Here is a 72,089-nt window from a genome sequence, read left to right on the forward strand (position 1 = left end):
TGTATCATTGACACACAATCACTGCTGTCTGTATGAGTGACACAAAATCAACACTGTCTGTATCAGTGACACACAATCAACACTGCCTGTATCAGTGACACACAATCAACACTGCCTGAATCAGTGACACACAATCAACACTGCCTGTACGAGTGAAACAAAATCCACACTGCCTGAATCAGTGACACACAATCAACACTGCCTGAATCAGTTACACACAATCAACACTGTCTGTATCAGTGACACAAAATCAACACTGCCTGAATCAGTTACACACAATCAACACTGCCTGTATCAGTGACACACAATCAACACTGCCTGAATCAGTTACACACAATCAACACTGTCTGTATCAGTGACACAAAATCAACACTGCCTGAATCAGTTACACACAATCAACACTGCCTGTACCAGTGACACAAAATCAACACTGCCTGTATCAGTGACACACAATCAACACTGCCTGTATCAGTGACACACAATCAACAGTATCTGTATCAGTGACACACAACCAACACTGCCTGTATCAGTGACACACAATCAACACTGCCTGTATCATTGACACACGATGAACACTGCCTGTACCAGTGACACAAAATCAACACTGCCTGAATCAGTGACACAAAATCAACACTGCCTGTACCAGTGACACACAATCAACACTGTCTGTATCAGTGACACACAATCAACACTGCCTGTATCATTGACACACAATCAACGCTGTCTGTATGAGTGACACAAAATCAACACTGCCTGAATCAGTGACACACAATCAACACTGCCTGTACCAGTGACACAAAATCAACACTGCCTGAATCAGTGACACAAAATCAACAGTGCCTGTATCATTGACACGCAATCAACGCTGTCTGTATGAATGACACACAATCAACACTGCCTGAATCAGTGACACACAATCAACACTGCCTGTATCAGTGACACACAATCAACACTGCCTGTATCAGTGACACAAAATCAACACTGCCTGAATCAGTGACACACAATCAACTCTGCCTGAATCAGTGACACAAAATCAACACTGTCTGAATCAGTGACACAAAATCAACACTGCCTGTATCATTGACACACAATCACCACTACCTGTATCAGTGATACACAGTCAACACTGCCTGTATTAGTGACACACGATGAACACTGCCTGTATCAGTGACACACAATCAACACTGTCTGTATCAGTGACACACAATCAACACTGCCTGTATCAGTGACATACAATCAACTCTGCCTGTATCAGTGACACAGTAAACACTGTCTGTATCAGTGACACACAATCAACAGTGTCTGTATCAGAGACACACAATCAACACTGTCTGTATCAGTGACACACAATCAACAATGTCTGTATCAATGACACACAATCACCACTGCCTGTATCAGTGATACACGGTCAACACTGCCTGTATTAGTGACACACGATGAACACTGCCTGTATCAGTGACACACAATCAACACTGCCTGTATCAGTGATACACGGTCAACACTGCCTGTATTAGTGACACACGATGAACACTGCCTTTATCAGTGACACTCAATCAACAGTGTCTGTATCAGTGACACACAATCAACACTGTCTGTATCAATGACACACAATCAACAGTGTCTGTATCAGTGACACACAATCAACACTGTCTGTATCAGTGACACACAATCAACAGTGCCTGTATCAATGACATACAATCAACACTGCTTGTATCAGTGACACACAATCAACACTGCCTGTATCATTGACACACGATGAACACTGCCTTTATCAGTGACACACAATCAACACTGCATGTATCAATGACACACAATGAACACTGCCTGCATCAGTGACACACAATCAACACTGCCTGAATCAGTTACACACAATCAACACTGCCTGTATCAGGGACACAAAATCAACACTGCCTGAATCAGTGACACACAATCAACACTGCCTGTACCAGTGACACAAAATCAACACTGCCTGAATCAGTGACACACAATCAACAGTGCCTGTATCATTGACACACAATCACTGCTGTCTGTATGAGTGATACAAAATCAACACTGTCTGTATCAGTGACACACAATCAACACTGCCTGTATCAGTGACACACAATCAACACTGCCTGAATCAGTGACACACAATCAACACTGCCTGTACGAGTGAAACAAAATCAACACTGCCTGAATCAGTGACACACAATCAACACTGCCTGTACCAGTGACACAAAATCAACACTGCCTGTATCAGTGACACACAATCAACACTGCCTGTATCAGTGACACACAATCAACAGTGTCTGTATCAGTGACACACAACCAACACTGCCTGTATCAGTGACACACAATCAACACTGCCTGTATCAGTGACACAAAATCAACACTGCCTGTACCAGTGACACAAAATCAACGCTGTCTGTATGAGTGACACAAAATCAACACTGCCTGAATCAGTGACACACAATCAACACTGCCTGTACCAGTGACACAAAATCAACACTGCCTGAATCAGTGACACAAAATCAACACTGCCTGTATCATTGACACGCAATCAACGCTGTCTGTATGAATGACACACAATCAACACTGTCTGAATCAGTGACACACAATCAACACTGCATGTATCAATGACACACAATGAACACTGCCTGCATCAGTGACACACAATCAACACTGCCTGAATCAGTTACACACAATCAACACTGCCTGTATCAGGGACACAAAATCAACACTGCCTGAATCAGTGACACACAATCAACACTGCCTGTACCAGTGACACAAAATCAACACTGCCTGAATCAGTGACACACAATCAACAGTGCCTGTATCATTGACACACAATCACTGCTGTCTGTATGAGTGATACAAAATCAACACTGTCTGTATCAGTGACACACAATCAACACTGCCTGTATCAGTGACACACAATCAACACTGCCTGAATCAGTGACACACAATCAACACTGCCTGTACGAGTGAAACAAAATCAACACTGCCTGAATCAGTGACACACAATCAACACTGCCTGTACCAGTGACACAAAATCAACACTGCCTGTATCAGTGACACACAATCAACACTGCCTGTATCAGTGACACACAATCAACAGTGTCTGTATCAGTGACACACAACCAACACTGCCTGTATCAGTGACACACAATCAACACTGCCTGTATCAGTGACACAAAATCAACACTGCCTGTACCAGTGACACAAAATCAACGCTGTCTGTATGAGTGACACAAAATCAACACTGCCTGAATCAGTGACACACAATCAACACTGCCTGTACCAGTGACACAAAATCAACACTGCCTGAATCAGTGACACAAAATCAACAGTGCCTGTATCATTGACACGCAATCAACGCTGTCTGTATGAATGACACACAATCAACACTGTCTGAATCAGTGACACACAATCAACACTGCCTGTATCAGTGACACACAATCAACACTGCCTGTATCAGTGACACAAAATCAACACTGCCTGAATCAGTGACACACAATCAACTCTGCCTGAATCAGTGACACAAAATCAACACTGCCTGAATCAGTGACACAAAATCAACAGTGCCTGTATCATTGACACACAATCACCACTGCCTGTATCAGTGATACACAGTCAACACTGCCTGTATTAGTGACACACGATGAACACTGCCTGTATCAGTGACACACAATCAACACTGTCTGTATCAGTGACACACAATCAACACTGCCTGTATCAGTGACATACAATCAAGTCTGCCTGTATCAGTGACACAGTAAACACTGTCTGTATCAGTGACACACAATCAACAGTGTCTGTATCAGAGACACACAATCAACACTGTCTGTATCAGTGACACACAATCAACAATGTCTGTATCAATGACACACAATCACCACTGCCTGTATCAGTGATACACGGTCAACACTGCCTGTATTAGTGACACACGATGAACACTGCCTGTATCAGTGACACACAATCAACACTGCCTGTATCAGTGATACACAGTCAACACTGCCTGTATTAGTGACACACGATGAACACTGCCTGTATCAGTGACACACGATGAACACTGCCTGTATCAGTGACACACAATCAACAGTGTCTGTATCAGTGACACACAATCAACACTGTCTGTATCAATGACACACAATCAACACTGCCTGTATCAATGACATACAATCAACAGTGTCTGTATCAGTGACACACAATCAACAGTGTCTGTATCAGTGACACACAATCAACAGTGTCTGTATCAGTGACACACAATCAACACTGCCTGTATCAATGACATACAATCAACAGTGTCTGTATCAGTGACACACAATCAACAGTATCTGTATCAGTGACACACAATCAACAGTGTCTGTATCAGTGACACACAATCAACACTGTCTGTATCAGTGACACACAATCAACACTGCCTGTATCAATGACATACAATCAACACTGCTTGTATCAGTGACACACGATGAACACTGCCTGTATCAGTGACACACGATGAACACTGCCTGTATCAGTGACACACAATCAACACTGCCTGTATCAGTGATACACGGTCAACACTGCCTGTATTAGTGACACACGATGAACACTGCCTTTATCAGTGACACACAATCAACACTGTCTGTATCAGTGACACACAATCAACACTGCCTGTATCAGTGACATACAATCAACACTGCCTGTATCAGTGACACAGTCAACACTGTCTGTATTAGTGACACACAATCAACACTGCCTGTATCAGTGACACTCAATCAACAGTGTCTGTATCAGAGACACACAATCAACACTGTCTGTATCAGTGACACACAATCAACAATGTCTGTATCAGTGACACACAATCACCACTGCCTGTATCAGTGATACACGGTCAACACTGCCTGTATTAGTGACACACGATGAACACTGCCTGTATCAGTGACACACAATCAACACTGCCTGTATCAGTGATACACGGTCAACACTGCCTGTATTAGTGACACACGATGAACACTGCCTTCATCAGTGACACACAATCAACACTGTCTGTATCAGTGACACACAATCAACACTGCCTGTATCAATGACATACAATCAACACTGCTTGTATCAGTGACACACAATCAACACTGCCTGTATTAGTGACACACGATGAATACTGCCTGTATCAGTGACACACAATCAACACTGCCTGTATCAGTGATACACGGTCAACACTGCCTGTATTAGTGACACACGATGAACACTGCCTTTATCAGTGACACACAATCAACAGTGTCTGTATCAGTGACACACAATCAACACTGCCTGTATCAGTGACATACAATCAACACTGCCTGTATCAGTGACACAGTCAACACTGTCTGTATCAGTGACACACAATCAACAGTGTCTGTATCAGAGACACACAATCAACACTGTCTGTATCAGTGACACACAATCAACAATGTCTGTATCAATGACACACAATCACCACTGCCTGTATCAGTGATACACGGTCAACACTGCCTGTATTAGTGACACACGATGAACACTGCCTGTATCAGTGACACACAATCAACACTGCCTGTATCAGTGATACACGGTCAACACTGCCTGTATTAGTGACACACGATGAACACTGCCTTTATCAGTGACACTCAATCAACAGTGTCTGTATCAGTGACACACAATCAACACTGTCTGTATCAATGACACACAATCAACAGTGTCTGTATCAGTGACACACAGTCAACACTGTCTGTATCAGTGACACACAATCAACACTGCCTGTATCAGTGACACAAAATCAACACTGCCTGTATCAGTGACACAAAATCAACACTGCCCGTATCAGTGACACTCAATCAACAGTGTCTGTATCAGTGACACACAATCAACACTGTCTGTATCAGTGACACACAATCAACACTGCCTGTATCGGTGACACACAATCAACACTGCCTGTATCAGTGACACACAATCAACACTGCCTGTATCAATCACACACAGTCAACACTGTCTGTATCAGTGACACATTCACCATTGCCTGTATCAATGACAAACAATCAACACTGTCTGTATTAGAGACACACAATCAACACTGCCTGTATTAGAGACACAAATTCAACACTGTCTGTATCAACGAAATGCAGTCCCCACTGTCTGTATCAATGGCACGCAGTCAACGCTGTCTGTATCAATGGCACACAATCAACACTGTCTGTATCAGTCACACACAATCACCGCTGTCTGTATCAATGACACACAATCAACACTGCCTGTATCAGTGATACACGGTCAACAGTGTCTGTATCAATGACACACAATCAACACTATATCAATAACACAATATATACTGATGAATTAGAGGTGCCTTACTTGGATTTGAATTGTCATAAGATGGTTTGGTTTGGTAATGGTTCAGCGTTAGCTGGGGAGTCTATTCGAATGTTTACGTAGCACACGTGATTGGAAATAAGGAGAGGTGAGGTGAAATGGGGTTTAACGTCGCGTCCAAGATTATTGCACTTATATAGCGACGTGCATGTACGTGTACGTGTGTGTGTTTGTGTGGCTGCTTATACCAGTCCGGACTGATGCCGATTTATAGTGCTAGCTCACTGAGATACCATGCCGCAGTTTAACATGAATACCCCACTCAGACACAGTATACTGACTCCGAGCCGACCAGACCTTGTTTTAGCCCCTTAATGCCGAGTGCCAGACAGGGTAACAACAAGGACCATCTTTTAACGTCTTTTGGTATGACGCGGTCGGGGATCGACTTAGTGCTAAGACTAACGTAAGCCTATGTTAAAGAATGGGAGTTACGATCATCTTAGCGCTAAGATCGCTTTGTGCAAGTGGGCCCAGAATTACGGCATACAGTGCTGGCGGTACGGTTAACGTAGGGTGAAATTTAAATGAACTGGTTCTTGGATTTGGCAAAATGTTGTTTAACCTCTCTGGCGCCGGCACATGATGGTTCTAAATATCTGAAGAACAAATTGAAATGATAAAAACTTGTAAAAAATACTTTTGATTAAAATCGATAATTAAGATCTTGTGCGCTAATCACCATCCGTACATTCACTTTCAAGAATATACACAATGAAATACAAATACTGGTGTCAAAACCATTTCCATGATAATACGTTATCCCTGCTAAATGCAGCGTATATTGTACGATTCCATAAGCATGTGTTTAGTGAGTGAGTGAGTGAGTGAGTGAGTGAGTGAGTGAGTTCGGTTTAACGCCGCTTTTAACAGTATTCCAGTTATATCGCGGCATGTCAGCTTAATGTGGGGGGAAAGCCCGAAGTAATGCAGGTCTCAGACGTTTACAACTACGGTGAAACCCACGAGCACGGGTATGGTGCTGAGAAACCTAGAAACATAATCGGGGCGAACCGGGATTCGAACCCCCAATCATAGGTTTCTGGCGTGCCCAAGGGACGCAACTCTGCACAGCGAATCGCGGCTCCTTAGACGACTGGGCCACCCGTGCCCCCAAGCATGTGTTTATGAATCACTGTCAAAGAGTAATGACAGCATGTGTCCTCGGACATGTGAGCGTATCCTGCACCATCTGTGGCATCCGACACTATCATGCAAAGCCAACTCATTTGTTCACCTGAACCAACGTCATTAAAACATTCAGTATTTACAAGGATGAAAGACAGAAGCAGAATGACATTTTGACTACTGTCGCCCATTGTCTATGCTTTTGTATATCCTGATTAAACAATAATCAGTTAATGTTTTTTTTGTGTGTATCCTGCTAAACAATGTGAGTGACTTAGTTGGGTTTAACGCCGCCTTTAACAATATTCCAGTTATATCGCGGCGTGTCAGCTTAATGTGGGAGGAAAGCCCGAAATGATGCAGGTCTCAGACGTTTACCACTTCGGTGAAACCAACGAGCACGGGTATGGTGCTGACAAACTTAGAAACATAATTGGGGCGAACCGGGATTCGAACCCCGAATCATAGGTTTCTGGCGTGCCCAAGGGACGCAACTCTGCACAGCGAATCGCGGCGCCTTAGACGACTAGGCCTACCGTGCCCCCTGCTAAACAATGGCGAGCGTACGGCAGAGAGACCAGGCATATGTTTTCACAAGCGCCAAACGTGCGCTCTCAGAATCCTCAACTCTGCGCAGCATTTTATAGTAGTCCCTGTTAACTGCACTACCACCGTGTCTGTGTGCGCGTGCGAGCGTGCGTGCGTACGTGCGTGCGTGCGTGCGTGCGTACGTGCGTACGTGCGTGTACATCCGTAGCATCTTTATTTCTCGGCCGCAAGAGTCAGTTATACTCTACACTCACATTTGCATGTGTTATTCTGCAGAGTAAATGACAATTTCGTTGTAGGTAGTAATTGGCCGACAGGGGATTGTCTTTGGCGGTAGTTGCTCGGATTGTGTCTCAGGTGACTGATTGCTGTATCAATAATCACCATCCAAAAAACAACAAAATCAACGCTGGACGGTGTCAGTGAATGAAACTAGTGTGACTGTCGTCATTTCTGTTAAAGAATATATTATTACCACGATACGAAACAAATGAGATATCTTATTACTTCCATGGGAAATCCGATGAATCCCCACGACTTCACGCTCCAGTATCCTTAAACACTATTGGTGGTTGAAAAATGTATGAACCCACCTAACACTTGTGTCGAGGTCGGTAACTTCCTGGTTTAACATACGTTAATGTCGGCTACGTTCACAAAGACAGATTTAATTACATGCCTTGTGGTCGAGAAACCCAGTAGGGAAGCAAATGTCCCCCAGTACTTCATCCTTATCGCAACGGGGGAATACCCATGATGAATTGTGTTTTCTTTTGAATTCATTGTTATTCCATTGTGTCTATGTAGTGACAGCCAATTTGTTGCGCTATTAATTATCAAAGAGACTTTTAGGTGCAATATTAATATTATTGCAAGTGTGGATGGTATATCATTAATTATCAAGACACATCTAGCTGTAATAGTCCAAGTATATATATAGTCCAAGTATATAATCCCTATATATATATATATATATATATATATATATATATATATATATATATATATATACACACACACACACACACATATATATATATATGTGTGTGTATGTATGTATGTATATATATGTGTGTGTATGTATGTATGTATGTATGTATGTATGTATGTATGTATGTATGTATGTATGTATGTATGTATGTATGTATGTATGTATGTATGTATGTATGATGCGTTATTAATTATAGAAGACATCATGGGTGTAATATTCCAAGTATATAAATATATATTAACACGCGTGTGCGAGAAATCAACCCACACAACAACACAAGACCTGAGTGAATAAACAGTTTAATAGACAGCCACATGATCTTATACATAATCAGTCAACAGTAGAATCAATTATCAGAGAATGTTTTCAAAAACATTGTCCATATATATATATGTGTGAGTTCATTGGAGTATGAACCTTCATAGAAACTCCCACACCGTATAAACGTCGGGGCTTGCTTGATCGCACCACCTCTCCACACCAACTTTAGCAGTCCAAGACCTAACATGTGTACATGGGTGATGCGGCGGGTTTTATTAGATGACATTGTTACATAGCAGGGAGTGAGTCAAACCTGAACCAGAGGCACTTAACTGTGTAGCACATATATGGTCTAGACTAAAGCTATAACGGATATCAGAGAAATGGGTCCTGTAAAAGGAAGGTGAAAGGATCGTTACATGCCTGTTTATTATTATCCTCCGCCACGAAGTGGGGCGGGGGATATGGTAACGGCGTTTGCCCGTCCGTCCGTCCGTAAGGGAGACATATTTTCTCAAAATAATTTAAGTTAGAGAAACGAAATTTTACACAATGATATTACTGGCGCTGATAATGACCATGTTAATGGTATATACGCTTTTCCACCGCAAGTATCATCATTGCAACATTGCAAAGGCACAAGTCCATATTCAGTTTGAATACTGCGGCCAAAGAATTCCGAGATAAGAGAAGACGAGATGCAAATAAATATTGGAAATGTTTTTTTTTATACTTGTCCAGCCACCATCAACACCTCGCATGACCTCATCACCACATACAGATAGATCCGTAACCACCTTCCGAACCAAGCAAAAGTACAAGTGGACAGGTTTCTGGCTGGCGTGAAGGATAAAGGGAAGCGTGACAGCAAACCTATCCCAACAATATATGAAGAAGAGTTGTCAGGTAAATTAACACAACGTAATTATGATGTACAGTTTGGACAATTGGTTCGTTTCCTTGCTTTGGAAATCAAATATTTTATAATTATAAATACGCGAGAATGGAATTACAATGGAATCGTCTGCTTCAGACTCAGTTATTTACGGATGACATTAGACCCGTGAAGATTCCGGGGTAGAATAAGTCTTCAGCAACCCATACTTGCAGTAAAAGGCGACTATGCTTGTCGTAAAGGCGACAAACGGGATCGGGTAGTCAGGCTCACTGACTTGGTTGATACATGTCATCGATCCCAATTGCGTGGATCGATGTTCATGCTGTCAATCAATGGATTGTCTGGTCCAGACTCAATTATATACAGACCGCCGTCATATAGCTGGAATATTGCTGAGTGCGGCGTTAAACAACAAACCAACCAACCAACCAGGATGTGGAAGGAGCTGAGAAAAACAGCCGGAATCTTAAATCATGAAAGTATTGAGTACGACGTGGTGATGACAATAGCAGTAGTGTTCCTATATATCCAGAAACATTCTGGGAAACAGGAGACGAAAACTGCGTTTGGGCATCATCTCAGAGCCAGAAAGGTTTGAGCTGTGCACTTATGATTTACGATTATTGTCATGCATTAAATTGGGTTTTTATAATGTCTAACTAAGTTCGAAATAAAATTTCGTAACAGTAAATGCGCTATCGTGTCTCGATATCACTGGTTTGTTGTGCGGCGTCAGGCATCAAACACTTGATTTTTATGCAAATTATGTGAATAGGTGGTGCTACCGATGAGGCATGCCTTGTCGCGATTTTTTTACTCTCACTGATTTTAAGTGATCCATTTATATAATTTTCTCTGCTATTTTGCCTTTTACCCCAGATATATGGAGACTGGTAAGTCTTTGGCGCTGAAGATTTATATATTACTGACAACAACCATTATGTTAATTATGTTAAGTGTTGAATTACTTTACCCATACCTTAAGATGCAATGTATAATATGTTACGTGTTGAATTGCTACACCCGTACCTTAAGATTCAATGTTCCATATGTTACATGTTGAATTACCACACCTGTGCCTTAAAATGCATAGCGCATATGAACGTGTTGGGTACTAGCATTGATTGTATGGAATTCAGTTGTTGAAACAATTCTTTTCATGTTCTCTAACACAAGTTGTCTTTTTGAGTTCCAATTACTGACGATTATTTATCTCTATCATCATCAGACAATACACATTCCATATTCATTATAAATAACCATTTTCACGATTCTGGTCTAACATTGTATTTAATTGAATACAGCAATCCACGTCTTAAGATTCCTATCTATATATATCAGTTGATGGAGAGAAACCCGTATTATCCCAAACTAGATTAATCATTTATCAAGTTTTGATGTACATGCGTAAGTCACTTTTCTTATATATTGTTTTGGGTTGTTGTGTATATTATTGTACACAAGTATACACGGAAATGTATCAGTAATATAAATAGTGACAAACCTTTTCCATTTCCATCATCATCAGAAAGACCACAAGAGTCCATTGTGCGATTCCGAACATATCATGAGCTAGTATTTATGAATTGCTATTACATAGTGATGACAGTGTTCGCGAAAAGGTGAGGGCACCCTGTCCTACCTCTGACACCAGACACAGACATGGTATGAAAAGTAAGTTGTTCATCTGAAAAAAACACGGGGACATATGGTACGAATAAATGTGGTAAAAAGGCATCAGGCCTGAATTTTGTCAGTGATGCGTTAAAATGTCCCCCACAAGTGTACAATAAACCTATTTGGAAGATAAGGGACATTTGATGTTCCTGGGAAACTGGGATTTTTGTATGGAGACTGGATATTCTTTCAGCTGCAGCTGCAAAACCAGATAGTGATGAAATAGAGTTCTAATACAATTACTAATAAATTAAATGTGATATACTTTGTGTTTTTTTCAGAATTTAACCACAACTGCAGCACGTTATTTTTACCTCTCAGGGCTATACTGTCTAGTGCACATCCCTTATAGCCCTTTGAAGTATATAGACACATCCATAGGTCATGTCAAGAGTTATGCTAAAGGTCATTGCCTGAAAAAGAATTGATCACGTCTTTACTCCATAAGTATTTACTGTATGTCAAAGAACCATAGTACATGTCCTCCGTAGGGCACGTTGGAATATCGCGAGTAAACTACGTTTAAGGAGCAAGGCCACACTGAAGATAATTCGTTAAAAAGGTTTGCCATTTCAACAACAAAATGTCTTTTTCAGAAATTCCTTAGTGTGTACACGATAACTGAAGCACTGATATACTAGCCACATAAAGAAACTGTGCACGGAGAAAATATTTTCTGGATTGAAATACAACACAGCAAGAACAAAATGATGCAAACGCTGTAGCAGCTGAATGATCGGACCATAAGAAAATGTCAACGGGACCTGAACAACATTTGTTACGATGACGTCAGAAGATCACAAAGTCAATAACGGGTATGACCACCCTGTGCGTGAATCACAGCAGTGCATCGGCGACGCATGGAGTCCACCAAATGGGCATGGAAGGCCTGGGGAATGGCCTGGCATATCCTCCTCAAATCCTGTGCCAAGTCACGGACGTTATCTTGAGGATGTGGAAGACGACGCAGACGGCGCTCCATTTCATCCCACACATGCTCTATTGGGGAGAGATCTGGAGAATTTGCAGGCCATGGCAGTAACATGACATTGTTATGGTGAAGGAAATCCATTGCGACCCTAGCCGTTTGAGGACGAGCGTTGTCCTGTTGAAATGTCAATCCCAGGCCATGACGTTGCAGGAAAGGAATGACCACAGGCCTCAGAATCTGATCTCTGTAGCCAACACCGGTGAGATTGCCCTGAACAACCACCAAAGGGGTTCGGTGCCGTGCTGTCATCCCACCCCAAATCATCACAGAGCCACCTCCAAAACGATTCCTCTCCACAATACAGTTGCGTGCATAACGTTCTCCCAAACGCCGGTAGACACGTTGGCGCCCGTCACTGTGGGAAACGTTGAACCTCGATTCATCTGTGAAGACAACATTTCTCCACCATATTCGAGGTTGGCGAACATGATTTCGACACCATCTTAGACGGTTGACTCGATGACGGTGTGTCAGGATGGGACGTATGGCAGGGCGTCGTGGTCGAATCCCGTACTGACGTAAACGATTCCTGACAGTGTCGGGTTGGATACGGCGCAGTCCAGGAATTGCCTGGGACGTCGTTACTGCCGTTTGGAACCTGTGTCGGAGATGTGTAACTCGAATCCATCTGTCCTGTCTTGGCGTCGTTACTCGGGGACGTCCTAAACGTGGGTGGCCGGCAACGTCATTTGTGTTCTGATAACGCCTCACCAATGCCGATATCGTGTAACGATGGCATTGGAAATGTGTTGCCACCTGTTGTTGCCTCATTCCCGCTCGGATCATTCCAGTGGCTTCATGACGCTGTGCAGCTGTCAATCTTGGCATGATTTGCTTGTGATATGCTTGTGTCTGCGCCTGAGAAGTTTTGAATTTCTGAATAACCACAGCTCATGCTTTCCAAAGTGACAGCGAATTTTGAGTTGCACATGCTGTGTACAGCTGCACAGGATGCACGTGCAGTAACACATTGCACGTCCACAGGCCCCCATCAATGACGTCATATCGCATCGCACGTGCATGAGCGTTTGAATGTCTCCAATAATTGCTGTGTTCAAACCTATATTTCATATATGGACGGTGTGCCCTTATATCTATATTTTCTCCGTGCACAGTTTCTTTATGGGCTAGTATATATAGAGATTACTACACGAGTGTCTGTCAGATACCATTGATCTTACAACGAGTTGTTTCAAAACTCGTTAGATACGCTTTGTAACAACGAGCTGTAAGATCAATGGTATCTAACAGGCACGAGTGCAGTAATCTATTTCTTACACACCCTAAAACCGCACCTTTTTAGCATCGAACAGATGCATTTTGTCTATTCTCATGATTGCAGTAACGCATTAATACATAACACAGAATTAGCATAAGTTATTTGATACCCGTGATCACTAATATGCTATTTTTCTACTTTAATTATTCGAGTAAATATCCGATATTTAGATTTCTAAACACACAGTAAATAACGCCGTTAATTGTGATTTGGCAAGATTTACAACGTACCTATTTTTCAGAAGTCACTTTCAGTAATTTTGCTTTGCCTAAAATGACAGTAAATAATATACAGAAGGGGTAATTCAAAACTGTGAAGTGTATAAGTTTGCGTGATGTATTTTGAATTTTATTCCACTTCGAAGTGAGGGTTGAAGAGGAGGGACATATGTGTCGCTGTGGCATCCAGGGGGTTTACATTCTGAAAAACGATGACGTTGACATAACAACAGATAATGTAACTGATAATAATAACAAACAAACTCGCAGACGAGGACGAGCTTTTTATTTTTATTATTAATAACACGGTCCTGTGGTTTAATACAGACGTAAGTGAACATTCGACTGAAGCACGAGAAACTAATGAATGACTGACACTCAGGAAAGCATTCCGTCATCATCTGACCTTCGGTCATCCAATCAGTAGCCAATCACGGGGCTGGAATTCGATCTCACACATATGTTTGATACCAGTTATCTCAAATGGTTTCTCACCCACAGGTGTGTAAGAAAAACGATTTCGTCCATGTTATCTTAGATTCTGCAGGTTGTATGAGTAACAGAACTGCAATGATTATCAACATTATCAACATACCAAGGCACCATTAAGTGAATATATATATTGTCCAAGAGATGAAACCCCGTCAATCTGGATTGTAATGTGTCTAGTGAAATCGACCGGATTAATGGCTCATTAAGGTATAATCAGTCCGTTAATTCACATAAGTATATTTACGGATATTACATATAATTCAGAAGGTTAAATATGTTTCATATTACATAGCATGTTTTGCTTGTGGGGATTCCAGTTAAGAATATAAGTCCCAAATACCTTGTTGTGAGAGGCGAAAAGCTTGATTTATATCATACAGTGTGCCGGATGCAACGCCAAATACACTGGACAGACAGGGAACACCCTAAGAGCGAGAGAGAGTCAACCAACCACAAATAAGTGACCCCTATTGACGGTGTATCCCACTCAGTCAACATATTGATCAATGTGCCAGAAATAAAGCACCAAATATTATTCCCGTTTTAGAAATGCACTGAGAAAGATGAAAGAAAGTTATTTTATGAATACGTTCAAACCAAGACTACAACACTTATGTCTGTATTTCTGTGTGTCGTACGTCTGTCCCACACAATGTTATGCGTCTTATGGTGATGTCATAATGTTCGATTGCACTATGACGTCATACTATGTTAGAGTGCACTGTGGCGTCAAAACAGCGTAACGGTATTCATAACTGTACCACATTCATGAAACCGGTTGAGTAAATTATACAGCTCAAACCCTCTGGATGCCAATTTTTTTTCTGACGCACATTTTCCTAAGATCGGAAAAGTGAAGGTTGTCCTATTTGATGGTGTAAATTTAACTGTAATTATTAAAACGGTTAAAAAAACCCAAACACTTCTTAGATTTGTCCGAGAATTTATTCTGCGTTGAAAACAGTAAATATCTCTGCTTTTTATCGTTCACCGATAAAAGTACTGTGCGACGATTTTTTAAATATATTTAGAAGCTTTACGGAAACTGTGAGCGAACAAAATACTGCCTAATATCCGAACGACATAAATACATATCAAATGGAGTTATATGCGTATGTATAACGACATACATTCAATGCCGAAAATAGCATGCCGTAAATGATGAAAACTGATTTTTCTCTTTGATTTCAAACAGCGACAGAGAGGGGGTATAACTCCGCTAAGGTTAGCATTAGTTTATTGTAACTCAGGTCACTTGGTGAGAATTGTCTGTGGGTAAGGACAATATATTTTGTGGTGTTTTGTTCACGAGGAACCAAACTATTCCAACACAAATATCGACATTGAAACTGTGTACGTTTAGTTATAAAAAAACCCATAAGAAATGATGAAATGGTACTTCATAGAAAAGAAGTAATAGAGAAATGGATGGCCCTATCTTACCTATAACTAAGTCCTTAGATTCCAACATTCTCCTGATTGTGTACGTGTAACTTGACCAATGTTGCACCATTATTAATGGAGCACTAGCCTTATCATCAAATGTAATGACATACCAAAAAAATATCACCATTCTTTTTGACGTGATGGCTGGTTTTATGTCTTTGATAACGTCGGAGAAAGACGACACTGGTATTTTGACTAATATATATCTCCCCTAATTTTCGTTCATGGTATGGAAAATCTCTATGTGTAAAACGGAATTTGACGCTTTTTCGTCATAAAATTATCAGGATAATCGTATGAGGTTGAACCAACGGGGTACCTGGCATGGGTTTTATTTTTTATCCTTTTTACAATTCCTGAGGAAAAAAAGTAAACAGTTTAATATCCTGTGATCACAATATTGAAAAAAAGATTGAACCGATTGATTTTATAATGCAACACGAGAGGAATAATTCGTTAATTATTTGTGACTAACGCGCACCTGGCGAATCGTTAGATAACACTGTTATGTATATCAAACGACATAAAAAAACAATTCAATTCAGTAATGTGTGCATATATTTTAACGAAAAATATTATCCATTTTGTGAAGTAATATATTCAGTTTTAGTAATAAAATGATACGGCTAGCCATGGACATTGGTTATATGAATATTGACAAGAAATACGTACATGCCGCAGTTATATTTACACTTCATCTTGTAACACTTGTCCAAACGAAACAACAAACCAAACCAAAGGAAAGAAATATCGTATTCGACACTATAAACCTATCAATTCTTATGTAAACAATGTTCAAACAAACAGGATATTATCAAAGGTTCGTTCATACATGTTGTGGCCTATATAGAGAATACTACACTCATTCTCGTTAGATACCATTTTTACGAAACGAGTGAACTTTCTATGGTATCTGACCGAGCGAAAGCGAGGTCAGATACCATAGAAAGTTCACGAAAATTTGAAAGCGCCGCGCTTTGAATATAGGACCAACAGTCGGTCACTCGCACTGCCAGTGTCCCGTCTGTGGAATCAAAATGATTCGGTTTCCTTGATCTATCAGCTGAATTTATATCATGTCCGTACCATTTTGGAAGAGGGGAATCAGAGTGTTCGCCAAAGACATTCATGTTGACTGTACCACCCTATATTGAAGACGTGAAAATCAACAAACTCAAGTCTGCTTGCATGTCAGTGACAGCTTCGAACGATCGAAGGGCAAGGCCACCACCGGAATAAGAAAAGACAACCGTGGTCTACTCACAGCTTTTAACGCTAGAGATAAGGAATGTTATTGTTCACATTTGGGATGTTTGGGGCCAGAAAAATCAGAAGTCAGGCACACTTCCACGGATTTTTCGAAAGATTTGTATCTGGTCGTGCAGTCGTGTACGTTCATTCATGAACAACACCTCCCGAAACAGCGCCACAAATTACGCTTCGAAGGGGACACTGATGGCACAACCGGATCATACCAAGTAAGTCTAGATATCTGTCCGGATAGTTAAACAGACTTCATTTCACCACGCTTATCCTTTTACGTTAAATCAAATTGAAAGTTGCGAAAGTGGTCGGGTGCGTCACGCTCATGGGGGACCCTCGCTCTATTGATCGGTAGTCGTACATTGTAAATGGATACAACTCGATTATATAATGTCTGTAGAAGCTCTTTGCATAACTTATATAGAATGCAAAACGAATTTGATGCGTGTGACTATTTTGTTTGGTTTAATAAAGTGTTTGTAAATATCTCTCGTTCTGATTATTAATTTCTTCAGTTCTGCCTTGTAGTTGCAAAATGAATGACGTCTCGCGATTTTTTATGAATGAAAAAAGTAGTCCCCGTGTGACAGAGGTCACGGTTATCTAATCAAAACGAATAAAACAAGGTCAACCTTGTACGACACACGTGTGACGTACGGATTTAGTATCTTACCACCTGTATCTTCACCACGTGGGTAATAAATAGAGAATACTACACTCGTTATCGTTAGATACCATTTTTACGAAACGAGTGGGCTTTCAATGGTATCTGACCGAGCGAAAGCGAGGTCAGATACCATAGAAAGTTCACGAGTTTCGTAAAAATGGTATCTAACGAGAATGAGTGTGGTATTTTATTTATTACCCACGTTAAAAATATATTTAAGTGTAAATACATAACAACTTTCATCCTGCTTATGACTCCGTTTTTCAACCCCTATATGAAGAGCTGTTTCAGAAAAAAACAAAGCTGATTCCACCACATGGAATTCGGATGAAATCTCATATTATTGCTGCAAATATAGATCTTGATATTATCTCACCGTATCGTCTCTTGTCTACTCCTCCCTGGCAGCTGGTGAGGCCAGAAGTAGATGTTTCTCTAGCCCGTTTTATTAAATCTGACACCAATCAACTTATATATCAACAGGAATATGTACAATTAAGAAATAAATATGACACCCACCGTTCAATCTTTACTGATGGATCCAAGGATGGTGGCAAGGTGGCATGTGCCACTGTCGTTGGATCAAAACATTTCTCATCTAGAATACCAGACACTAGCTCTATTTTCACTGCTGAGGCCAATGCTCTTCTTACAGCCTTAAAATACATTCAACGACAGTCTGCATATAAACAATTTATCATCTTTTCTGATTCTTTGTCTTGTCTTCAGGCACTGAAAAAGGTCTCTTCTAATCATCCAATTATTTTAAACATTTTAGAACTTTATAATGATCTTTCAACTGGCCAATACGACATCGTCTTTTGTTGGTTGCCCAGTCATGTGGGCATAAAAGGCAACACAATGGCTGATGCTGCAGCTAAAGCAGCACTCAACAAATCTGTGACACCACTTCTTCTTCCCTACAGTGACTATAAACCTGTTATCCGTTCTTACATCAGAAATCTAATGCAGAAGAAGTGGGACACCCAAGTGGGTATAAATAAATTACATGCAATCAAACCAAATATCGGTTATACCTACTTGGGTTGTCAGTCCAGGTTTGAAGAGGTCATTATGCGACGATGTCGTATTGGCCATTCAAGATATACACATGAGTATCTATTGAAAGGTGAGGATCCTCCGTTTTGCATCCCTTGTGATGAAAGAATCACAGTCAAACATGTCCTGCTTGACTGTATTGATTTTGCCATCACAAGGGATAACTATTTCAAATCTACATCTCTAAAGGATCTTTTTAATGGTATCAGTTGTCATTTAATTGTCGGATTTTTAAAAGAAATAGAACTTATTGATAAATTTTGATTGTGTACATAGTTGAATTTTATAATATTGGTAGTGTTTAATGAGTAACAGAGATGGTTAGTGGCTGTATCCTCAAAGGGGGTTGAAGTAGTGTAAAATTATTGTCCCCCTGAGAGGTTATGTAAGACCACGTCCTGAAAGTACGTTTATTCATACCACTGTTTTTAAACGTAGTATATTTGTTTTGTTTTAATTATGGCTTAATTGCGTACCATCGCCAGCTGCTTAAGGGATGGTGTAAATCCTGCTGGGGAGCCATGCAGGTAGCAGAAGTATTGTAAGTCCCCACGGGCCCCAGTTAGGTGGCCTCACTTTGGTTGCTGGCGATCTCTAGCCCGATTTTTATAATGTGTTGTTGAATAATAGGTTATTCTTTTAATTGTTCTAAACTAGTTTTACTTATAAACTGTGATATGCTAGTTGTTCTACTGTCCGTCGATGACAGGTGTTTTATTCTCATGTCAGTATATTAAATGTTCTCGTCACGATATGGCTGAAGTATTGCCGATGTGACGTAAAGCTTTAACTCACACACTCGTTCGTTGACAGACCAAACTGAAACCGGTTGCAAAATCTGGTTGCGCATGAATATTGATATTTGACCAAATATGGGCATTGTTGACATGTTTATGCATACGCATTAACAACATGCGCCTGCTGTTCTGTTTGCAAACAAACCAGCACCGACGCTCAAGATCCTGTTGGAAGAAATTCTTCAACTTATGGTAATTCAAGCGCCATGTTGTTGTTAGTACGCAGGACACAGATAAGAACATTTGAAATGTCACATTAGCGCCGCGCTTTGAATATCGGACCAACAGTCGGTCACTCGCGCTGCTGGCGTCCCAGCTGTGCAATCAAAATGGCCCGGTTTCCTTGATCTATCAGCTGAATTTATATCATGTTCGTACCATTTTGGAAGAGGGAAATCAGACTTCGCCAAAGACATTCATGTTAACTGTACCACCCTATATACTGAAGACGTGAAAATCAACAAGTTTACACAAATCTGCTTGCATGTCAGTGACAGCTTCGAACGATCGAAGGGCAAGGTCGCCACCGGAATAAGAAAAGACAACCGCGATCCACTCACAGCGTTTTACGCACGAGATAGGGGATGTTATAGTTCACTTTTGGGATGTTTGGGGCCACAAAATCAGACGTCAGGCACACTTCCACGGAGCTTTCGAATAATTTGTATCGGAACTGTTAACTTTAAGTGATCTGGTCGTGCTGTCGTGTACGTTCATTCATGAACAACACCTCCCGAAACAGCGCTACAAAATCCGCTTGAAAGGGGACACCGATGGCACAACCGGATCATCCCAAGTAAGTCTCGATATCTGTCCAGATAATTTAAACAGACTTCATTTCACCACGCTTATCCTTTAACGTTAAATCAAATTGAAAGTTGCGAAAGTGGTCGGGTGCGCCACGCTCAAGGGGACCCTCGCTCTATTGATCGGTAGTCGTACATTGTAAATCGATTTATAGATCTAGCTCCATTATATATAATATCTGTGAAGCTCTATGCATAACGTATATAGAATGCAAACCGAATTTGATGCGTGTGACTATCTTGTTTGGTTTAATAAAGTGTTTGTACATATCTCTCGTTCTCATGAATTTCTTCAGTTCTGCCTTGTAATCGCAAAATGAATGACGTCTCGCGATTTTTTATGAATGAAAAAAGTAGTCCCGGTGTGACAGAGGTCACGGTTATCCAATCAAAACGAATAAAACAAGGTCAACCTTGTACGACACACGTGTGACGTACGGATTTAGTATCTTACCACCTGTATCTTCACCACGTGGGTAATAAGTAAATTTAGCGAGGTCAGATACCACACTCATTCTCGTTAGATACCATTTTTACGAAACTCGTGAACTTTCTATGGTATCTGACCTCGCTTTCGCTCGGTCAGATACCATTGAAAGTCCACTCGTTTCGTAAAAATGGTATCTAACGAGAATGAGTGTAGTATTCTCTATGTATGAGATTATTTTGAACATTGACAAATATCCAAAGTGAAATTAATTATGTGAAGAAAAAGTTTAAAATATATGCAAAATCTACATCATAACAGAAACTGTAAACAGCATGATACAATGATCGTGTGCACTCTCAGCGAAGGACCCACTCTCCTACCCAGAGTTCCATGCGGTCGGCAGCCAGCTAGCATAGTACCTCTGCCACAGGCCAGCGCCATGTGACGATTCGTCACATCTTTCACAGTCCATTCAAGATATTGCATATGCTTTTCATCCGTTTCATGTTTTACAAGTCTACACATTTTCATAAACAAATGTCAAAGAATGGTTAACTTTCATTGAGAAAGTATGCAAATACGTAAAAATCTACTTGTTTTTGCGTAGTTATCCTATGTTTACATTGGTTGTACGGCTCCACGTGCTGTCATCGAAGCCCAACGGAGAGCTAGCGACACGGTCACTTTGATGCATAAATATATATTGTCATGCAACTCACTGTCGCAGTTGTAGTAGCATATCTATATAGTTATGCAAAACAATATGTAAAGCGCCCCCAAATACTTGCATTAGTCCGTTCTATACTGATTTCTGAAAAAGCGCGTTTGTTTACAAACAAGAGAAAAGTCCGGTCATGTGATATGCAAATTAGCCTGTGGCAGTGGTGTTATGCTGAGTCACCACTGCGACGGAGTGTGCGAAGGACCTTCACCTCAAAGAAATTACCAAATATGTACAACAATTTTGATTTGACGTATGACATCACTACCGGTGATCGACTTTTACAAAATGGCGTGTACACTGTCATCAGTAGGCGGGATTTTACGAGGGGACTTTCGTTGATTCGGAGATCGTATACACATAAATGTGACATGTAAGTAATCAGAAACATTCTGACAATCAATGCACTGTTATTTGTTGTTATATTTTTAATTGAAACCAACGGAAATAGTCAGAAATTGCGATAAATACCGTTGTCGTTGTGCGTGATTTTTCGTCAGTCATGGCGTCACACAGGACGGTAACTTTGACAATATCTGTTGAAAATATCAAATCATTGCAATGTATCTATTCTAAATTCCCTAATTCTTCCTACAATTCTCTTTCCATGCATATTCTGAAAATGTTGAGCCAATATCATGAACGAATAGACGAATGGATAGCTCAAAATAGGAAAAAATGCTACAGTGTGTAAAATCTGAAGTTTGCTTTGTTTACATATAAAAAAGTGCAGTTTTTCGAGCACAGCGTTCGAAAATGGATGAGGAATTCAAGGATGTATCTATCGCAGCTAAGTTTGAAATATACGTGTCACATCGACGTTCGTGTTTGCGTATTTTCTAAAACATTCGAAACGATTCTAGGGTTATCGGAGACGATTTGGAATGATCATTGGTGTTTTATACAAGCCAGATACCCGTGATTACAAATATGCTATTTTTGAAATTCATTTCTCCGAGTGAATATCCCAAATTTAGATTTCAAAACATGCTGTAAACAACGCCGTGAGTGGTGGTTTAGCAATGTGTAAAAAATGGCGACATTTACAATGTACCTAATTTTCAGAGGTCATTTACAGTACTTTTGCTTGGTCTAAAATGCAAGTGGATGATATCACAGAATAGGAAATTCCCCACCTTATTCAAAACTTTGAAGTGTATTTGTGTGGGTGATGTAATTCTAATTTTATTCGACTTCAAAGTGAGGGTTACAGAGGAGGGACATATATGTCCCTGTGGCATCCAGGGGGTTAAGAATTGACTTGCGCAAGCTCCGACGTTCATTCAATTTGACCCTCACTCTATGAAGGTTCATGAATACAAACAAAGTGATCTATACACATATCTTTGATATGTGTGACTTCATGTTTACACTGACAGCCATACAACAACCAGATGTGTCGCGGAATAAAATAGTTCCTCAAACCGAGAGGTGAGATGGGCTTATGAATGCTCAACATGCTCAACAGAACAATTTTTGTAGTTGCTGTAAACAAATGTACACAAATAATATCCTCATTAGAGGGGAAAGGTCTGTTAAGAACTACCCCAGTATGTCAGTCACACTGACAGCGCGTCGTAATACATTTACATCAAGGCCAAGACGTCAAAATTCGTTCGTACTACTATTACAGTAGTTTGAATGTGCTTTTCTTCGTTTTGTTCTCTAAGATTGGTAGAAGCGAGGGTATCCTTGGACGGACATGCAATCAAACTCTCTGAATGTATGCGTAATCGCTAAGTTCAAGATTAAACTGTCTAAATAATGAGAAACAACACTTCTGTATGTTTTCGTGCTGGGGAACTCCCAGGGGTTTCCCCAGGAATGTGGAAGTAGTCCGCCAGTGTTGACATCATTTCAACATGGTCTCTTGAAAAACGTATGAACATCAAATTGTGTCGTTCATACACTTATGAAAGTCAATTTCGCGGCCATGTGACGGACCTCTCGTCCAACGGAAAAGCCGTATATCGTGTAAATTTCAAATTAAAAAAAATATATGTTTATATAATTTACATAATGTTTAATAGATATAACACATTCTTTTACAGATTAAGTAATTTACTGGGAACATAGACGCCTAAAGAACTATAACCATTTGTTAAACATTTCTCGTATTAAATAAAAGTCGGATACATAATTGAAGGTTAGCCTGATAAACATATGATAAAAGCCGAATAAACAGATGATATAAGCCAGACAAATAGATGATAAAAGCCAGATACACAGAATAAATCATGGTTATGGATATGTTTGTGAAAATCAACGATTATCAAAGCCAAACATATCGACAGTACTACAATTAACAGATATGTATTTACAAAGGTTGGCATCATTAGTGGTTTCAAGGAAATGCCACTCTTATTTTCAGTATAAGTACTTTCATATTTGAACTGAATCCTACCTTACAGAAATACACATAAATCATAGCCCAGTTTGGATGCAGTTCTGATGAAAAGAATTAATTAATTTGAAAAGAAACAAAACATTGGAAAAGATAGAAATCAAAGGATGTGAAAAATGTATAAGTTCAGATGTAAGTTAAACGAGTATGTGTATTGATGACACTTAATGTTTATGCAGACAATTTTTCTTAACAATCAATTTAAAATAAATGCACAATGTCAAACATTGTTTAAGATTCAGATCACAATACTTTTGGCAAATCTGAGAGATTTGTCACTGATGCCAAGTCATCTGACATTTCAAAAATATGAAAATGTGCACACAGAATGGCAACCACTGGGATACTACAACAGGGCAGCTTGTCCCCAACCAGTTGAGACCTTTCCCTACCATCCATTGGGTTGCTGCAATGAAGACGTTTGACCTTATCAGACACCAGCAGTTTTTCTCAGATCCTTCCACAGAGTCTCATCCCCATCCTGGTAATCCTCAACACGTAGTATGCACTCCTCTTCCACCACATTCAGCAGACTCTCGGGGAGATCCTCCACCTGCACGGCGCCCACAAGTAGCACAATAATCCGGCTAGGAATCAGATCCGATAAGGAGTACAGGGCTGCATCAAGAGTAAACTGTGACCACTGAGAAAGATCTTCAAGAAAGTCATCTGAAATCACCAGGACAGACTTCCAACTGTTAGTGATACCGCAAATGATACCGTCGGCGATAACAACCCCCGGTAGAACATCCCGATCCTTCAGGAAGAGACGGACGGGGGAATTACACAGTTCCAATGCTGGTCGCAGTTTCCTATAGACAAAAGGGATGTCAGCGTCACAATATCCGATATAGAAGGTGAAAGCAAAATCTTTTGGTGTTAAATATTTGATTCCTAATCCAAATATTCTCATCAAAGCATTACGATATCGTACTGGATTCTTGGAAACCATGTATGATGCAGAAATGGAAGTAAATATTACCACCATAAATGTGACTGAGAGACTGAGGGTCAATTTGCCTGTACAGTAGTGATTTAGACTTTTATAATTGTGGGCCACATCAACGGTTCTCGTCATAGTGCCATTGTACAGAAGGCAAGCGAAGTTCCTGTCAGACTCGTAAATCACTGGTGTATCCATCAACCAAAGAATGAAGTCTAGATTTTCACAGCTACACGAAAAGGTGTTTCCTTGTACAATAAGTTTGAGGTTGTTCTTTTCAGCTGACAAGTCGAGTTTCGATCTGGTATCTTTATCCAGATATCCAATGAGGTTGAATGACAAATCGATATGGATAAGGCGTGGATAATCAAGTGTTTCAATGGGAATGGATTCAAACTCATTATGAGAGAGATTTAGATGAACGATTGTATCTGAAAGTAGTAGTAGTTGTATAAATCGGAGCTGATTCATAGAGACATCCAAATATTCCACAAATTTCATAACACTGAATATGCTGTGTGCACTGAAGGGTTCAAGGGGAAAATGTAATTTGCAATTTCGTAAAGATAACCGCTTTGCGTTTGCAAATGAGTGAAAATCAAACACATCTTCAAACTTATTTCCTGATAAATCAACATTGCTGACAGTTTCCAACCCCCTCACTTTCATTAAACCAGAAAGCAAGTTAGAAGCAAACATTACAGTTTCAAGTTTGTGTGTGTTTTGAAAAATGATTTCTTGGACACTATTGGCAACTGCGATGGAACCAGAAAAACCGAAATATATAAGGTTTTGTGGCAACGTGACTGCTATAGAAGAGCTTCCATTTAATGTTGAAGATCTTTGTAAGTCATCATCCTGTCTTTGAAAGCTGACATCCAAATATTCAAGTTCAGTAAATCTGAATAAGAAAAAAAATATACCTACATCCCCAATAATATAGTTTTCAGACAAATCAATCTTTTTCAAACATCCTTCAAAAGGATCTGGGTATATAGATGGAAATTCAATCAGATATAACTGGTTACTTCTCAAAGATACTTCAGTGACACATATTTTGGTCAAATAACGCATACTTTGTTTAGTTAGGACTCTATCGACAATGTCTTTTTCATCTTGCATTTTGAACTTCTGTGTATGATTGAACAAAATTCTTTTCATATTCTGCTTTGCGAAGGGGTGGAGAAGATGCAATACATTGTGAATTCCTATTCGATTATGGGTAAGTTCCAAATGTTTTAGAAATATTAGTGGCTCTAAAACGCCAGACTCGCATTGTGATAAATCTGAGCAAAAGTTTAAAATCAAAACTTCAAGTTTGGTTTCATTTAAACTCTGAAATGTTTCATTTGTGAGTTGTGTGGTTGAACATATTCCTCCATACAGAAACCGTGAATCCATCTGTAACAATTTCAGATTTGCTAGTTTGGAGAATCCTGGACCAAACAAAGGAGCAGGAACTGAGTCAATGTACAGACTGTGGAGGTTGACGAGAGGAAGAAACACCCAATCTGGATATGAGGACATTTCATTCTGTTCAATATTAAGAGTTTGTAAACTCATAAGGTCTTGGAAAAGTTCATCTGGGAAAGACACTTTGTCGTCTCTTAATTTGTTTCGGGCAAGAAGGAGAGTGGTAAGATTGAACAAGCCACTAAATGCCCGTGGCTCAAACTTTGACAAAAGGTTCATGTTCATGTTCAGATAAATGAGCTTGTTATATTTGTAAAATGTGTTATTTTGGACTATTGTCAGATCATTCCCACTGATATCCAGGGCTGTTATGTTTCCCGGAAGGTAGTTTGGAACCTGTTGGAGTTTTCTGCCTGTACAGTCAGCAAAGAAGCCTCCATATTGTTTGTCAAAATACAAGCCACACGACTGTTCATTTCCTTCACACAGTTTCACTGTCAGCAAAACAAGCAGCGCCCTCAGCATTATGTCTGAAACAAAAGAACGCATGATCATCACAAAACTTACTGTCTTATGACATAGAAATATTATGGTAACGCCTAAGGGACCGGCGCTTCTCGGGAAAGGGTGGGTAAGTAAAACTAATTTTCCCGAAAATTCTTGAAACAAGTTATATTTCAGCGTGTTCAAAAAAATGAAATTGCCTGCCACAAATAAGTGGTGCCCAGATCCTGCAGGATGATAGCGCACGTCGTGGTAACGTGGTCAACGCCTTTATTCATCAACAAGGAATACGCAGAATGGAATGGCCTGTTGCTGTCCTGATTTTGGCCCAATCGAACATTTCTGGGATGAGCTAGGGCGCCGTGTTTACAGGAGTCACCCTATTCCACATGATCGTTGGACTTGCAAACAGCTTTGCCCCGGAAGAGGAACGCTATCCCTCAGGGTGTGGTTAGGAACCTGGTCAGGAACATGAGGGCAAGTTGCACAGAGGGAATCGAAAGTAGGGGAGGCTACACCAGATACTCTTTACAAAGTGTTACAGCAATTCATGTAAACATGATGCTATGGGGTACCCTTGACCTATTGCCTTTTTTGTAATAAACTTTGAAATGAATGACAATACATTCAATTTCAGTCAATGTGTGTTCACTATTTATATAAATTAGTTTTCAGACCCATTTTACACAGGCGACCCTTTTGTTTCTCCCAGTTCACAGGCGACCCTTTTGTTTCTCCCAGTTTGGACCGGACTAATAGTTGGGTATGAGGCTATTATCGTAACTATGTATATGTTGTATTGTTATCACAGTATAAATGACTTAACGCTAAACTTCTTTGCAGGTGCAGGTGCATGCGTGCGTGCGTGCGTGTGTGTGTGTGTGTGTGTGTGTTTGTGTGTGTGTGTGTGTTGGGTGTGTGTGTGTGTGTGTGCGTGTGCAGGTGGTTGGCTTCACTTCATAACATTTAGTTTAAAGATTGATTCGCACGGTATACATTTTATCTTGGTGCAAAATCGGGACAGTAAAACATATGTTGTGAACACCTTTCAAACGAAATTTACCACAGTCTTTTGACTCTGGGTAGATTAAGACCCGCAGCAAAACGTGGGTAACGAGGAGACAAATTCTTATCTGAACACCGTTTCCAAGTATGATGCAACTGATTCTTGGCATGCCACAATAGAAATCAACAAGGAATTAAAAATCTTTGTCATGGGGACACGCGTTTCACAGACTGACGTGGCGCGAGCAACTTTCGGACGAGTGTGCCTCTGCCAAATACATTGCTACTAGGCAATGAAAACATATAACGGACATGACAAAAAACTACTTTCATCACTTGACAATGTTATTGGATATTGGATACCATCTTCATGGTCATTGTCATCCAGGTTCCAGATTAGCTGTCTCCAGACCTTTTGGATGAGGTACCACATGTGATACTCGCATACCTACAACCGAAACACTCTCCAGGTCCACCAGTAAACCCGTTCTCTAAATTGTGCAAATCTTCACTTGACCAAGACCACTTAATAACAAACTATGAACACTTTTGTGAACGTATCCTTATACGCTTTCACCAAAGTTTAACCAGTAAACAAAACGCAAACAATATGAAATCCTGAATCTAAATACTTAAGGAATCTGTGATCTGAATCGGTCTTTGACAAATAAGATTCCCTTCAGAGTGAGGAACCGACATTCGAAAAACAAGTACATTAGTCAAACGCCGTCTTTTGAGATTTTCTACACAAACACTATTCCTATACCTAGCTTCAGGCACATAAATAATCAACACACGTAAACGTATCTTCAAAGTCTCAGTTAGTCCTCTCAGTCACAGGGCACTGGTCACGACATTTCACGATGCCTTTGAACATCCTGGACAAAACTTCCTATTGACACATTTCCTATTGTAAGACTGTCATCGTGCATGTTGAAACTCTCAGGCGAGAAAACCTATTTTTATGTTTCCTTGCGAAGTCTATGGCGACACATAACCTACTTTATTCTCGTTCTTGTGTACATCTCTGTTACGTGCTGTCGTTTTTGTGTTAATCTAACGTCTTTCAACAAGAGGTTATACATTTTAGTCATTACACAAATAGCTTTTTTATCTGCTTGTGATGCTCACTGGTTGGTATTTATACATCCTAGGTACACTGTATTAAATGAAATAATGTATTCACTTTTAAGTAATGTTGTAAATATTTGCCATTTCAACAGAGAGTCTCCAATGGAATAGTCACGTATCATGTAATTATATATTACCAGCATCAGGGAGACAGTACAGAGTGTTTTGGTGGAGTTACAGCCATGATTAAGATCTGATCCAGACTCGATTATTTACATTTGTTTGTAATATGTTGTTTAAAGCCGCACTCAGCAATATTCCAGCTACATGACGACGGTCTGTAAATAATCGAGTCTGGACCAGACAATCCAGTGATTGACATCATGAGCATCGATCCACGCAATTGGGATCGATGACATGCATCAACCAAGTCAGCGAGCCTGACCACCCTATCCCGTTAGTCGCCTTTTACAACAGCCATAGTCGCCTTTTACGGCAAGTATGGGTTGCTGAAGACCTATTCTACCCTGGTCCAAATATTTACAGAGCTGAGTGTGGCGTTAAACAACAAACAAACAAAAACATAGCTACGATACCATTATAGTGTTTTTTGGACGACTCTCACCGGCCTATACAAAACGTCTTCAAAGTACACAATGAAAACTAATATGGACTTTTTGAATACTCAAAAGTCCAAACACTCGTTAAATACATAAACGTATTTAATCTTAGAAATAATGTTTGCTCTATCCCACGTGTGATGTTATAAAGCACAGTTTTGTCCTGAACTGTATATTATACTGAGAACGCCTGCGTCTCAGTGCTCAGTTGACGTTATAATGGGGTAGAGCAAACTAGTAACTATAGCAAATTTAGAACTAACCTTGTGTTGTATTGATGATGGATTTGAAATAAAATCTGTAATTTGTAAATTGAAAATCTTCGAACAGGGCGAACTTATGGGCTGCTTCACCCAAATACCTGCAAAGAGACAAAATAGGTTTTAAACAGCTATAAATTTTAGGGTTTGGGTTCAGGTTTAAATAAGTCACATTTCATTATCTTGTGAGGATTACGTTTATTTCTTTATACACATTTAGGTCAGTTTATCACGTGACTTCTGGGACCGATGTAACACATGCATCGTAGGCAGTTTGGCGGGGTATGGGTGTTATAAGGGAGTTTATATGTTATATATCCTGAGTTATGTTAAGTTAAATATATCTATATAAATATTCACAGTGTAGACAATACAAAACAGATAACAGCAGCTTGACTATTATTACCATGACCAACAATACAGAGTCAATGTATGGGCCAGCTGCTTATAAATAAAGTTTGAAGAAAGAGTGAGTGAGTGAGTGAGTTTGATTTTATGCCGCTTTTAGCAATATTCCAGCAATATCACGGCGGGGGACACCAGAAATGGGCTACACACATTGTACCCATGTCGGGAATCGAACCCGGGTCTTCGGCGTGATGAGCGAACTCTTTCCACTAGGCTACCCGACCGCCCCTTGGAACAAAGACGTATATATATAAACGTGTTTGGTTAGACAGGCCGGTTAGCCACTAAATCGTGGATGGGGTGTGCCATTCTGCAGGCTGACCATACATGTGTCGCACATGCGCATATGGCAGCCTGACCGTGAATTGCTCCTTAGGGATAAACGGACAATGCTTTGTATTGGTGTGGAGTTGACCCTGGGGCAGCAGCGAGAGAGGCTGGTCGAGGTAGGCCTGACAGATACTAACTGGATACCATGATTATAATTATGAAGTACCTGCAAAATACCATCAGAATAAATGTTGTGTACCCACAAACGGACAAACGGACAAACTTGTCACATGCAGAAGTATCAGGAACAGTACTTGATAATTATATAAACCATTGAAATTGGGATGCTACATTACTCCATCAGTCACAATTGTATATAGATCAATGCTGGGTAAACCATTGAAATTGGGATGCCACATTACTCCATCAGTCACAATTGTATATAGATCAATGCTGGGTAAACCATTGAAATTGGGATGCCACATTACTCCATCAGTCACAATTGTATATAGATCAATGCTGGGTAAACCATTGAAATTGGGATGCCACATTACTCCATCAGTTACAATAGTATATAGATCAATGCTGGGTAAACCATTGAAATTGGGATGCTACATTACTCCATTAGTCACAATAGTATAAAGATCAATGCTGGATAAGTCATTGAAATCTGGATGCTACATTACTCCATCAGTTACAATAGTATAAATGTGGCAGTTACATATTTTGACTATTTCTTGTATTTTACCTTTTAAGTATAATTCATGTACATAATTAAATGCAGTTGTAGTCATTTTATTTTATTGCTCAGCCTACTTTAAACACTAAACCATCAGTCACATCACTCTTACTAAGCATGCTTACTGCATGGTTTGTTTGTGAATGTCACACCCTGTGAACTAATACAATAGCCCCAGCCTTCTCCCTAATCAAGCCTTTTGTCTATATGGCCAGCTTGGGTACTCAGCCATGCTGTATGCTGGACACCTAAGGACTGTGGTCACTCCACATATACCTCTCCACGGATAAAGATAAATATACATATATATTCACGTGTTTTTTCACAAGGATCGTTATTGGGGAACCTTAGATCAAATTCCAAGGTTAGTATTGTATTATTGATTTGAGGATTTTATTCATTGAATTGTATTTGCAATATTGTAGATATTGTTTGTATTTGGATATGTGTGTGTTTAGACACGAATACATGGAATGTAGATTTCGTAATTTTATTGAGTTTAACGACCAAATAAGTATTCTACATTCATTAAAACATGTATAAGCATTAAACTAAAAAGTAAGATTAGTAGTTTGTAGAAATGATAGAGGTTACTTGTGATAGAAGAGGTAAGGCTAAGCAAGCATGCATGGTATGAATGTAAGTAAGCATAAATGAATGAATGAAAGTAAGCAAACATATATGAATGAATGAAAGTAAGCATAAATGAATGAAGGTAAACATAAATGAAGGAATGCACGAGGCATTTTATAATATTACTCTTTCATGTTCAGCTACATGTATATATGATAGAAAGTATTTGTTCTTATTGGCACGTCTGCATGTACTGTATATATTATTATTTCCTCTGCAGACGAGTTTTGCACTACTGTGCAGAAACTTAGCGCGGCATCGTCCCCAGGTGTGATATCAACCCAGGCCCACACACCTGGTAGGTTTACATGTCGTTTACATGTTGTCGTTTACATGTTGTCGTTTACATGTCGTTTACATGTCGTTTACATGTTGTCGTTTACATGTCATTATCTAGTGTATGTATTTGATCATATATCAAGACAGAATACGTTTCTAATTAACATGTACATAAATATATTTTTACCCAGTGCATTTACAACAATACTATGTACGGTATCTCACCATACTAGTATGCATATGCATTGTATGTATATATCTGTGTTTATGATATGTGTATTGTTTTATATGTGCTATATTGTATACCTGATTGTTTCAGGGTGGTTTTTCTTTAAAATCACATTAGCATTTCTGCAAATAAAAATTGGCCATTGACGAACACCGTAGTGTCTGTGGTCTGTGAGCATCGGACCCAGTCCTGCTACATTGGTGCCCCCAGTGAGGACCTGGCCTAAACAGAGATGTGAGGACGAGCCTGCTATCATCAACCATTGAGGATCCTTTCCTCAACTGTAACTGGAATCCTTGGGAATACCGTGATGTGAGATATGTTTGTTTTTTCCTGTGATATAGCAACATATATGTTGCCATCTGCAGATACAGAGACCCTAAGCGCAGTTTGAACTATGTCTATATAGTATTGATGTCATCACAAGCTTTTGCAACCAGAGGTTCCGTGAACGCTTACTGGTATACATATTTTATGTACATTTAAGGTGCATCACTGTTGAATTTAAGTCGACTTTGAACATGTTCGGAATCATTGTATTTTTTACTGAATATACCCGGGTTGTGCCTGCGTGCACTGTATTTCATGGCCAATTTTTATGTGTTATATGCATGTTTTGCAGATGTTAAGACTTAGAATGAGCGCTCATACACTGCAGTAGTGAACCATATCAGTTTAGCTGTTATTTAGTGGTTGAAAAACCTCAGCTCTTATGATTGTGTGCGTGAGTGAGAAGTCACAATATACATGAATGCTTGAATGTTTCTGTGATAAATCAAATAAAGTGCAATTAAACATTAGTTCAACAGACCAACATTCAATTTAGTTTAACATCATAAATAGGCGTTGTGTTGTTTAATTGCTTACGATATTGCTGTTGGGACATTTATGTTCGCATAGTGGTATAGTTGCTTAAGTAGGCAATGATCATGGTTTATTTCCCCGCGTTTAAGTCTATAGTTTCATGGCTCATGTTTGATAGGATCTCTTTCCGATGTTTTGATATCAAGGCTTTTATGCTAATGTAGGTTTCATCTTAGCCTACAGTTGCATACCCCTAGGGCGTTCCCTTACCCTTTGGCCCAATACATGACCATCATCAGCACTGACGCACAACTAACACTTTTGCCATGCACTTGCCCACTGTTTTGTTTTTAGCTAATTTGTTTCTATTGTTTTCAATTAGGTCATAAGCTTAGCAACCTCTTGCAGGTTGTTTGACATTCATCTTTGTCATTCCTTTACCTATCCTACTTCTCTTGAGTTTATGTCCTATCTTCGTGCCATTCGCTATGAGTGAACCAACTCCAGAGGAGGTAAAGAATCTCATTGGAGCTTTCAAGGCACTTAACGCCTGGCCTAAAGCTGATAGCCCAGAGGACCTAGTACAGTGGATGAAGAGCTATACTCAGACCAAGGTCAAGGTTGAAGATGAGCCTCAAGGTGCATCTTTTCTTGGACATTTGGAGAATCAATCGCCTACTTCAAGTTGTCCTACACCAGTTACCTTGACACAAGCCCCAAGGTTACCATACTTCTCAGGTGAACAGAAGGGCGAGACATCTTTTGACGTCTGGAAGTATCAAGTCCAATGTTTGTTACAGAACAAATCATTGTCTCTGCAGGCTGTCGCCAATACGGTACAGCACTCTTTGCGTGGGAAGGCAGCCACTATTGCCATGTGCCTTGGTCCCGAAGCAGACTTACAGCAGCTCATCTCCAAGTTGGAAAGCATTTTCGGTAGTGTTGACAGGAACCAGTCATTGTTAGCTTGTTTTTATGGCGCACGCCAGGGAGAGACAGAAGAAGTCGCAATATGGGATTGTAGGTTGGAGCACCTACTGAACCAGGCGGCAACACAGGGATCCATTCCACAGGAAAACAGAGGAGAGATGTTGAGGACCCAGCTGTGGTCAGGATCCAAGCCAGATCTTCGAGATCTCACAGCACATATATTTGACCAGGGTAGCAGTTATGCAGATCTTCTACGAGCCCTTCGAAGAGCAGAGGTTGACCTGCAGCAGAGAGGAGCCAGAATAGGGAAGAAGAGTGTAACTCACAATATGGCCGCTGTAGCAGCGCAGGATCCAGAGATGAAGGAGATCAAGGGGATCTTGAAACAGTTATCAACTGAAGTTGCCGAGCTGAAGAAGCAGAGGGATATTCAACCAGCTGATACCACTACACCCTGGCAATACCAACACAGCCGCCAGAGAGCTACTACACCACATGGATCAGATTCGTACTGGCATCCACAATCCATACCTCAGGAACATCATTGGTCACTACCCCCTACAGGAACTCAGGTTAGAAGGTGGCATCAACCAACAACAGGAACTCCTCAGGATCAGCAACCCTCAAGACATCCAGATACTCAGGAGCCTATTTGTTTCCGATGTAAACAGCCAGGACACCTACAGTATGGATGTCGAGTGAGACTGGACCACTCAAGGGTTTCTTTAAACAGGAAGATGCCTATGGGACGGGGCAAACCGTAGGCTTTGAACACAGACGCCCACCCAACTGTAATCAGCAGGTATCCAAGCTGATGGGTAAACCTAATGAAGGAACAGCTTTCGTTAATGGTATAGAGACAAGGGCCCTGTTAGATACTGGGTCAACAGTGTCAACAGTTTCCCATAGTCACTACATTCAGTCCTTATCAGCTACACCTTTACAGCCGCTAGATGCCATTCTGAGGATAGAGTGTGCAGATGGCCAGCATCTACCTTACCACGGGTATATAGAAGTTGAAGTTCAGGGTACAGGTGCAACCTCAGCTAAGCTTCCTTGTCTTATGTTAGTTGTCCCTGATACCCCTTACAACACCACTGTTCCGGTGCTGTTAGGTACAAATATCCTATCTTGCTACATGGATGAATGTAAGCAACAGTATGGAAATAAATTTCTTCAAAAGGCTGATATTCATACCCCATGGTATATGGCGTTCCGTAATATGCTCTTACAAGACAGGGAACTGGCACGACACAACTACTCATTAGGTCAGATTCGAAGTGCTGAACACAATCGTTTTACCATTCCACCTAACACCGAGAGAGTTATCCAAGGATACTTGTACAAGCCTATTGCCTACAAGGACACATGTGCTGTTGTACAACCGACTAGAAACTTTGCCATCCCATCTGATCTAGACATTGCCCCTACACTTGTCAATTTCCATCATGATGAGAAGATCATGGTTCCAGTTCATGTCTCTAATGTCACCACAAGAACTGTGTCTATCCCAACCCGTGCCCTGCTATGTGAACTACAAGTTGTCTCCATTGAGGATCTTCCAGCTCATACATTTCCTCAAGGTGAAGGTCAGCCGGTCATGGACTTAATGGATTTCAATGAGGCTGCAGTTACACCTGAACAGCTCAGACTTGGGAAGGAAACTATTTCACAGTTTCTAGATGTATTTTCTATTGGAGAACAGGACATTGGGCATGTGACAACAGTGAAGCATAGGATTGACCTAGAGAATGAACAACCTTTTAAGCAGAGGCACAGACGAATTCCACCAGCCATGTATCACGAAGTGAAGGAGCATCTCCAACAACTTCTTGCAAGTCGCATCATCCGCCAGTCCTTTTCACCTTGGTCATCTAATGTTGTATTGGTGTGCAAGAAAAGTGGAAAGCTGCGTATGTGCGTAGACTTCAGACAGCTCAATCAACAGACCATAAAGGACTCTTATGCTTTGCCGCGCATAGAAGAGATGTTTGATGCCCTTTCAGGATCCAAGTTCTACAGCACATTGGATATGAAAAGCGGCTATCACCAAGTAGACATTGAGGAATGCCACAAGGAAAGAACAGCTTTCACTGTCGGTCCACTAGGTTTCTACGAATACAACCGTATGCCGTTCGGACTCTGTAATAGCCCAGCAACATATCAGAGGCTCATTGCAGAGTGCTTTGATGGACTCCACCTCAAAATATGTTTAATCTACTTGGATGACATCATAGTGTTCTCACCAACATATGAAGAACATCTGGACCGTCTTGGACAGATCCTTCAGAGAGTGAGGGAGACAGGAATGAAGCTGACCCCAGACAAGTGTTCTTTCTTTAAGACAAAGATCAGGTTTCTTGGTCATGTTGTCTCGGAGCATGGTATTGAAGCTGATCCGGATAAGGTGCAAAGAATCAAGGACTGGCCTACTCCTACAAATCCTGAGGAAATTCGAAAGTTCCTAGGATTTGCAGGATATTACCGCAAGTTCGTACGAGACTTTGCAAAGATTGCCAAACCTTTGTCCTCCTTAATGCCTGGCATAAGATGCAAGAACCGGGGAAAGAAGAGCGCAACTGCAAGTACTGATAAGCCATGGCATTGGGGACCATCTCAAGAATCAGCTTTCAATCAACTCAAGCACCTTCTTTCCTCACCCCCAATTCTTGGATATGCAGATTACAGCAAGTCGTTCGAGGTGCACACAGATGCCAGCACGTGTGGACTTGGTGCGGTCCTGTACCAGGAAAAGGATGGCATCAAACGAGTCATCAGCTATGCAAGTAGAGGACTTAGCAAATCAGAGGGAAATTATTCAGCTCATCGCCTTGAGTTTCTAGCACTAAAGTGGGCGGTGACTGAAAAGTTTCATGATTATCTGTATGGTAATACTTTTACCATCTACACAAATAATAACCCTCTTACTTATGTACTCACCTCAGCTAAACTTGATGCCACAGGACACCGATGGCTAGCAGCCCTTGCTGCATACAATTTTGACATTGTATACAGACCAGGCCTCAATAATGCTGATGCAGATGGGCTCTCCAGACTACCAGGAACAGAGAATGGTAATGACCACTCGCAAATGTCAGCTGAATCAGTAAGAGCAGTATGCAATACTCTACAAGATCATCCAGTGATACAGTCCCTGTGCTGCTCCGTAATACCAGAGGTCACACATATGGATCCACCTGGACAGCATCTTCAGACAATGACACAGCGAGACTGGAGAATGGCTCAGTCATCTGATAACATTCTTAGACCATGGATAGAACTGGTGAAAGCAAGGAAGAAACCCAGAAGACAGGATTATCCACCATGTCCAGCCAATACTGCTTTTTATCGGCATTTTGACAGTCTGACTTTACAGAGTGGAGTTTTGTACAGAAAAGTCATCCTGGATGGACAAGAGAAACAACAACTGGTACTGCCTTCTGCTTTCATAGAGGATGCCTTGAGAGGATTACATGACGATGTTGGACATCTTGGTAGAGATCGGACCCTATCACTCCTACGTGATCGCTTCTTTTGGCCAGGAATGCACCATGATGTAGAAGACTGGATCCGAGGATGTGGAAGATGCTTGCGCAGGAAGTCCCCTACCAATGCTCGCGCTCCTCTGATGAACATAACTACCACACAGCCTTTGGAGTTAGTCTGTCTCGACTTTTTGTCACTGGAAGTTTCCAAGGGAGGTCATCAGTGTGTGCTTGTCATTATAGATCATTTTACCAGATATGCACAAGCTATTCCAACACGCAACATGACTGCAAAGACAACAGCTGAAGTGTTCTTTAGAAACTTCATTCTACACTATGGAATTCCCAAGCGTATACACAGTGACCAGGGAGCTAATTTTGAGAGCCGTTTCATGAAGGAGCTGTGTACTATCTTGGGAATGGAGAAAAGTAGAACTACTCCTTATCACCCAATGGGCAATGGAATTGTGGAGCGTTTTAACAGGACTCTCCTCAGCATGTTAGGAACTCTCCAGCCAGAACAGAAGACAGACTGGAAGAGTTATGTTGCTCCACTAGTCCATGCCTATAACAGTACCAGACACGAGTCCACCAACCAGTCACCATTTTACTTGATGTTTGGTCGAGAGCCTCGCCTGCCAATCGATCTAGCGTTCGGGATTGAGACTAGCCAGGGACACCAGTCAGTATCATCATACTCTGATTCCCTACGAAAAAAACTTCAAGAGGCCTATGACCTTGCAGCTAGAGCATCCAAGACTGCAAAAGAAAAGCAGAAGACTGGCTATGACTTAAAAGTGAGAGGTGCTATAGTCCAAGCAGGTGACAGAGTTCTGGTAAAGGCTCTTGCCTTTGATGGAAAACATAAGTAGTAGTATAGGTAATAGGGGTTCTGGACCACTTCCACTGGAGCCGGATTCATATACCTGCTACTACAGGAGGAATTTTTTATGCCAAAATGATGATGCGATTTAATGATAGTCATGAGATTCAGTTAAATTGGCTCTAGCTCACCAATACCTGGGGCCAATCATTGCTTTAGATGAGCCTAAATGGTAATAAAAATATTCTTCATTATTTTTATCGATAAAGCGATATTCAACATTTTTATTAAGTTCTTCGTTCATTTTACTAGGAGACCAGACTATATAACTACACTCTTTTTGTAAATTGATAAGAAACAATTGATAACCGTATTTGGTTGGTTTGGCATCACTGATATAATAAAAACCTTGTGGTAATTCTTTCCATTGAATAGCTTTCTCCATTATTATATATTTATGTTAGCATTTGTCTAAATGTAATCACAAGATAGTAAGCAATCTATTTTTAATCTCCAACCAGTTCTTTGGTTTTGGCACGGAATAATTGACGCGCTTGTTGCCTCCCCTCTTCTATGAACTTTTTTTTCTCGTCTTCGCTAATACCACTGGTCTTACGAGATTTTGATCGAATCTCCTGCTTCATTTTATTGTATTTGGTGAGTTCCGACAGCACTAAACGAAACTCATCTTTGGATATCTTACAATCGGCCATTGCTGTCGAAATATGATCCTCAATGCTGTTCAACTTTGCTTCGGCGAGTATCCGAATACTATCGTGTTTTAATGCTTTCTTTTGTAACCTACGAGAAATGAATTTTATCGCTATTCCTGCCAGTCCCGAGACTCCAGCTGTTATTTCCATGCCGAGCACGATAGGCGCGGCGATTATAGTTGATAGTAAACCGATACCCGCTACACCGAGTCCCATGCCAGATACTACAAGAGCGGTGTGAACTCCGTCCAGAGCATTCACGGCTCTGCGATACTTTTTATACAATCCAAGTCTCAACTCCCTCTCCTTCCCTATTCGATGTTTTATGTCGCTTATTTGATGTAATCGAAATCCATCAACGGTATCCATCTTTTCAAATGCTTCACCGAGCGTCGGATATAAACTCATAGTGTATATAACGATCATATAATAGTCTTTAATTGGTCTTGCTTAAATGTTTTGAGACTATACATCAACCTTATCAAATGTATATTATATGGCAAGAATATCTTAGTAAGAGAAATACTGTCACTTTTAATAATTTGGACCCCCTCGAGGGTTGCAACGGGCGATGCTCCGATATGAATAATACTGCAACGTTGACGCTCGTGATTCTTGAACCATTTAATCGATAGACCTGGTAATATATCGAAGGCATCTTCCGGTGCATCTCCGAACAAGACTTCAAAAATAAGCGTAGAAAGATTAGGTATTGCACTCAAGTTATCTTTAATATCTTCGAATTCAGTAACCAAATTTAAAGTAACATTTTTTAAGGCCGGACGACTATATATCATATGACCTGGGTCATCTGGCAGGGGAGTGACCAACACACTTTTTCGTTTTGACGGGATATAAGCCGCAAGTACGATGCCACTATTTATTATCTTAGTTAAATTATGTCCCTTACCCATCATCACATAAGGTGGGATAATGACGATATTCAGTAGCCACTCGATGTTTGCTTCAACCATAGTCCATTTATTATCGTCGTTGCGAGTAATATTGTACGAAGTGTTTTTAAGGAGTCTACTAACATCGACATCGCTTAAATCTCCTAGATTACCCGTGAATGTGACTTCTTTCCGCTTGTATACATTATCGTGTAAGTGTAAAGCGTATAACTTACCATTGTAACCGGGTTTATCAAATCCTTCTGTGTCTCCGAGATCGGAAAGCGCAATTGTATTACATTGTCTTACTGTTCCAGGGCCTGATGCATCAACCATTATTTTTAATATGGAGTGTTACACTTAAGTATCCTATATGTACAGGTTGATGTTTTACATCTAATACAGAAATTTTGAGGTCTGAAATAATACCACGCTTCAATTTTTTATATTGTAATAACGAGAATGATTCCGTTCTACCGCTATTATATTTTTCATTTTTCACTGGAACACTTCTGAGTAGAGTTGAAGGACTTTCTAGTTGAATATTATCCGTCGTGCTTATTTGATCAAGATGGATGAACAACTCTTTATAGGGAACTAAATCGGGTAATTTAATTCCCTGTCGTGGTTTGTTAGAATTTATAATTCCTACTCTTTGATGAAATCCAAGTGTAACTTCTAAGTATGGCCTAAGAACTACAACGTTTTCTCCAGAGTCGACTTTCACTATCCCATTCGACTCATTTTGTGTTAGACTAGCTCCATTAGGCTTAAAAATTTCATCATTGAGTGAGCATACGCTGTAATACCCATCAGGTATAGTAATGAATTTTTCAATACCATTGTTTTCACCTATTATATCTATACTATTATTTCTTCTCGCAGCACTTATATTGGTCCACAGCGGGTAATACGTTACATCGCATAGAGCTACTTCGAGTTGTCCATCCGAGTTATCGATAGTATGAAGCAGTTCAATAGACTGACCATTTGTTATTCCAGGTAGTGTAACATACATATTAAATATACAATGATACTATATCATAACTTAAATATGAAATCGAGATACATTACTAATCAATCGATTATAGTAACTGCCTCTGGTGCTGAATTTTTCGTTAAATTCCCAGATATCTTTGAAAAGTACAGGGTCACGGCAACTAGCGATAAAATGGTGCACGATTGGTTTCACAATCCGATGCAATTTTGGCAGAATCAGTTAAACTTTGCCATATGGTGTGCCACAACGGGATGTGGCGTATCTGTTAATGCCCCAGGATTTATGCTAAATAAGTCTGTTTTATTATTTCACGTGTATTATCAGATTAGACGTATACTTAAAGAAATTAGTGCTCCATTACCGCAGGATGGAGCGTGGAATTCCACAAATAATCCGTACAATAGGTCCGCGTATGAACGTATTTGTAATGAATTTAATGTTTCTACGAGTAAAGATTGGCGTATTAAAGGAGCAAACTATGGTCTAGGTGTTCCTTACACAGGGGAAATAACCGTCAAAGAAGAAAGCGATGATTTATTTAAAGAAGTTAACAAAGGTCCATTTAATGCGTTTAAGTTGTTGCATACCAGCAAACTTTACATAAGAATGTATGATTATTTTCTAAAAACTCATCATTGGTATAAAGACTGGGAACTTTCAAGTAACGATTGGAGAGGGGATATTATGAGTTTTAAGAGTGGTTTAATTTATATTGTTACAAAATTTATACAAATGAACGATACCGCAAACGCTTGGAATGAATTTCTTAATGATAAAACGGAAAATAATTTTACTAACCCAGGATTTGTAAGATTTAATGAATCGATAAGAACTTATGTATGGGCAATTCTCGGTGCACAATCGCAAACACGAACATCCATTATCGGTACTGGGACGGCGCTCGATGCACAAAAACAGTTTGTTGCAAACGTGGAGGACGCCATTAATTCACCAGTTGACATACCATCGTCTATAAAGCGTTTTCAAGATGCATTACAGTACGCTCAATCCAAAGTGGACTTCGTTTATGCGCCGGGACTATACATGTCCCCGAGTAATATGGAACTTAAGATCGGTCAAGTGATAGGCTATAATAATAAAATTGTTATCGCTACCGATCAACAAAAACCAGGCATAAATTCAGATATTAACGTCGAATTAATAACGCAAACGATCATGGGCGAAAAGGGAATAGTCAAGCCGCAAACACCAACTATCGATCAACCATCTACTAATGCACAAGTACCACCGCATATTGAGGCTAAAAATCAACAACATATCGATGAAAAAACAGCGCTCGTAGTGGGTGGAGTCTCGGTTGGTTTACTCATGATTTGGTTAAATAGTTCTTAGCGAACTGATTTGGTGGTTAAATAGTTCTTAGCGAACACGTACAACAGCCCTGCAATTGCTACGATCAGCCCCCACAAGTTTTGACTAAGCCAAGTGGTGGTCTTAGCTAATAAATTCAATAGCCAGGAAACAACACTCCCTATTATACCGGGAAGTGCGGCTGCGGCTTTCTCAGCGAGCTTTCCCAGTGCTGAACCTAATGCTTTTAAATGCTTTTTTATCCACTCTTTTATACCATTTTTATCGTTGGGCGGTGTACCTCCACCTGTACTGCCACCTGTTAACGAGAGAGTCAAAGTCGATATAATAAATCCCAACGCGGTTAAAATACTGGCAATGGTTATTCCCTGTTCTCTGAACAATGTTTTAATTTTATCGGCCAGTGTAGTGTCATCGTTGAGGACTTGATCGATAGTTTCTCGAATACGACTGATTTGCGAACGAAGTGCCTTTCTATTACTGGAAGCAGCTTCGATGCGGGCCGATCTTTCTTCTTCTAAGTTACGTAATCTTTCTGCTACGCGGCGTCTACTGAACTCATCGCCCGCCTGTTCGAGTTTTGTTTTCTCTTGAGCTATATGCTTGTGGATTTCGGATATCTTGGCTGTATTATTGATGAGTTCTCCCCGCATTGTTCGCATTGCCTTGTCAAGACCTCGTAATTCCCTAATACTAAACTCCGAATATGGTGATACACTGACCGTGGAATTATCGTAATAGGTATCTAAGATTTCTCCGAGTCCGTTCGTGGCCACATTAGAGGCTTCTTCCAAATCATCTGTATTACCGAGTTCAGTACGCACGGTTCGAAGAACCTTAGTAGTCTTCGCGGGAAGTTTTGCTCGTCCGTATTCTACAAAACCTAATTTATCACGAACAAACTCGCGACTATGTTTACCAGCTATAGTAGACAAGGCTAGGGGCTTACGAGTACTATAATGCATAAGATCAATATGTGGAGAGTCACGCAGTCGCAATATTCCTTTACTATCTAGCATAAACTTTGAATAGTCACGACCTATTGGGATAACATAATTTTTATCATCTTTTAATGCATCGTAATAATCATTGACGGTTGATTGTAAAATTTCATCGTTAAGATTCGTGCCACCAAAGTTGGTTTCATCAGTACCCTCTTCGTTTGGGTTATCAAAGTCATCAAATGTACTTAGATCTAATTCATTATGTTCAAAATTAGCCATTTTTATATTAAACATAGGGTACATAATTTCAATATAAACAATGTCTTCACAATACGGACGCAAGTTAAACCCACAACGTAGACTTCGAGATCCATTAGGGGTCAAAGCAATTCGTCAGTCTGTAACTATAACTAATAACCCTAGTACCATCGATCAGAATCAAACGCTTCTGTTTCACTTTCCTAATCTCGGCGCACACGATGTGTTAGTTCCGGGAACTGTCCGACTAGCGTTTACGATTAGTTTGACTTCTACAGACGTTAACAGGGAGCCCGTTCAGAACATAGGTCGTGCTATCGTTAAGAAAATCGCCATTAAAATTAGCGGTAATGAGGTTTTGAGTATCGACGATAGCGATGTATACTATTGCTACATGGATCTCTGGAGAACGGATAAAGAGCGGGAAAACTTACAGTACCAAGGTATTTGTAATAAGAACACATTGAGACTGCGCGTGGGTGCTGAAAATGGTGTTGATACCAACGAAAAAGATAAGGCCGTTGCCGACGCATTAGGTAACAGATTCTATGTTCCCCTAGACTTCGAATTACTACATTCCCACATGCCCTTTTATCAAGCATCCCTAGGCGATAGGTTAGAATACGAACTCACTTTTAATGACTACGGTAGAGTAATCAGATCTGCTAATGATGATGCTAGCTATTCTATTGACAATATCTCGCTGGAGTAAGATATGATAACGGATCCCGAATTAGCCAGACAAATTCGTAACCAGTATTCGGGAAGTTTAGCCATTTTGTACGATCGCGTGCTGCGACACCGAAAGATCACGAGGGACAAAAAAGATACGATGTGGAATATCAATCTAAACGTTCCCACGAGGTCGCTGAAGGGTATTTTAATGTTGTTCGAGGACCCCTCCGATGCGTTTAAAAGAAATACCGAGAAGTTCTACAATCCCAAGATTACGAAAGTAGAATTGACTATCGAGGGCGTTCCTAATCAACTATATAGCCAAGGAATGCTAGCGTATCACCAGTGGAATGAGATTAAAAAACTTCCTTCTATAAAACGTTCTCCGGAAGTTAACGCGGTCGTGAAAGATCTGTCTCTCGGGAGTGTATCGATGGGTGAATACCTCACCACGAAGTACGCGCTATGGCTCGACATGCGAACAACGGACGATCACCAATTACACGGCAGTGGGAGGAGAATAGAAAATGCTAGCGAGGGTGCCACCATACAGATAACGAAGCTTCAGGAAGCGACTGGTAAATTAAACATATATTTGTACGTGATTATGGATGCGCAACTTAATATACAGAATGGGAGATTCGTGCAAGCAATCTATTGATAATCTTTTACCTAAAGATCCGCACTGCACTATCATATGCGAGCAAACGGGCTGCGGAAAAACAGCCTTTATTCTAGATATTTTAGAAAGTCATTATCGGGACGTTTTCGATCATATCATTATTCTGTGCCCGACTATAAGCGTTAATAAAACATACTTATCGAGAGATTGGGTAATGAATGACGACGGGGTACACAGAGTCGATCCGGGCGATTGTTTACAAGACTGCCTCCGAGTATGTCACGAAAAATACAAAGGAGAATTGACCCTTTTCATAATAGACGACTGCAGCGCGAGTAAAGAACTCACAAAAAAGAAAGATATGCTTTCCTATTTAGCATTCTCCGGTCGGCATACTCAACATAGCGTTTGGGTACTTACACAAAAATACAACTCTGTCCTGAAAGATCTCAGAGAGCAGACCAAATGGGTAGCGCTGTTTCATTGCAAAGACCGAGATTCATTCGAGGAATGTTTACGCGAAAATGATGTCATTTATACCAAGGGGGAACGAGACAAAGTCAGAAAAGTGTTAGCGGCAACGAAGCACTGTAAACTCGTATTAAAAACCGATCAATTGCTTAGCAAATTATAGCAAATTGTAGCAAAATTATAGCAAAAATGTAGCAAATTATAGCAAAATGTAGCAAATTATAGCAAATTGAACATTAGCGGTTAATATTACATAAAAATGTGGTTCGAAATCCTCATTCTTTCACAACAGTTCATTATTACGGGATGTATTGGATATGTCATATTATATTATGTTAGACTTAAATATCTCCTTAGGTATTACATTATGGAATGCGACGAACTCATCGAACAAATGCTCAAAGAATCTGATGTTGATCAACATGCTGATAAATCTTTAGATAAACATAGAGAAAGACTTGCCGCTTTGGTAGCCGGTGGAAAATGTTCCCAATATTTGGGAGAAAATTATACCATCGAAAAAATTGATAACATGACCGACGAAGAGATTAAAAAACTGTACGCTCGTTACGAGTCTAGACTGGGAGCTACCATGACTAAAACGATAGGGTCTTCTATATTACAACTATACACAGCCGTAGCTAGTACGTTTCTCCCCATCCCGGCAGAACATCGCCTGTATTTATGCGAATCTCTCGAGAAAGACCCATTCATCGAACATGCTATAAGCGCAGTGAGCTGTGAGTTTTATCATAGATACGGAATGTTCTTAGCTCCGTTCACCACAGCTTTAATAACGGCTAGGTATTGTCAATTTAAACATACGTGCCCACTTAATAATATAAATGGAGACACAACAGATTGCGGAAACACAATCATAACAGGTGACACCACAGATTGTGAACGAGGAACAACAGATTGTGGAAACGCAACAACAGATTGCGGAACAACAAGTGAATGAGGATGTGAATGAGAAAACAAAAAAACAACCCAGAGTTACTAAGAATCCTTTGAAAATAGCTGCAGGAAGAAAGGGAGGGCTGGCGAGGAAAGCAAAATTAATAAATAATTCAAATATTAATCCGATTAAAACATGGGCACTAGAAGGAGTTGCTGGTATAGCGGCTGTATGGTTCTTTTATAAGTCCGGAGAAGAGAAAACGTCACCCCCGCCGCAACAACAAGTTCAATTAGAGGTTAGTCCTCATATAATGCTATAAGAAGCATGACTACTCCAGCTACAGACGGTAAAATGTTGGTAAACGCGACGTATCATTCAGCGGTGGTCACCGGCTTGGCCATTGGCTATGCCCGTATGGCTAAAATGATTACTAAAGCCACACCTCCCAAGCTAGATTTTAATGGATATGACATACCAATGATGGTTCTGGATATTGGATTGGCTATGGCGACGAAGGATATGCTCATCAAACAAGGACTTATCCCGGAAGACATAATGAAGTAATTAAACATTTGAATATTTATATTCATATAAATATGGCAACAATTGCGATGATGGTCGGTGGAGCTATTGTTAATGCTCTAGCTTTTTCGGGGAGTAATTTTTTATTTTCTAGTATGAGGGGATCAAACGCTAAAGAAGTTGAAGAGGAGCGTAAACGACATAACGAAGCTTTAGAACAATACCAAGCAGCCCAGTTACAATATACACAGCAGAGAATGAAGAGATTAGACTTTATTCATGAACAACTGATTAAGGAAGGACATTCAATTCAAACGTTTAAGGATGTCGAATCTGCCATGCACGAATACTTCCTCGTTTATGGGAAAAAACTAGACCCAATACCGAGACCAACAATGAGTCAGTTTTATACACCGTCAGAGGAACAAAAGAACCGAGAGGTCACATTTATTATTATTGGATTGAGTTCTCTATTGATTTTCAGCTATACCATGCATAAGTCAGAGTGACAGCTGTGGCTATGCATAATCAATATCTCACAGTGTAGCTGTGATTTGCATTTAGACAAATGATATGATAGATGTATATACCATGAATAACTGCAAGTTTACACTCATGGGAAAGACTACCCTTTGTAACCGGCGCTGTGTTGATTTTTTTTACTGCGGGATACACAACTATTACATCAGGCGCGGAAACATTAACTATAAGTGTTCTGTATGCGGGATAGGGGTCAAAGGTCGTTATTGTTTATGTAAGGAACACGGTGCTGATAGGGTCAGGAACCAGATTATTTATGCTAGGAAGAGAGATTACATCAATGAGAGGAATAGGTTGGGGAGAATATGTATTTAGATATATGAAAACAACCAATTAGACATTTGTCTCATTTTGCATATACCATTCAACCACAATGGTTTTTGTCAGAGAATTAAAAGCTATGGCAAAGCAAAGTGGACTGCGTGGATATTCTCGTATGAGAAAAGCTGAATTGATGGATTTACTCGGTTTGGAATACAACAGACCCCAGACTGTTAGAGAACTCAAAGTTCGAGCGAGAAACGGTGGGCTGAGAGGTTATTCTCGAATGAGAAGAGCTGAATTGATCGCTTTACTAGATAATAATCAACCTATTGATAATGATATTCAACCTAATAATGATGATGATAATCAACAACAAGAATTAATATTTGTACCCACATCCGCCGGCGTTGGTAAATATCTAAGAGGTTGGAAGATGGATATTAATTCCAACATGGATGTTAACGATATTAAGCCCATCATATCGAGTAAAATTAACGAGGAATTAGATGATTTACATAGTATAAAATACCAGCTGACGATTAAAATGACATTGAGTAAAAGTAACACAGACGATAGCACCGAATATACCGAACCATATTTCCGTAGCAATCAAGAAGTTATAACCGAATCCGATACTATAAATTCATCATTAGATACATCAATTCAGAGGATACAGGAAACTTTAGAACGCTGGACTAATAGAGGTTCGGGTTGGGGTGTTGATAAAATCGATAGTTTATATTTAGATATAGCAAATTATATGCCCTTCAAAGGTGGATCTTATATAGATTTACCTCCGTATTATAAGAAGAAAAAAGCCATAATTAACGTAAAAAATAAATCCGATGACTGTTTAAGAATGATGATAAGATCTGCATTGTTCCCCGTAGACAAGCATCCAGATAGACCTTCTAGCTATCCTCAAAACGATGGACTCAACTTTGATGGTATAGACGAACCTACACCAATATCACAAATTGATAAGGTGGAAAAGCAAAATAATTTAGCTATAAATGTTTTTGGACATTCTAAAGGAATTGTTGTACACAGGATAAGCTCCGCTCCGGAAAATATTCCCAGAATCAATTCATTTCTGATCGAAAAAGATGGTAAATATCATTATACGTGGATAAAGAGTTTAAACAGGCTGCTATACGATCAAACTAAATATAAGGGAAAGAAATATTTCTGCGAAAGATGCCTGCATGGGTACAGCAGACAAGATCTATTAGAAGCGCATAAAGAAGACTGTAGAGGTGTTGGACAGAATGCTATCAGGATCGATATGCCTAAAGAGGGAAAAAATATATTAAAATTTGAACATTATTGTAATCAAATGCCAGTACCATACGTAATTTACGCCGACTTCGAAGCGCTTATCAAACCCATAGAAAATACCAACCATAGTAGTTTTATGTACAAAACTCAAGAACATATTCCTTGTGGGTTTGGATATATAGTTGTAAGGTATGATGGGAAAACAAACACTCCCGTGATTTACAGAGGTCCCGATGCAGCGGGAAAGTTCCTAGAATATCTACAAAATGAAGAGAGAATAATCAGGGAAAAACTATCGTGTAAGATACCCATGCGTATGACGAGGGATGATTGGAGTGCCTATAAGAAGTCAACGAGTTGTCACGTTTGTAATAAACCCCTAGATGGGGATTCCGTAAGAGATCATTGTCACGTCACGGGTAATTATCGGGGAGCCGCGCATAACGAGTGTAACTTGAAACTAAAAATGAACTCTCAAACAATACCCATCCCCGTTGTGTTTCACAACCTTAGGGGATACGATTCACATCTCATTATGCAAGCTATCTCGAAGACCGACGGCGGTTTAACGTGCATTCCTAACAATATGGAAAAATGCATATCGTTCTCGTTGACTAAACCTATACATTATAGGGACAAGGATGGGAAATCTAGAACAAAGCAAAGTAATGGGCTTAGATTCATAGACTCCGTACAGTTTCTGTTATCTTCCCTGGACAATTTAGCTAATGCGAACAATCCCGATGACTTTGCGATAACAAATAAATATACCGATAAGATAACTCGTCATTTGTTGCTGAGAAAAGGTGTATATCCTTACGAATATATGGATGATTGGTCTAGATTCGAAGAAACTGAATTACCAACCCTCGAATCATTCTATAGTAACTTAACAGAATCTAGAATAACAGATGCCGATTATGAACACGCTCTGACGGTGTGGGATAAATTAGGTTGTAAGAATTTAGGCGATTATCACGATCTGTACTTAAAAACAGATGTACTGTTACTCGCCGATATATTCGAGATATTTAGAAAGACATGTTTCAAACAATATGGCTTGGACCCGGCATGGTACTATTCCAGTCCCGGACTATCGTGGGATGCATTGTTGAAGAAGACCGGCGTAGAACTAAAACTACTCACAGATTACGATATGCACTTGTTTATTGAGAAAGGATTAAGAGGTGGTATATCGATGGCAGCTAAAAGGTATTCTAAGGCTAATAATAAATTAGTGGAAGGATACGATCCCAGTAAACCCGACACCCACATATTATATCTCGACGCTAACAATTTGTACGGATGGGCTATGAGTCAACCTTTACCCACGGGTGGTTTTGAATGGGTCAATGATATCAATGTGAATAATATCCATAATATCGAAGTGAATAAAGGGTACATACTAGAAGTTGACTTGGAATATCCAAGTTCGTTACATAAAGATCATAACAGTTATCCGCTAGCTCCCGAAAGATTAATGGTTAATAAAGACTGGATGTCGGAATATCAACGCTCCTTGATGGGTAATAGTAGGTTAGCTAACGTAGAAAAACTCGTACCAAATTTGATGGATAAAACAAAATATATAGTTCACTACAGAAATCTCCAGTTGTATCTATCGTTAGGTATGAAACTTAAGAAAATACACAGAGTTCTAAAGTTCGATCAAAGCCCTTGGATGGAGCCCTATATAAGGTTGAACACAGATTTAAGAAAGATAGCTACCAGCGATTTCGAAAAGAATCTGTATAAGCTCATGAATAACTCGGTATTTGGTAAAACTATGGAGAATCTAAGGAAGCGTGTTGATGTTAAATTAGTCAGATCTAATGAGGAAGAAAGACTCAGGAAATTTATAGCCAGTCCGGCTTTTAACAGAAGCAAGATATTTGATAACGACTTAGCCGCGTTGCATATGCAGAAGAGTAATATAAAATTCAACAGACCGGTGTACGTCGGTATGAGTATTCTCGACTTGTCAAAACACTTAATGTATGACTTTTATTACAACGAACTTAAGAAGCAATACGGCGATAGATGCGAGGTGTTATATACCGACACAGATTCTTTGTTGATGGAAATACAAACCGAGGATGTGTATAAAGATATGGCAGAAAAAATAGATATGTACGACACGAGCGATTACCCAAAAGATAATCCACTGCACAGCGTTGTAAATAAAAAGGTGTTAGGTAAGATGAAGGATGAATGTGCTGGGACCCCTATAGCGGAGTATGTGGGATTAAGACCTAAGATGTATTCTATAAAGAAGTCCGATAATGGAGAGATAAGAAAAGCTAAGGGTGTTAAGAAGTATGTTGTAAAAAAGCATATCAAACACGTACAGTATAAAGAATCATTATTCAACGGTAGAACGTTCAAACACGAGATGAACTCTTTAAGAAGTTACAATCATAGGATATATGGATTAAGAATGAACAAAACATCATTATCCCCCTTAGATACAAAGAGATGGATTGATAATGATGGTGTAAATACCTATGCTTATGGTTATGGTGGTAATACCGTACCGTCGGGAACTATGAACAACTCTTCTCGTACAAATGCCCTACCGGGTCCATCTTGAAGATAATAAAGAATAGGCTCTCCTTCTTTCGTAACCAATCGACTAATGTTATACGTCTTAAGGGACCATATGGGATCGGTTGCACGACGTAGGCCTCCTTCGAGTTCACCGGCCTGGTATAAATATCTTACCCTTACTCTATCCGGAAGTTTTCGTTCTTTGCCTCTCCTCGGTGCTGAAGATTCGGAAGTCACGGATATCATTTTAATAGCATCGGATGGTTTCTTCCCTATTAATCTCGTTACTTCATTATTCAGCGCTGATACAACGGCTGATAATCGTGTCACCCATTCGGTTGATCTCAATCGCTCGGATTTCATTTCGATCCCATACTGATAGCCAAACAAACGTTCCGCTAATGTCCTGTTAAATCTTTCGACGATAGCTTGACTGCGGTGGGCCTCTCTTTCACCACGGACGATTTTGACATCGTTCTTTGTTAACAGTTTAGTTACCGATCCCATAAACTCGCGACCGGGATCTACTTGAAATAGCTTAGGCCATTTTAGCGGTCCGCGTTTATATATGCGACTCAGTGCATTAGCTACTTCTGTTGATTCTTTCGATGTTAATGGCTCAGCCTCTTTGTATCGACTAGCCACATCCACAACGGTTAAAGCGTATTTGTACGTTTTGCGTTTTACCTTATCGTGGGGAAGAAACAAGAGGTCAGCCTGATGAACTTCATTCGTTGTAAAAATATCAAACTTCTTCCTCGGTATATAACGCGGTGCCGGTAAATATATCTGCCACATCGCTTGTTTCTTTAACCAATCCTTGGCCACATCTTGAGATACCTTAGCCGCGGTGGCTAATTTTTTTATTGCTCCTACACCTTTCCAATATCCTCGTGGGCTATAGTAAATTTTATCCATTATTAATTAATACTGATATTTCTTTTAATACGACTTTCGCTGAATCACATCACTAATAGAAGCAATGATTGGCCCCAGGTATTGGTGAGCTAGAGCCAATTTAACTGAATCTCATGACTATCATTAAATCGCATCATCATTTTGGCATAAAAAATTCCTCCTGTAGTAGCAGTATAGGTATATGAATCCGGCTCCAGTGGAAGTGGTCCAGAACCCCTATTACCTATACTACTTAAGTTAGCAAATCGCTGGGAAGAAGACGCGTATGTTGTTCTCTCGCAACCAAACCAGAATATCCCTGTGTTTGTTGTGCAGAGAGAATCTGGTGACGGGAGGAAGAGGACCCTGCACCGGAATCACCTCTTGCCTATAGGATCCATCCCTATTTTCACCAAGGCATCTACTACGCCAAAGCCAACACCAGCGCCAAGATCCAAAACACCAATTCCAGTCGAACCAGCCACTGGATTGTCAAAATCACTAGACCATGAGGACACTGAGGACAGTGAGTCAGTAGAGGAAGCTCCATTGATCATTCCAGCAGTTCCTGATGAACACACTTTCATCAGTGGGAGTACTGTGGAAGAGGATACATCTACTTCACAGAAAACCGGTGACGACCAGGTGTCTACTGAGGCAGATGGTAATGCTTCTGGTGGTGACGACCACGTGCAGGTCGACATGGATGTAGACCGCACAGAAGTAGAACCTGAAGAAATTGATACAGAGCAAGAAGACTCATCTGGAGGGGAATCACCTCCTGAAGTTGTCCAAAGACCAATACCACTCCCACGACGCTCTGGACGCGAAACTAGGAAGCCGGCCTGGCAGACGTCAGGAAAATATGTGATGCGCCAGACTACTGATCCAGATTGGCAGCAGAAGAGTCGACGCATAGAACAGCTAGTAGCTACCGGCGTCATTGGTCACATCAGCAGTGGTATATCCAAAGCACTACTTTCTCTCGTTGATGAACAACCAGAATGACGCGGACGTCATTTTCATAGGAGGGAAGTATGTGGCAGTTACATATTTTGACTATTTCTTGTATTTTACCTTTTAAGTATAATTCATGTACATAATTAAATGCAGTTGTAGTCATTTTATTTTATTGCTCAGCCTACTTTAAACACTAAACCATCAGTCACATCACTCTTACTAGGCATGCTTACTGCATGGTTTGTTTGTGAATGTCACACCCTGTGAACTAATACAATAGCCCCAGCCTTCTCCCTACCAAGCCTTTTGTCTATATGGCCAGCTTGGGTACTCAGCCATGCTGTATGCTGGACACCTAAGGACTGTGGTCACTCCACATATACCTCTCCACGGATAAAGATAAATATACATATATATTCACGTGTTTTTTCACAAGGATCGTTATTGGGGAACCTTAGATCAAATTCCAAGGTTAGTATTGTATTATTGATTTGAGGATTTTATTCATTGAATTGTATTTGCAATATTGTAGATATTGTTTGTATTTGGATATGTGTGTGTTTAGACACGAATACATGGAATGTAGATTTCGTAATTTTATTGAGTTTAACGACCAAATAAGTATTCTACATTCATTAAAACATGTATAAGCATTAAACTAAAAAGTAAGATTAGTAGTTTGTAGAAATGATAGAGGTTACTTGTGATATAAGAGGTAAGGCTAAGCAAGCATGCATGGTATGAATGTAAGTAAGCATATATGAATGAATGAAAGTTAGCATAAATGAATGAATGAAAGTAAGCAAACATATATGAATGAATGAAAGTAAGCATAAATGAATGAAGGTAAACATAAATGAAGGAATGCACGAGGCATTTTATAATATTACTCTTTCATGTTCAGCTACATGTATATATGATAGAAAGTATTTGTTCTTATTGGCACGTCTGCATGTACTGTATATATTATTATTTCCTCTGCAGACGAGTTTTGCACTACTGTGCAGAAACTTAGCGCGGCATCGTCCCCAGGTGTGATATCAACCATGGCCCACACACCTGGTAGGTTTACATGTCGTTTACATGTTGTCGTTTACATGTTGTCGTTTACATGTCGTTTACATGTCGTTTACATGTTGTCGTTTACATGTCATTATCTAGTGTATGTATTTGATCATATATCAAGACAGAATACGTTTCTAATTAACATGTACATAAATATATTTTTACCCAGTGCATTTACAACAATACTATGTACGGTATCTCACCATACTAGTATGCATATGAATTGTATGTATATATCTGTGTTTATGATATGTGTATTGTTTTATATGTACTATATTGTATACCTGATTGTTTCAGGGTGGTTTTTCTTTAAAATCACATTAGCATTTCTGCAAATAAAAATTGGCCATTGACGAACACCGTAGTGTCTGTGGTCTGTGAGCATCGGACCCAGTCCTGCTACATAAAGATCAATGCTTGATAAACCATCGAAATTGGGATGCTACATTACTCCATCAGTCACAATAGTTTATGGATCAATGCTGGATAAACCATTGAAATTGGGATACTACGTTACTCTAAGCACTGAACACCTTTCACTCAAAATATACCACAGACAATATGGTCCTGCCTGTCCCCCAGCGCTCCCCTTCCCCATTCTACCCGTCATCTCCGATCATCTGAACACAGGTAACTGTAGGAGAAATAGCACAAACTGCATAGTATGTGTACTTCCTTTGTATCAAAGCATCTACATGTACATTTATCTCACCTGTGATCACAAGGTCTATCTCTCTGTGTGACGGGCTGCAGGTTACATAACCATAGAACAGTCGAGAGTGTACCTTCAGCCTTCAAGCCGTTCACTCACCCGTATACACAGCGAAGTTAACAATGCTGGATTCCCCTGGATTATACATAATTAATCAAACGTATTCACACAAACTCATATTACCTGTACATATATACAATAAAAGACAGTAGCACCAGTGTCATGCCATTCACACAGTACAAAAGGTTAGATCAGATGACATAATCAAGGTAAGGCTTTAGTGTAAGTACATAAGCAGAAAATATCAGTATATTTTATTACTTTAGGCAATATTTAATCACAATTGCTTGACCAAACATATAGTGACAAAAAACGAAACATAGACATTAAAAAACGACGGGTGAAATCGTCCTCCAAGTGAAACAATTCAAGGGGAATTCCCCTTCTTAGGGTTAAAATTACCTAGTCAGTAATTACTTTTACCCGTCTTATCCCGTCTTGGCCCGACCCGGCCCCGCCCTGTCCGGCCCCACCTCAACGTAATCCCCCATACTCAATAAACGTGTAAAGGTAATTAAAAGCGACAAAACCCTTCCCACAGCCACAAACAATCTTTCCTAAAAGCAGATTCGATTTTACACTTCCGAGCATCATCAGAATGTGACTTTAAATCACTATTACATAGTGGTGATACCAGGTGATCGCGAAAGGATGAGCATATAATGCCCCACCGGTGACACGTCACAAACACATGCAAAGGCAAATCAACTGTTCACCTGCAAATAAACATGGGAACATGCGGTACAAACTGGGAAATGCATTGGACAGTATTTTGTCACAGATACGTCAAATTTGGAGGTGTACTCCACATGTCTACCCTAAAATATTTTGAAAGTTTTACTGAGGTCTTGAATGTTGTTACCTTGATCAAACAACTTTAGAGGAAGAGTCGCAAGACCCTCTTTGAAATCATCGTAGAAAAAAGCATGCTCGATTATACCTTAGGAGTTGTGAAATGTAGACACCAAAGGCTGGAGCTTCTGGAATATTGCTCGACATGAAGGGGAAGTTGACTATTGGAAAGTTGAAGTTATCCATCTCGTCATACAGTCTTGTGGAGAGTGTTTTGATAACCAGTACCATGTGCACAAAGTCTACATTTGTTTTGTCTTTCAATTGAAAATGATGTTCTTCGTAGAAGCACAAATATAAAACAAACACATTTTATACACCGACGGAGTCATGTTGATTATCAGTTGCGGTTTGTCTGTACCGAAACGAACCTACCTTTTGCAAGGGGTGACACGGTTGATTGTAACTAATACGATCGCTACTAATATACAGTAAATTATTCATCTAATGGCGTTCAATATGATTTGCAACTTCAATATAAGACCAAGTCGCAGAATATCTTTTGCACTTTTATTTTTCAATATAATCTCCATTCACCTCAATACACTTATTCCATTTGTCCTTCAAGCTTTTAATACCACTTTTTATAGAAATCCGCAGATTTGCCCTCTAACCACGCCTCTGTGGCAGCCTTAATGTCCTCGTCATCCTGGAAGCGTCGTCAACGTTGGGCAGAGTTTATTTGCCGGGACAGGAAATAGTCACTGGGGGCTAAATCTGGGCTGAAGGGTAGGTGATTTAACTGTTCGAATCCACATTCACACATGGCGGCCTGTGCAATTCTCAACTTGTGAACAGGAGCGTTGTAATGCAAAAGTAAAATACCACTTGTTAACATCCCACGGCGTTTCTGGCGAATAGATTTTCGCAATTCTTTCATTACATTTGCATAATACTATCCCTTGATTGTAGTTTTTGGTGGCATGTAATCAATCAGTAATATGCCTCTTACATCCCAAAATATGGTGGCCATTACCTTGCCAGCCGATGGTTGAGTGCAAAAACTTCCTCTGAGGCGGAGAATAGGGGTGCTTCCATTGAATGGATTCCAATTTAGTTTCTGGGTCCCAGCGGTGGATCCATGTTTCATCACCTGTCACTAGACGAGAAAGAAATCCGGCGCCATCAGCCGTATAGAAATACAGGAGGTCTCGACAACTTTCAGTTCTCTGATGGCGATCTTGAGCTCTGAGGTTTCTAGGTACCCATATTGCAGATACCTTGGACATACCAAGATGCTCATGAATAATGGTTCCAACAGTTCCAACTGATATTTGGAATACCCTAGAAAGTTCAGATACTTTCATTCGTCGGTCAGACAAAATTCTTCTTTCTATAGCAACAATGGTTTCCGGTTGGGTGGCATCTGAAGGCCTGCCTGACCTTGGGTCATCGTCTATGGACTCCCTACCCCCTTTAAACTGTAGAGACCAACGGCAAACTGTGGAATAGTCAGGAGCATCCTTACCCATTACTTTACACATGCGATCATGGATCTCTTTTGCTTTGCATCACTGCTTGGTAAGGAACTTTATTACAGTGCGTTGTTCATGTTTGAGAGAATCCATGATTGTGACCACCCTTATGTGAATGAAGCCATCACATCCATCTTTTTGTTGTGTCTGGACACGAAGTCGTGTCAACCTGATGTTATGACTAGTGTCACACCTGCCACAAGTTGACATTGTTTGTGTAATTCAAATGCCCAAGTTGCAAAACTTATTGAACGCCCCTCGTACCTGTAATAGTTCACATACGATTTCTTCTTTGATTAAAGACCCGTGAAGATCCGGGGTAGAATAGGTCTTCAGCAACCCATGCTTGCCGTAAAAGGCGACTATGCGTGTCGTAAAAGGCGACTAACGGGATCGGGTGGTCAGGCTCGTTGACTTGGTGGATCGATGCTCATGCTATCGATCACTGGATTGTCTGGTCCAGACTCGATTATTTACAGACCGCCGTCATATAGCTGGAACATTGCTGAGTGCGGCGTTAGACAACAAACCAACAACTTTGATGGAAAATATGAGGATTCATATATCCCGACGAATTTCTAAGGAGAGTTCTTCAAATTAAGAACACCACTCAATAATGATGCTGTACGTTGATAAGCAGTTTGCAAATGAGTTATTATGTCAAGTGTTTGTCAGATATTTGTCATTAGAACATGACAGGACCGATCAGTTGAAATAATTTCTGTTGCTATTTGTGGTGGGTACCTTGCTGTTTTGACTGGACTAATATATATATATATATTAGAAGCAAAAAGTAGGATTGAAACGTTGTGTTTGCATAATAAAGAAGTTGTTAGCCATATTACTCCTTGTCATATTACTTTAGGTTAATGTTGCAGTTATACTGTGTGAGGTATATCAGTCTGAGCACAAGGATCCCTTTGTGCAACGGATATAAGGTTCTGAGAAAGTAAGTATTCAGTTGGAGTTCCGGGGCAGAATGGGCCCCCTCCTACCCAGCTTCAACCGACAAACAAGGTATATAGGTAGACAGAAACACAGGAAATCTCCCAGATGCGACCTGGTTAGTCTGTCTCACTATCGACCACCGATTTTTCTGGTCCAGATTTCGATTATGCTGCAATAATGCGGCATAAAACACAATTCACGCGGTCTCAATGAGAACGTCGCTTGTTCGCCACCATTCGAACATAAAGCATTCGGCCCAGGGAATATCTGTAACTTGTGTTATAGGACGTCCTGCGGAGTGGGTTCACTCTCTCTCGGGTTGTCTACCTGTCGGTGAGCCGGACCTTACTTTGAAGTTAAAGGTACTTACGCGTGTGGTCAGTCGATGCGTAGAACTGTCCAGTCACCAGCTACAACTGACCGTAATAGTAGTAGCAGCCCATCTTATGTTATATATTCATCCTCCAGTGCTATTTGACCGTGACCCTCGCTGACAGTGTCCCACGTGATGCATAAATCACGCCCCAACACTCGCCCAACGTTAGCGAGCTTGCGGGCTTATCTGACATTTACGCACGAGTATGACTCGTCCTTGGAAATTGAAAAATAATTTCTTTTCTTATCGGACATACTATTGTTAACGACGTATACACATCTTTATGCAACATATCAAGCTGTCCACATTGATTATCACGGTTTAATAGCAGGAAGAAAATTAGGGAGGAAATTTCTTGTAAAACCTTTTGTATTGATGGATACAAAAGCAAGGCCGACAAGGAAAAATATAACGTGTCAATATAACCTAAGGAAATGATGTCTGACAAACACTTCCATGGTTGTCATCCGTCCCTTTAATTGTACATTGCAGGGCGATTTTCAGCGTAGATGTTGCGAACTATGAAACCATTCATCCTTAACGTAGGTGCATAGTTTTAGATGCCGTCATGCATAAAGATGACAGTGTCATGTGTACCCTTGCTCCAGCAGGTACATTCTTTTACTCAAATTATTGCGTGTCTGTAACATTCTCCGCTCTAGCTGCGGTGTCTGTAACATTCCCTGCTCAAGCTGTAGTGTTTGTAACATTCCCCGCTTCGGCTGTAGTGACTGTAACAATCTATGCTCTAGCTATATAGTCTGTAACATTCCCTGCCCATGCTGTAGTATCTTTAACATTCACTTCTCTAGCCATACTGTCTCTGCTCCAGGTATAGTGTCTGTAGCATTCCTTTCTCCAGCTGTAGTATATGTAACTCTCCCTGCTATAGTGTCTGTAACATTCTCTTGTCCAGCTATAGAGTCTGCAACATGCTCTGCTTCAGTTATAGTGTCTGTAACATTCTCTGCGCTTCGGCCGCGGTGTCTATAACATTCTCTGCTTCAGTTGTAGTTTTTGTAACATTCTCTTTTCCAGCTAACTGTGATTTTAACATTTTCTTGTCCAGCTTTAGTGTCTGTTGCATTCATTACTTCAGTTGTAACATTCTCTGCTTCAGCTATAGTGTATGTACGATTCCCTGCTTCAGTTGCCGTGTCTGTAACATTGTCTTCTCTAGCTGCAGTATCTGTAACATTCTCTGCTTCGGCTGTAGAGACTGTAACACTCTCAGCTCTAGCTGCGGTGTCTGTAACAATCTCTGCTCTAGCTATAGTGTCTGTAACATTCCCTGCTCAAGCTGTAGTGTCTGTAACATTCTCTTCTCTAGCCATACTGTCTGGAACAGTCTCTGCTACAGGTATAGTGTCTGCAACATTCCTTTCTCCAGCTGTAGTATATGTAACACTCCCTGCTATAGTGTCTGTAACAATCTCTTGTCAGCTGTCGTATATGTAACACTCCCTGCTATAGTGTCTGTAACATTCTCTTGTCAGCTGTCGTATATGTAACACTCCCTGCTATAGTGTCTGTAACATTCTCTTGTCCAGCTATAGAGTCTGCAACATGCTCTGCCTCAGTTGTAGTGTCTGTAACATTCACTGACTAGCTATTCTGTGTCTGTGACAGTCTCTGCTCAGGTTGCAGTGTCTGTATCCTTCCCTGTTCCAGCTGAAGTGTCTGTAGCATTCCCTGTTCCAGCTGAAGTGTCTGTAGCATTCTCTGTTCCAGCTGAAGTATCTGTAGCATTCTCTGTTCCAGCTGAAGTGTCTGTAGCATTCCCTGTTCCAGCTGAAGTGTCTGTAGTATTCTCTGTTCCAGATGTAGTGCCTGTAACATTTGCTGCTACAACGGCAGTGTCTGTAACACCCCCTGCTTAAGTTATACTGTAACGGTGACATTCTCTACTCCAGCTATAGTGTCTGTAACATTCCCTGCTCAAGCTGTAGTGTCTGTAACATTCTCTTCTCTAGCCATACTGTCTGGAACAGTCTCTGCTACAGGTATAGTGTCTGCAACATTCCTTTCTCCAGCTGTAGTATATGTAACGCTCCCTGCTATAGTGTCTGTAACAATCTCTTGTCAGCTGTCGTATATGTAACACTCCCTGCTATAGTGTCTGTAACATTCTCTTGTCAGCTGTCGTATATGTAACACTCCCTGCTATAGTGTCTGTAACATTCTCTTGTCCAGCTATAGAGTCTGCAACATGCTCTGCCTCAGTTGTAGTGTCTGTAACATTCACTGACTAGCTATTCTGTGTCTGTGACAGTCTCTGCTCAGGTTGCAGTGTCTGTATCCTTCCCTGTTCCAGCTGAAGTGTCTGTAGCATTCCCTGTTCCAGCTGAAGTGTCTGTAGCATTCTCTGTTCCAGCTGAAGTATCTGTAGCATTCTCTGTTCCAGCTGAAGTGTCTGTAGCATTCCCTGTTCCAGCTGAAGTGTCTGTAGTATTCTCTGTTCCAGATGTAGTGCCTGTAACATTTGCTGCTACAACGGCAGTGTCTGTAACACCCCCTGCTTAAGTTATACTGTAACGGTGACATTCTCTACTCCAGCTATAGTGTCTGTAACATTCCCTGCTACAGCTGTAGTGCATGTAACATGCCCTGCTACAGCTGAAGAGTATGTAACATTTCCTGCTTCAGTATAGTGTGTGTAATATTCTCTGCTTCAGCTGCGGTGTCTATGACATTCTCTGCATCAGTTGTAGTGTCTGTAACATTCACTGCTCCAGCTATACTGTGTCTGTTACATTCTCTGGTCCAGCTGTAGTGTATGTAACATTCTCTGGTCCAGCTGTAGTGTCTGTAACACACTCTGCCCCAGGTATCCAGTGTCTGTAACACTCTCTGCTTCAGTTATTGTGTCTGTAACATTCCCTGCTCTAGCTGTAGTGTCTGTAACATTCTCTGCCTCAGCTGTAGTGTCTGTTACATTCTCTGGTCCAGCTGTAGTGTCTGTAACATTCTCTGGTCCAGCTGTAGTGTCTGTAACATTCTTTGGTCCAGCTGTAGTGTCTGTAACACTCTCTGTCCATGGTATCCAGTGTCTGTAACACTCTCTGCTTCAGTTATTGTGTCTGTAACATTCTCTGCCTCAGCCGTAGTGTCTGTAACATTCTCTGCTTCATCTGTAGTGTCTGTAACATTCTCTGCTTCAGCTGTAATGTCTGTAACAGTTTCGTGTTCAGCGTTAGTGTCTGTAACACTCTCTGCTTCAGCTGTAATGTCTGTAACAGTTTCGTGTTCAGCGTTAGTGTCTGTAACACTCTCTGCTTCAGTTATTGTGTCTGTAACATTCCCTGCTCTAGCTGTAGTGTCTGTAGCATTCTCTGTTCCAGCTGATGTGTCTGTAGCATTCCCTGTTCCAGCTGAAGTGTCTGTAGCATTCTCTGTTCGAGCTGAAGTATCTGTAGCATTCTCTGTTCTAGCTGAAGTGTCTGTAGCATTCCCTGTTCCAGCTGAAGTGTCTGTAGCATTCTCTGTTCCAGATGTAGTGCCTGTAACATTTGCTGCTACAACGGCAGTGTCTGTAACACCCCCTGCTTAAGTTATACTGTAACGGTGACATTCTCTACTCCAGCTATAGTGTCTGTAACATTCCCTGCTACAGCTGTAGTGCATGTAACATGCCCTGCTACAGCTGAAGAGTATGTAACATTTCCTGCTTCAGTATAGTGTGTGTTATATTCTCTGCTTCAGCTGCGGTGTCTATGACATTCTCTGCCTCAGCTGTAGTGTCTGTAACATTCACTGCTCCAGCTATACTGTGTCTGTTACATTCTCTGGTCCAGCTGTAGTGTATGTAACATTCTCTGGTCCAGCTGTAGTGTCTGTAACACTCTCTGCCCTAGGTATCCAGTGTCTGTAACACTCTCTGCTTCAGTTATTGTGTCTGTAACATTCCCTGCTCTAGCTGTAGTGTCTGTAACATTCTCTGCCTCAGCTGTAGTGTCTGTTACATTCTCTGGTCCAGCTGTAGTGTCTGTAACATTCTCTGCCTCAGCTGGAGTGTCTGTAACATTCTCTGCCTCAGCTGTAGTGTCTGTTACATTCTCTGGTCCAGCTGTAGTGTCTGTAACATTCTCTGGTCCAGCTGTAGTGTCTGTAACATTCTTTGGTCCAGCTGTAGTGTCTGTAACACTCTCTGCCCCAGTTATCCAGTGTCTGTAACACTCTCTGCTTCAGTTATTGTGTCTGTAACATTCCCTGCTCTAGCTGTAGTGTCTGTAACATTCTCTGCCTCAGCTGTAGTGTCTGTAACATTCTCTGCCTCAGCCGTAGTGTCTGTAACATTCTCTGCTTCATCTGTAGTGTCTGTAACATTCTCTGCTTCGGCTGTAATGTCTGTAACAGTCTCGTGTTCAGCGTTAGTGTCTGTAACACTCTCTGCTTCAGTTATTGTGTCTGTAACATTCCCTGCTCTAGCTGTAGTGTCTGTAACATTCTCTGCCTCAGCTGTAGTGTCTGTAACATTCTCTGCCTCAGCCGTAGTGTCTGTAACATTCTCTGCTTCATCTGTAGTGTCTGTAACATTCTCTGCTTCGGCTGTAATGTCTGTAACAGTCTCGTGTTCAGCGTTAGTGTCTGTAACACTCTCTGCTTCAGTTATTGTGTCTGTAACATTCCCTGCTCTAGCTGTAGTGTCTGTAACATTCTCTGCCTCAGCTGTAGTGTCTGGAACAGTCTCGTGTTCAGCGTTAGTGTCTGTAACACTCTCTGCTTCAGTTATTGTGTCTGTAACATTCTCTGCTCCAGCTGTAGTGTCTGTAACATTCTCTGCCCCAGATATTCAGTGTCTGTAACATTCCCTGCTCTAGCTGTTGTGTATGTAACATTCCCTGCTCTAGCTGTAGTGTCTGTAACATTCTCTGCTCCAGATATTCAGTGTCTGTAACAGTCTCTGCTCCAACTGTAGTGTATGTAACAATCACTGCTCCGACTGTAGTGTCTGTAGCAAACGCAGGCGTCATTTTAAACATATATTTACATTTACTCACATGTGTAAATCTGCATACCTGTGTAAATATACACGCCTGAGTATAAGTGTCATGTGAACGCGTTTACTCTTGTGTGTATAGTAACACCATGAGTAAAGTTGCACCTTGTCTGGAGCTGGTTGAAATGTAAATTTACACAAGTACACATTTTCGCTGTAAGTATATGTTCCATGTATTATTGATATGAATGAAAAATAAACACCAGAAGAACATTTCTTCACATTGTTGATTTCAATTCTTTCGAGCCTTTCATTGCATTGTTTCAATGTGAGCAAATGTTCTCACAGTGTAAAGCTGAAATAATGCGTTTCCTTCATAGTTCAATCCGTTTATTGAAGTTTGTGCTAATTATGTGTATGAAATGTAGGGTTTATGATGTGCAAAGAACTATACTGAATCGACGAACACATTGCCTCACATCCGCACTGTAACTATCAACGTGTAAATACCTTTACCTTTAACCCTATTTCACCTGGCCGGAATTCGCGTTATATTTTAATCTATGTTGTTATATGGCAGTGTATTGTAGGGTTGAACAGTGATTGTAGCTGTGTTATATTGTTTCTGGTGATATTCGCGCAATGCATTATGTTTGGACCGTGATTAGTTGTCAGGAAAGGAGTACTATTTAATGTAAGCAGTTTTAAGGAAGTTACTATACTTAGATGCTAGTCTGATATGTAATATTCCAGTGCCGCTAGACTGGTGAGGGCACAGTGTAGAAATTATCAGTAGCTAGATAGACTGTATATAAGGGGGCAAGAGTTTGCTTACGCATCTCTCAGGCATTTCATTACATCGAGACCAGTTTTCGTGAGAGGATCACTCATCACCCCTGATTCCTTGCCTAGGCCCGTCTCGGAAGCTTGACCACTGTCGCCGCCGTGAATACTCGTACCTTGCTGGGTGTGTGATGTATACCATTATAATGATTTTATTGAAAGGGCACAATAAAATGAAATGCATGGATGTTAATGACAATACACCAATGCTTTGGTACAAGAAGCATGTTTTATGTATATTAAACGTTATTTATATATCTTTTTAGATACCTTTATGACGTATTTAATGATGAGACACTGTATTTATCTAAAAATATATAATCTTTATCATACTCGTGTGAAACTACATGCTATTTATGCTGGAATCCTTTTTCAGTGCCCCAATGACTAATGCTATGCCGACTCTCATTATCAGTGCATGACGAACTGTATCCTTTGCACATGACAATGCTATGTTTGTACAGTTGCTAGCGTGACCAGGAAGTGAATTATATTTGTATACAGGCTGTGTCAACACGAACGTCGCGGATGTCTGCACAATGTTTCAGGGGGTGATATATACAACTCAAAGTTTGCTGAGGATCAAGTTTTGATGATATAAAAAAATCATCTAACAAATAAAAATTGATATATCACGGTACACAATTTGATGCTCACTATTCTCAGTTCTGCAAAAATGAAATTTAGAGTTAACCATAATACATGGTTATGGACAATATATACATTTTTAAAATCCAGATATGAGTGAGTGAGTTGGACTTCACGCTGTTTTAACAGTATTCCAGTTACATCACGGCGTGTCAGCTTAATGTGGGAGAAAAGCCCGAAGTCATGCAGATTCATGCGCATGCGTCCACTGGACAAGGCGTGTTTTCAGGTGCTCTGTCAAAATCGAATATTTAGGCAGTTTTTATCAAGGCAATACAAAACAAGAACAAGATCAGATGGTAAATTAATTACTTTTATGATATATTCAAACGAAGTTGCACACTAATCGCCACATTCATCTGGATGGAGGGTGAAATCGTAATCGACAGCCTGAAAGATAGTTCAGACGAGGTGAAGGTTGTAATGGCAGCCATTCACAATGTTCAACCACAGACAGAGAAACAGACAGAGCAACCTCCAGGTAAACCGTGCGCACATCCTAATTCCCAAGCACAAAGTAGTAGAAACAGACATGTTTCCCATGCAGAAACTAACTTGGAAAAGGCGTGCACAACTGAAAATGAGCAAGTAACAGATGACACACATTTAAAGATCGTACTCATGAACATTCATGAAACCAGCGGAGAGAGCACTGCAAACAAAGCGATGTCCGTGCTTAGGGACGGTATGAAAATGTCAAATGTGAAATTCACCAAGGTAGAGAGACGGCAGTCAGCAAATAAGAGTGAGTGAGTAAGTATGGCTTTACGCCGCTTTTAGCAATATTCCAGCAATATCACGGCGGGGGACTCCAGAAATGGGCTTCACACAATCTACCCACGTCGGGAATCGAACCCGGGTCTTCGGCGTCACAAGCGAACGCTTTAACCACCAGGCTACCCGACCGCCCCACGGCAAATAAGAAGGTTTGAGTCATGTAATACTGATTTTACAACAAAGTCCATCATATGACCTCACGCGTATTCCCGAGCAGCTCATGAGGTCTCCTGAGACTACGCAGGTGTTGAGAGATAGTATCTGTAAACTAGAGAGTGCTGGTAAAACCGCCTTTTTTATACTTACCTGTCGTCGAAACCTTGTGTCTAATCTTCTCAACCTTGTATAAATGTCTTTTATACCGTTTTAGTCTCTCATAATTCCATAAGGAATGGTGTGTGTACTATTTATATGTTCCTTGATTATTGTTGTAAATAATGCTGTATACTCAGTGAGACATAAATAAAATGTCTGTCTGTCTGTCTGTCTGTCTGTCCGTTAGTCGCCTCGTACCACAAGCATAGTTTCCTGAAAAGCTATTCTAACCCGTATATTCGCGGGTCCGGCGGCTTGTAAACAATGGTATCTTGACTAAATAATCAAGTGATGACCAGATGTTCCACTGACACTAGAGCACGTTTACTGATTTTGATGAAACTGAAAACGATATGTTTATTTTGTATTTTCGTCAGCTGCGTACAAGATGCAGAGATTCTGCTTCTTACAAGTAAAGAAAAACACATTTGAGAAAAATGTTTTTGCAACATAGAAGAGGTATGAATTCGCATGAACAACCAGGAAGTCGAGAATCTCATCATTCTACCCGAGCAACCGGATAGTCATACTTGACAGCACAATAGTTTCGATTACCTTACTGCGCGCAGTCAACCTAAACATGCAGGTGCTCATGTCCTGTCTTACGGAACGCTGCATTGTTAAACTTGCTGTGAGGCGATACACCAGGCTGATGGTATCACTCTGGACTTGGTGGCCATCTAAACTTGCAGCCTGTCACAGCGAGATAGACCTTGAACTAAACAGGTGAGAATTCTGCATGTATATGTTTGGATAGATTAGGAACGAATAAGGACACCTTCGTGGTAATAATAAATTCATTTAAATAAATTAATTTCTATGAGTGAGTGAGTGAGTTGGGTTTAACGCCGCTTTTAACAGTATTCCAGTCAATCACGGCGTGTCAGCTTAATGTGAGAGGAAAGCCCGAAGTGATGCGGGTCACAGACGTTTACCACTTCGGTGAAACCCACGAGCACGGACGTGGTGCTGACAAACCTAGAAACATAATCAGGGCGAACCGGGATTCGAACCCACAATCATAGGTTTCCGGCGTGCCCAAGGGACACAACTCTGCACAGCGAATCGCGGCGCCTTAGACGACTTGGCCACCCGTGCCCCAATTTCTATGATCTTTAGAGATATCTCCTTAAACCGTTGTACAATTCTGAAAATATCATACGCATGTGTTTATGTATCAAATATTGATGATACCAGATCTTCTTGAGGCTTTAAGAAATGATCAGGATATGATGTCGCTGAATACCTAATGCATAAACAAAATGCAAGAGTAGTGAAGATATCATCAAAAGCTTTATTTTTTAACAATTAAAAAAACCTAGCACAAAACGTCACTACAACTTCGAAGTGGTTTCCGTCATTTTCGTTGTCTCATGATGTTATTTTTTACTGAACTGTGTAATTTGATATGCTTGCAGACACCGACTGCATTAGCTACAGTCTAATGAAATATTTCTTCGTCTTTTAACTCATAAACATAATTCTATTTATTCATTCTTGATTTAGACTTGTACAATGAAGACCGTGAGGCCCATCCTCGTCATCACCAGGGAAAATGTGTGGCGTCTGGTTTGCTTTCTGACTCTCTTTGTTAGGGGACAGACAAGGAAGTGTATTACATGCCCGCGTTTACTGCTTCGTTGCATTTTAAACACATTTAAGAAACAGGACCATTTGTTGTGGGTTTTTATTTGCCCAAGAGTCATACAAACGTCAGTTTCGTACAGGGTCTTGTTAGTGAACGAAATGTGTGAGTGAGTGAGTTGGGTTTAACGCCGCTTTTAACAGTATTCCAGCTCTATTACGGCGTGTCAGCTTAATGTGGGGAGGGGGAAAGCCCGAAGCGATGCAGGTCTCTGACGTTTACCACTTCGGTGAAACCCACGAGCACGGGTATGGTGCTGACAAACATAATCGGGGCGAAACGGTTTCGAACCCACAATCATAGGTTTAGGGCGTGCCCAAGGGACGCGAATCGCGGCGCCTCAGACGAATGGCCGCCCATGCCCCTTGGTGAACGAAAGATGCCACTGCTTGTTTTGTGTTACTGTCCCGATTTTCTTACCAATGCACATGCATTCCGTTTAACTAAATTTAAGGAAGTGATGCCAAGTGTTAATCAACTCTCGGATAAGAATAAACTGTGATACATGTCAGGCAAAATATGTATTTGTATGTACGAAACCTGCAAAGAAAGTTTTGACTTTGACAAGTATGCATCTCTCTGTGATTGGCGGCAAGTTGAAATGGCCATGAACAAGTCCAGAATATGCATCTTATAACGACAAAGACCTTTTACTTCATACATACTCGTGCCCGTTTAAACTTATACTGTCATATCAATACAACATATACAGAGTCTCATTTTTAGTAGAGAATAGGTCTTCAGCAACCCATGCGTAAACAACAAACAAACAAACACTTTTAGTAATTGTTGTACATAACTGTATCGTCTCTCATAACAATAGAAAAAGTGTACGTATATATACTTATGTCTTAATACTGTATTATAATGTTCAGTGTGAGACTTAAATAAACTAATGTGTTTTTCCGTCTGTATATTATACAAAACAATTACACATATGTGAATTATTAACAAAGAACATTATATTTGTATTTTTTTCTAAAACAATATTGATCATTTATGTGAATAAAAAAATAATATGGTTTACATGAATTACTAATTTCAACAAGTAATTTTTCACAGTTCCTTGTCTGTAGTTACTGCTGTCTTAAATAGGTAAGAGAGTTGAAATGTCCCTTGCATGGTGCCATCTCATCTCAAAATGTTTCTTTGTTTATTTGTTGTTTAACGCCGCACTCATATTCCAGCTATGTGACGGCGGTCTGTAAATAATCGAGTCTGGACCAGACAATACAGTGAGTGACATCATTAGCAGCAATCCACGCAATTGGGATACGATGATATGCATCAACCAAGTCAGCGAGCCTGACCACCCGATCCCGTTAGTCGCCTCTTACGACAAGCATATTCGCCTTTTACGGAAAGCATGGGTTGTTGAAGACCTATTCTGCCCGGAATCTTCACGGATAACGTCAGTAATGAATAAATGTATCTCACATTAACAATATCAAACTTCTCTTCCAGGTCATCATGTTGACGGTTGTGTTGATAATCCTGCTGACGCTGAGTTATTGCCATGCAAAGAACCATGCATGCGGCCTGCATAATGACCAACAATATGGTTTATTTGCTGATTGCAAAGGGAGACAATTGCAACACATTCCATATGATCTGCCTTGTAATATAACCGCACTTGACATAAGTGAAAATATACTAACCAGTCTGAGCAATGGCATATTTCAAAAGTTCCCGAATTTGACTTATTTAAATCTTAATTCAAACTCACTCTCACAAATCGAGTCTGGTGTGTTTAGAGGCTTGTTTAATTTGACAGTGTTGTTACTTGCCCGAAATAAACTCGATGACTCCTTCCCTGATGACATTTTTCATGACCTTAAGAACTTGCATACATTAAATCTTGAGAAAAATGGTATGACGTCATATCCGGATCGGGTGTTTCCTCCTCTCATCAACCTTCACAGTCTATATTTAGACTCAATTCCAGAACCCGTGTTAGGTTCCGGATTCTCTAAACTCGCCAATTTAAAAGTTCTTCAAATTGACTCACGTTTTGCCTATGGAGGAGATTGTTCAATAGAAAAACTTAAAAATACAACATTCCAGAGTTTAAATGAAACCAGGCTTGAAGTTTTGATCATGAATCATTGTAATGTAAAGTACTGTGAAACTGGTGTTTTGAAGCACCTAATGTTTTTGAAACATTTGGAACTATGTAATAATGGAATAGGAATTCAGAAGAGTTTACACCTCCTCTATCCCTTTGTGGGCAGGAACATGAGTAGAATTTGGTTTGATGGGTCCTTTACCTTTCCAACCCAACATAAAGGAGACATTGATGACCATGTTATTACCTCAGAGAGCACAAAGTATTTAACACAGATATGTGTATCAGAGTTATCATTGAGACAAAATGGCATATACCTGATTGAAACTGGTTCTGTAAATAAAGATCCTTTCAGGGGATGCATTGAAGTGCTTGATGTGTCTAAAAACATCATAGTTGGTGATGTTGGCTTTTTCGTAATTTTGGCGGCATTTTCACGTTTAAAGTATTTTGATATCAGCTACCAGCGACAGGTATATGACGTACCAAGTAGAGAACTGTTAGCGTCTCCAGCAGCAGTAGCTTTACCACAAAATCTGGTATATTTTGATGCAACGGGGGTACTTATGGGTGCTGCAAATACTGTATTTGATATAACCTTTTACAATACGGATAACCTGAAGACCTTTCTTTGTGGTTATAACCATGTAGAGATCAAACGTGTTCATGGTTTGGAACATGTAGATCATGTTGACGTATTAGGGAATGACTTTGGTGCTATAAGCTATGATTTTTTCCAATCCTTCTCAAATGTCAGAAAGCTTTCTATGAAAAATTGCAATTTACAAAATGCGAAAGATACATTAACAAACCCTGATATTTTTAGAGACCTGAAAGAAATCGAGCATTTGGATCTGTCATCAAACGCTCTCAGAATCTTTCCAGTTATTCCAAATCCAGGAAAACTAATTGAACTGAATCTCTCTCACAATGTTTTTGATACTATCCCCCTTGAATATGGCAGTTACACCAGCCTTGCTCTTCTGGATATGTCTTTCAACATAATAGGAGAACTAAGTAAGGATACTAGATCGAGTCTTGAAGTGGCTGCTGAAAGGAATAGCAAGATGAAGATCAAGGTTCAAGGAAATATATTTTCTTGTGGTTGTGAAAATTTGGATTTCATCCTGTGGTTGATGGTCACAACAGTAATATACGAGTCTGACAGAAACTTCCCTTGCATACAGGACAACGGTACAACTACAGGAACTGTTGATGTGGCTAGGAATTATCAAAGTATACATCGCTACTGTACAGGAAAATTAAGCCTAAGTCTCACGGTCACGTTCATGACTGTCTTTGTGACATCTATTGTCATGACATATGTTGTCTCCAAGAATCCCACAAGGTACCGCAACATTGTCATGAAAATGATGGGGTTTGGCGTTCAATACCTAACACCGAAAGAGTTTGAATACACCTTCTATGTCGGATATTGTGAGGCTGACATTCCTTTTGTCTATCAAAAACTGCGACCAGCGTTGGAACTGTGTAATTCCTCTGCACGCCTCTTTCTAAAGGATCGGGAGGTTCTTCCAGGTGTTGTTATCGCAGACGGTATCATTTGCGGTTTCACTAACAGTTGGAAGTCTGTCCTGGTGATTTCAGATGACTTTCTTGAAGATCGTTCTCAGTGGTCACAATTTACTATTGATGCAGCCCTGTACTCGATGACGGACCTGATTCCTAACCGAATTATTGTGCTACTTGTGGGCGC

General features: G+C 40.4%; 2 protein-coding genes across 4 annotated transcripts in view; one reads left to right on the top strand and one right to left on the bottom strand.

The window, feature by feature from the left end:
- Window positions 1–24,267: 24,267 nt before the first annotated feature.
- LOC124110340 (stimulator of interferon genes protein-like) lies at window positions 24,268–59,424 on the bottom strand. Of its 3 annotated transcripts, none has more exons than XM_046469634.2 (3): window positions 59,135–59,424; window positions 30,239–30,336; window positions 24,268–27,305 (listed from the first exon to the last, which is right to left on the bottom strand). In XM_046469634.2, exon 3 carries the CDS (start codon window positions 27,298–27,300, stop codon window positions 24,850–24,852), a length of 2,451 nt encoding a protein of 816 aa, XP_046325590.2. In that variant the 5' UTR covers window positions 27,301–27,305; window positions 30,239–30,336; window positions 59,135–59,424; the 3' UTR covers window positions 24,268–24,849. The 3 variants fall into 3 exon arrangements, with proteins under 3 accessions (XP_046325590.2, XP_046325589.2, XP_048239897.1); XM_046469633.2 differs by lacking the exon at window positions 59,135–59,424 and adding an exon at window positions 55,430–55,556; XM_048383940.1 differs by lacking the exons at window positions 30,239–30,336; window positions 59,135–59,424 and having other exon boundaries at window positions 24,268–25,231; window positions 27,172–27,302.
- Window positions 59,425–67,260: 7,836 nt separating this feature from the next.
- LOC124110341 (toll-like receptor 3) overlaps window positions 67,261–72,089 on the top strand; it is a 6,403-nt gene continuing 1,574 nt past the window's right edge. Inside the window, exons 1-2 of the mRNA XM_046469638.2 lie at window positions 67,261–67,388; window positions 69,772–72,089. The exon at window positions 69,772–72,089 is cut by the window's right edge and continues 1,574 nt beyond it. Coding sequence (XP_046325594.2) covers window positions 69,778–72,089 — 2,312 coding nt within the window. The 5' untranslated portion in view covers window positions 67,261–67,388; window positions 69,772–69,777. The remainder of the gene's footprint in view (window positions 67,389–69,771) is intronic.

This window comes from Haliotis rufescens, unplaced genomic scaffold (genome assembly GCF_023055435.1).
Source record: "Haliotis rufescens isolate VD_foot unplaced genomic scaffold, xgHalRufe1.0.p SCAF_5, whole genome shotgun sequence".
In the NCBI taxonomy this organism is placed as follows: Eukaryota; Metazoa; Mollusca; class Gastropoda; order Lepetellida; family Haliotidae; genus Haliotis; species Haliotis rufescens.

Bases quoted from the DNA above. Each gene is read 5' to 3' on its own strand.
- LOC124110340 (XM_046469634.2), bottom strand. From the start codon at position 27,300: ATGCTGAGGGCGCTGCTTGTTTTGCTGACAGTGAAACTGTGTGAAGGA.